At 39.4% G+C, this 72,089-nt stretch overlaps 4 protein-coding genes and 1 pseudogene across 9 annotated transcripts; 1 reads left to right on the top strand and 4 right to left on the bottom strand.

The window, feature by feature from the left end:
• Nucleotides 1-4,450: 4,450 nt before the first annotated feature.
• LOC149383166 (elongation factor 1-gamma 2-like) lies at nucleotides 4,451-7,473 on the bottom strand. 6 transcript variants are annotated; one of them, XM_089629677.1, is made up of 7 exons: nucleotides 7,026-7,473; nucleotides 6,262-6,923; nucleotides 6,132-6,164; nucleotides 5,447-5,596; nucleotides 5,293-5,357; nucleotides 5,089-5,147; nucleotides 4,451-5,012 (listed from the first exon to the last, which is right to left on the bottom strand). In XM_089629677.1, exons 3-6 carry the CDS (start codon nucleotides 6,138-6,140, stop codon nucleotides 5,129-5,131), a joined length of 243 nt encoding a protein of 80 aa, XP_089485803.1. In that variant the 5' UTR covers nucleotides 6,141-6,164; nucleotides 6,262-6,923; nucleotides 7,026-7,473; the 3' UTR covers nucleotides 4,451-5,012; nucleotides 5,089-5,128. The 6 variants fall into 6 exon arrangements, 5 of the variants coding, with proteins under 5 accessions (XP_089485803.1, XP_089485800.1, XP_089485801.1 ...); XR_016301931.1 differs by having other exon boundaries at nucleotides 4,451-5,147; nucleotides 5,447-6,043; XM_089629674.1 differs by having other exon boundaries at nucleotides 4,451-5,147.
• Nucleotides 7,474-22,203: 14,730 nt separating this feature from the next.
• Nucleotides 22,204-27,392, bottom strand: LOC149383165 (uncharacterized; annotated as a pseudogene).
• Nucleotides 27,393-32,838: 5,446 nt separating this feature from the next.
• LOC149383164 (uncharacterized) lies at nucleotides 32,839-36,583 on the bottom strand. Its single transcript, XM_089627697.1, has 3 exons — nucleotides 36,284-36,583; nucleotides 35,971-36,165; nucleotides 32,839-32,958 (listed from the first exon to the last, which is right to left on the bottom strand). Exons 1-3 carry the CDS (start codon nucleotides 36,581-36,583, stop codon nucleotides 32,839-32,841), a joined length of 615 nt encoding a protein of 204 aa, XP_089483823.1.
• An 11,801-nt stretch (nucleotides 36,584-48,384) lies between these two features.
• On the top strand, nucleotides 48,385-50,531 carry LOC149383163 (ARM repeat superfamily protein). Its single transcript, XM_089629428.1, has one exon. It carries the CDS (start codon nucleotides 48,524-48,526, stop codon nucleotides 50,192-50,194), a length of 1,671 nt encoding a protein of 556 aa, XP_089485554.1. The 5' UTR covers nucleotides 48,385-48,523; the 3' UTR covers nucleotides 50,195-50,531.
• Nucleotides 50,532-58,830: 8,299 nt separating this feature from the next.
• On the bottom strand, nucleotides 58,831-59,949 carry LOC149383162 (CASP-like protein 1F1). Its single transcript, XM_089629430.1, has 3 exons — nucleotides 59,664-59,949; nucleotides 59,471-59,594; nucleotides 58,831-59,233 (listed from the first exon to the last, which is right to left on the bottom strand). The coding sequence occupies exons 1-3, from the start codon at nucleotides 59,867-59,869 to the stop codon at nucleotides 59,012-59,014; spliced, it is 552 nt and encodes a 183-aa protein (XP_089485556.1). The 5' UTR covers nucleotides 59,870-59,949; the 3' UTR covers nucleotides 58,831-59,011.
• Nucleotides 59,950-72,089: the final 12,140 nt, after the last annotated feature.

Raw genomic sequence — 72,089 nt, 5'->3', positions numbered from 1 at the left:
AGAGATAAGGACTAGTTAATCTAACAGTAAATACGATTTACTAATTATTTCCGTGAACAATCGAGTACTAACAATCCGACAGTAAATCATATTAACCATTGAGTAAATCATTCGTTTCTATAGTAAATATGACTAGTTAATCTAACAGTAAATACGATTTATTAATTATTTCCGTGAACAATCGATGACTAAAAATCCGACAGTAAATCATATTAACCATTGAGTAAATCATTCATTTCTATGGTAAATATAACAGTAAATCCGATTTACTGTTATATCGCTCTTCTCTTTACATCGCTCTTCTCTTTCATTTTCACATCAGAGATGAAGGCTAGTTAATCTAGCAGTAAATACGATTTACTAATTATTTTCGTGAACAATCGAGGACAGTAAATCCGACAGTAAATCATATTAATCATGAAGTAAATAATTCGTTTCTATGGTAAATATAACAGTAAATCCGATTTATACATATTTGTTAGAAAATTTCAAGACAAACACTTTCAACAAAATTTGCTAGCACATTTTTTAGTTAATCTAACATAAAAATATCAGAGATGAGGACTAGTTAATCTAACAGTAAATACGATTTACTAATTATTTATGTGTGAACGGGGACAATAAATCCTAATTACAATGCTAAAAAAAGAATTAACAAGTGAGAGAAACAAACAGAAAATAGGAAATAGGTCTCTTTTTATAATATGATATATCCAACAGTAATCTATCCATCTTCGCAAGTGGCAGATGGAAGTAAGCCCACGCACCATCTACGATAATCGTAAGGCAGCGGAGGCTTCCGGAAGCCGAGAGGCGCGCCGTGGTCCGATCTCTCGTCGTCCGACAAGAGCTCCGCCGCTGAGCCGTGGCATCGGGTAGCGGCTAGGAGCCCGGAATGCCTGCCCCGCCAGCTGGGCGTACATCGCGCGAGACATCTTGACGGAGACAAGCACGAGCTCGTCCCCGTAAAACCTCTCCACCTTCGCAGCGGACTTCATGGAATCGACGTCACGGTCCTAGAAACCCTCCACGGCGAAGGAGATCAGGCACGGCTCGAGTCGGATCTGCGCCGAGGGACCGAGCCTCGTCTTCCATCCCTGGCGGCGTCGGAGATGTCGCGCGCACTGGTGGGAGTCGAAGCTTTGGCGAGCGTTGGGGCTAGTTAGCGTGAGCTGGAATCGGACGGATCTGTTGCATCGACCGTCCTCTTCGCCTGAGAAGGCCGGCTCGCCAGCGATGCCCATGGTCCAGAACCCATTGGCCTTGGATCTCCAGCAGCGCAAGCTTGAGTCATTCCTTCCTCATCCCCGGGCGTCGTCTCTGTCGCGAGAGCTTTCCCTGCCGACGTCCATGGCGTACCTACCGGGAACGAAGCTGCGCCGGAGGAAAATGGGGTGACGGGTTTTGAATTTGACAGAGGTTTTGAGGGAAGCATTTTTTCTTCAGGGAAATTATGTGAGAGAGTGGTGAAATTGGGAAAGGGTATTTTAGGGACTCTAATTGGCTATATCCCCGATAAATTAATAGTTTGGCTATTATTTTAAAATCCCCATAGAGAACGGCGAATTGTTAACAAATCTCTAATAATGGATGGTTTCTTTTGGCGGATGATGTGGCACATAGACATTGTTTGGGTAGAAAGGATTTTAGTCTGACAAGTGGGAGACCGTGGGGCGCAGCTCGTTATTTCTTTCGCTATGCTTCAGCTTTTTCCTTTTTTTTGTTTTTTTTTTAAATTATCATTCTCGCAATCTCGCTTAACAAAACGCACTCTCAAAAAGGCAGAGCAATAGTTGGTAGTCAATTTTACGAGACGATTAAAAAAAAAACATCAGTATTATTCAATGTATCTTGTGAAAATCTTTTCAATTTTACAAGACTTAAATTGAATCACTGGACAAAGAAAAATAAAAAAAAAAACAAACGGCCACTCGCTAGATAAAATATAAGAAAGTGTAGTTAAGGCCTAGGGCCCGTCATATTAGAGTGTGCTCTCATTGTGGAAGCACGGGCGCCGCCATGTTGGCCGGTAGCACCTACTGATTCTTACTTCCACCGCAGCAGAGAATGGTCTTCAGAGCCCGAGCCCGGCGTTGCGCACCGCCTTTAAGGCGCATTTTGTTGGTGCACGGGAGGAGGAGAGCGATGAGAACCATGAGAATGGTCTTGAAGGCGACGAACGCCGACAGGACAAGATGCACCGTGTTGACAGCGGTCTTTTCCTTCTCGGACGCCGTCGCGTTCAGAGAGAGGAAGTGGAATGTCTATCTGGCGTCGACGGTGAACTGGGCTGAGAAATAGGTGGCGTTAGGTAAGAAGTCGACAGAGCTGTTGACAACCTTAGAGACGTGCTTGATGAACGACTGTGGAGGGATCGCCGTCGAGTTGCTTTCGTAGGCCGAGAGATTCATTCCTAATGGCGGAGGCGAGAACACAATCACAAGGAGGGTGAAGAGCACACACGACTGGACCACCTTCAAAACAAACTCCATTTTTCCCTTCTCCGCGAATTTGCACGTTTGAAACAGTTGGCCTTATACAGGTTTGCTTGAAATTACGTGCGAAACGACTTTGCTGCAGATCGCCCTTCGATTCCTTTTGAATCGGGCGGTTCCCATTGCGTAGAAGGTCTCGATCCCTGCCATTGAATCTTATTGGCTCGACTCGTCTCGATCCGTGTCGACCATCGATAAATGAAGCTCGAACCGTTTGATCTGTGCTTTCTGCTCACTCGCAACGAGTAGATCCAACGGTCGATTAGGTGCCTTCCGCAATCCGCGTCGAAGCCTTTGGTGCGTTCTGATTGGCTGGATGTCGTTCCGCGTTGAAGCCTTTGGTGCATTCTGATTGGATGGATGTGCGTTCTGAAAGCCTTTGGTGATTTATCGATTCGAGCCAAAGAAATCAAGTAAATATGTTTCGATTTTCTTTCCATTCGCTCCAATCTTCGATACTAAAATAAATTATTAATGAGTGCATTTAATGGTTTAATGTGTCTCAAATAGTAGTAGAACTATTTTCGGTTGTATGTTTCGAATTCTCATTCACTCCAATTATGTCTATATATACTTGTGTAATTTCTAGTTTTTTAGCTCCCTTGTCTATGTGGGATTTTTTTATGATGTAAACTCAATTATGTAGGCTGCCTCTTTAGCCTTTCATTTTCAAAAGAGATTTGTAATTGACTAAGCTTGATCAAACTTAAAAAAAAATTTATTTTGTCATACGTTTTTTTTTCTAGCCATTCTGCTTACGTGGCGCATGATTTATACTATTTTTACTCTTATTAATTAGTTAATTATAAATTATTTTCGAAATTACAAAACTCAATTTATTATTCAAATCTCAGTTCTCTCTCTCTATCATAACATTTTTTAGCCATGGACAAAAGTCAAAAAGATGAAAGCGCAGTTAATAGTCGTTAATAACTATTAATAGATTTTTGCTTTAATTAATAGCGGTAATAACTATTAATAGGTTTATGGTTTAAGATTTCAGAAACCTATTAACAATTTATCGATTATTAATTGCGATGATGTTATATTTTACTTCCGTCATGCCTAAAAATGTAACGAGAGAGAGAGAGAGAGAGAGAGAGAGAGAGAGAGAGAGAGAGAGAGAGAGAGAGAGAGAATTAAGATATTGATAAATTATTTTCATTTAATTTATTTTTGGTAAGGAATGAGGGAAAAAAAATAAGGAGCTAATTACTAAATATTACTTAAATATTGACTATTTTACAATTCTATGTTTTAAAAAGACTAGTAAGTCAGAGCGCACTTTTAAAAAAAAAACCCTTAATCTTTAGTATCAACATTTTTATTTACTATATTATTATTATTATTATTATTATTATTATTATTATTATTATTATTATTATTATTATTATAAACAACAACGTTTATCATGTATGTGTGCGTGTGCATTATATTTGCTTATGTATAGATGTCTTTGATGAACTAACTAACATATATAAGCCTACACCATATTGTTTGATCTTATGTGGCATGGTTTAGTTTGAAAAAATAATTGTAATAAGGTTACTCGAGTGAAGCAGAAAGAAGATGTTAAAGACTCGAGTTACTTGTTTTACATGTCCTCTTGCGCGAACAGAATCATTAGTACAAAAAATAGCATTGAGTGCGATTTTTTTCGCACCTAAAAGTCAAAAGTCGCACCCAATGACACCTTTAGGTGCGATTTTTTCCGCACCCAAAAGTCCGCACCTAAAGGTCTTTGGGTGCGAAAAGTCGCACCCAAAAGTCATGACTTTCGGGTGCGACACTTAGGTGCGACTTTTCGCACCTAAAGTCGCACCCAAAAGTCACCAAGAAATGATGCTTTAGACGTCACTCTATTATAAAGTGACTTTAAATCTTTGAAAAACGTAATTATCAATGCTTTAGTTGTCACCTGATTTAAAGTGACTTCGATTCTTAATTTATTTATAAAAATAAAAAGAAATTAAATACATGCACACAAACACCAACCGAGCCACAAAACACTCCAGAATCATCAAACTAATCTAAAAAATTAAAAGCCCCAAATCATAATTCCTCAACCCTAATTTTTTTCCAATTTTCGGCCAAAAATTCAAACACACGCTTAAAATTCCCAGCTTTAAAACCCTGTTTTCAAAAATTCATAACTCACTCAAATCTCAACGGATTTACACGTTCTTGGTCATTTTAGAAAGCCCATAACGTCTACTTTCCAGGAAAAATATCAACAAATCCAAATTAAATAGGTATCGAACTGCCCACGTCAATTTACAGAGGCTGTTCAAAACTAACAATTCTCAGATTATTGGTTTTATATTCACAGCCAAACAATTCACACGGCCAAGAATTCACACGGACAAGCTCAATATTCAAAACCCAGATTCAATGAAAAGTAAACAACCTCGGCATGCTCGCGGCGACGCTCACTCAACCTCGGCGTGCTCGAAGTGCAGAGATTGTAGCTTCCTCAGAGGTCGAATAATAAGGCGAAAAGCTCAATCATGAAGAAACCTATTAACTTTTAAAAGTGTAAGGAAAAAAAAACCGGAGGAAGGTAAACAGAGAACCCGATTCCAGATAGAACCACCTCGCAAAATTGGCATCAATTTCCAGCGAGGCAAAGTCAATCAACTGCTCCACATGGCCCTGCAAAACCACAACATAGAGCTTAACTTAAATGAGAACCTTAAATAATAAAAAACGAAAGAGTGCTAACTGCATCAAGTAATTACAAGCTTGTAAGGATACACATTTAAAGAGGTAACGAAATTAGTACATTATACAATCTTACCTCATCATAGAGTGCAATGGCGTTACTCTCAAGATAGGACGGTTAGGTGTTTCCAATACGGGAACCTAGACAATGAACAAAAAGAGATCTCAGACAAGCTTGGAATTTACACACAACAAGGAAATGGATAACAGAAAGAAAGAGAAGATCCCACCTTTCCGATAGGATTCATCTTAAGAAATTCAGGAGTTTTATTTGAAACCCCCATCTCAAAGTCCTGGACCAACTTGACTTCAACGCCATTGTATTCCGCAGCGATAAGTGTCTTGAACCCATTTTTGTTCGTACTCCAGGCATGCAAAGTCTCAAAAGAGGCAACGCATATTAAAGTGTTAGAATTTGATTGACATAAAGCAGCTATAAAAGATTGGGTTTCCAGCAACAGTAAAAAAACTCAAATCTTTTTATGAGTGGGAAATACTCGAATATAATAAATGGAATACAAAGAAAATTTCGGGACTTCTCGAGATGCCCGCTCTCTCCCAAAAAGAGCATTTCTTCCTCTCCCTGCAAATCTAATACAATGAACGCACTTTTCTTCTACCATAATCTTCCTGTGTAAAAACCAATACAACTTTGAACTATTTTAGATATTCAACACTTATTTATCCACTAATTATTACAGATCTCTAATCTTTATATCCTTAAGTCATGAATTCAGGATTCTACACTAGTAACAAACAACACAGCTTAAAAGTATCATACCATTTCTGGAGCATATTCCCAAATCAGATGTACGAAAGGTATACCACTATATTCATATATGTAGCAAAACAAAAAGTGATGAGATTCCTTGAGCATAATCTCATTTGAAACTCCACCGTAATGGTATTACTTACCAAAGCCATGGTTACAGCGCAGCAAAAGCCTATCTGTCAAAGAAACAGAGCGATGGAATCGCAAGTCGATGCAGAACCGAAATTCGCAGAGGAAAAGCAAATAAGCTTGGTTTTGAAGAAGAATGAGTACCTGAATGTAGTTTCTTTGTTCTAGCGTTTCCTGTGGTGGACCGTGATACGTGGTTGGATCTACGACTATGATAACATAAATAAGAAGTCACTAAAACAAGAAAAACAACATCTTTAATTTTACTGAAAGAATGCGAGTTCTTTTCACTTCTTCCAACCAACCCTGAAATTCAAATGATTACTCGGAGAAACAACTTCCTTAAATTGTAGAACAACATAACAAGTTTTTCGTCAATTTGAAGGGCGGAATTTAGGAAGCCAGAACAGTACTCAAGCATGTAACAAGTAAATTAAAGTAAAAATGATATATAGCGAATACAAAATTTAAAACTCATCTTCTTTTACTCGTCATCTTCTTTACACTTCTTCTTTCAATTGGTTTAAAGAAAACACTTTGATAACTATGGATACAAATCCAGTTAGTGCTCTCTTTGGAGCAACCATATATCCCTAAGCACAAAAAAAAAAAAGAAAAAAAAAAAGAACAAATATCCATTTTCTCCTTGAAGAAAAAACAAGATCAGATTGCCACAAGCAACACATTCTATAAAACATGAGAGAAAAACAACATAAATAGAGGAATGTTGGTTAAACTCGGAGCTGCAATATCGTGCACAGACGACGACTCCGCTCTTCTTCGGAGAAACACTCTCTCTGATCTGTCTGGAAAAAAAAAAACACATAACCTAAATTCCAATACCCTTTTGCATAAAAACTTGAAACTTAAAAATTGGTACATAGAAGATGAGATTATTTTTTCCCCACCTCTGAATACCTTTCCTCTCAAGTGGTGATCAAAATGGATAACCCGAACTGGTCGATCCTGGAGCTGGCATCGGCTTTTGAATGGGGAAGAAGATGGATAACCCCAAATTCCTAAAACGAACCCTAGAATCCGAATTAAGAAGTGGGGAAGAAGATTTTCTTTACCTTGCTTCCCGAAATCCAGTCTCCTCGGCGCCGTCTCCCTCTTTTCCCGGCGTCCTCGACGTAATCGCGGCGGCACTCGCTCCTTCTCGGCCGCGCGCGCGAGGTGATGCTCGGTCTCGGTGGCTGCTTTCGGCCGCGCGTCCTCTCCCTCGGTGGCTCTCCTTCTCAGTCTCGCTTTCTCGCTCCCCCTCAATCTCTCTTTCTCTCTCTCGGCCGCTCAGCCTCTTCTTCTTCTTTTCTTTTCTCTTCTTCTTCTAATGAGATAGAATTTGGCAGAGTGAGTAAAAACAGGGAACGAAATTTTAGAAGTAAAATAAGAGGGAACAAAATCCCGCTAAATTTTCCAAATGTTTTGGACTTTTGGGTGCGACAAATTGGACTTTTGGGTGCGAATTTGTCGCACCCAAAGGTATGATAAGCTTTTGGGTGCGACTTTTCGCACCCAAATTTAAAAAAAAATCAGCGAAATTTTTTTGTTACTTCAGTGACATTTGGGTGCGAAAAATCGCACCCGAAAGTAATTTTTGGTGCGACTTTTAGGTGCGAAAAGTCGCACCCAAAAGTCATTCGCACCGAAAAACTGTATTTGTAGTAGTGAATAGGAAATATCATGTTTCCTATTCAGATCTTTAAGTTGAGATATTCTCATAAATTTTGTTTATGAGAATAATATATTAGAGAGAGATTTTGTGTAACCTAATAAAGCTCCTTGTGGGTCGAATTAGGTTATTCACTATACGATGTTAGGTCAATTCACACCGCCTTAAACTTTGACCCAGTCTCTCTACTCTGGAGATCTTCATTGACAACTTGTTCTTGGTGCTTGCAACTGCTGTTTCTTTATTTGATTAGATTTTGTAAGTGCATGTGTTTGCATTGACGTGCTTGATTATCTTCGGGAGAAGATTGGGTGAAACATAGCGAGAGAGTCTCTAATCTTAGGGGAGCTCGGATTTACATCCATTGGAAAAGTCAAAGACGAAGGTGTTTGTGAATGAGTCATCATATTCAATATTCGTATTCATTTGACTGATTGATATAGTGGATCACATTTTGTTTGATTGTTTGTTTGATTATCACTTTAATTGAACAAGTCTAAAACAATAAGTTCTTCCACACACTAGTAATTATCACTTTGATTATCCATTTGTTTCTTATATCTTAATCACGTTATGTAATTTCAAGTAGTATTAGAGCTGGTCACTCGATTCACTGAATGTGATCCGGGTTGATTACTAACATGTGTTTCTTTTGTTAAGATGAACATGAAAGAGGAACACAACATAGGTCGACCTCCATTCTTGGAAGGTACGAACCACGGATATTATAAGGTTAGGATGATAGCTTTTCTGAAGGCGATTGATGAGAAAACTTGGCTGAAAATTGAGAACGGATGGAAGGCTCCTACAGTAACCGACGCAGCGGGAAAAACTACCACTCTTGCTTAAGATAAGTGGTCAGAGGAGCAACACAAAGCTGCCAATGGAAATTCCAAAGCTATGAGTGCCATATTCTCGGCCGTAGATGAGAACATATTCAAGCTAATCTCAAACTGTGAGATTGCTAAAGAAGCTTGGGATATCCTGCTAATAGCTCATAAGGGCACGTAACCGGTCAAAGGTCAATGTCTTTAAATGCTCATTACCAGATTTGAGAATATCCTAATAAAGGAAGAAGAAACAATTTCTGAATATAGTGTTAGAATCTATGATTTATCTAATGAATCTTCTTTTTTTGTGAAAACCTATTGACAATGCTAAGCTTGTGAGCAAGATGCTGAGAACTCTTCTTGAAAGATTCACCATAAAAGTTGCTGCTATAGAAGAAACTCATGATCTGAAGGAGATGAGACTGGATGAGTTGATGGGATCTCTCAAAACCAATGAGATGAGGAGGGTAAGAACAACAATCTACACCGAACTCTCAGAATAGAAGAGAAGAAAATTTTCAAAAGAACAATGATGAAAGCAACAACAATAGAGGAACATATTTTTACAACTATATGTTTGGCCCCCCACTTATAAGAGTCGGACTCCGCTGCTTGTACTGAATTTGCCAATTCTTAGGCAAGTACAAATGTGTGTTATGGACAAACATAGGCTCGGACAATTAGGGGAAATATCGGGTTATGACGTTGTGGAAATTTTTGTGACAAGTTATTGAGGTTTGTTTCGATTGTGAGTTTTTGTTATCGAGGGTCTAGGGTCGTCTTAGGACGGGCTACGTAGAGCCCACAGCGGCGGTTCGGGACGACGAGGACGCGGCCCGAGATATGACGAGCTGCCGCACGAGCGCCGACGACACTACTAGAAATATGACATTTAGCGACGGAAGTATTAGCGACGACTTAATCGTCGCTAATCACCCTTTTAGCGACGACTTTCCCGTCGCTACTTTTTTGGGGCGAAAAAAATTAAAGTTTGGCGGCAAAGATATTTAGCGACGACTTTATCGTCGCTAATTCTTTTTTGTCGTCGCTAAGTTCGCGGGAAACTAATTAGCGACGATAAATTCGTCGCTAATGAGGTCTGAATTCAGTTAGCGACGATATAATCGTCGCTAATAATGTTGAATTAATTTCGAATTTTAAAGAGGGAAAAATCCCTCCCATTAAATTAAAACGAAATGATTTAGCGACGATAATGTCGTCGCTAAAGGTATTTTAATCGTCGCTATACAGTTAGCGACGAACTAATCGTTGCTAATTGTTTTCGAATTTTGACGAATTTTAAAGAGGGAAAAATCCCTCCCATTACATTAAAACGAAAATGATTTAGCGACGATTTTATCGTCGCTACATGTCTGAAATTTACTAATAGCGACGGATTTATCGTCGCTAAATGAAATATCGATTTAAGTTCTTTTAGCGACGAAATGAAATGATTCAGCGACGGAAAAATCGTCGCTAAAGGTCTTTAAATACCAGATCGCGAACCAGCTTCCTCATTTCTCTTTCTTTAACCTAAAACGATTTCTCTCTCTTTTTCTCTCTCCCGCCGTCGCCGTGCCCTCCTCCGCCGTGTGCCGCCGTCGCCGACCTCGTCGTACCCGGTAACTCTCTCTCTCTCTCCTCACTTCTCTCTCTCTCCTCACATCTCTCTCCTTACCGGCCTCTCTCTCTCCCATTGCAGCTCCTCCGCCGCGCTCCGCCGCCGACGCCGTAGCCACTTCCCCGCCGACGCCGTCCTTGGCCGCTTCCTCTTCTCTGGCCGCGCGCTCTCCCGTCGTACGTGATCGGTAAGTTTTTTTTTTTAAAAAACTTTATATATATGGATTAATATATTAATATTTACATAAATGTTTAAATTATGTATAAGTATAATTATTTATATATATATATAAATATAAATTAGGATTAGATATATAAATATTTATATTATGAAATGAAATTTTGTTTGGATTAGTAAATTAGAAATTATTAAATTAAGAAATTTTGTTAGGATTAATTGAAATTAGAAATTTTGTTAGAGTAAATTAGAAATTTTGTTAGGATTTAAAAATTAGAAATTTTGTTAGGATTTAGAAATTAGAAATTTTGTTAGAGTAAATTTTGTTAGAGTAAATTTTGTTTGGATTAGTAAATTAGAAATTATTAAATTAAGAAATTTTGTTAGGATTAATTGAAATTATAAATTTTGTTAGAGTAAATTAGAAATTTTGTTAGGATTTAAAAATTAAAAATTAGAAATTAGAAATTTTGTTAGGATTTAGAAATTAGAAATTTTGATAGAATAAATTATTAATTAGGTGGTTATGGATTTAAAAATGAATAAAAATGTTAAATTAATTAGTTGGTTACGGATTTAAAAATGAATAACAATGTGAATTTAATTAGTTGGTTATTATGGATTATGAATTTTAATAATCGAACCACTGAGGTTGGATTTATTGTTAGTTTTAGGATGTTTCTATGCAGGTTTTAAAGTTAAAGACTTGATGCCGGGTTGTTAAGTTTATAGGGGAGGTTCTGCCGAAATTTCGGTAGGATCGTGAAATTATAAAATAAAATCCGAAAACTACTAAATTTTGAAATGTTCAATCTATAGGTAAAATGAGTTATCCAAATAGGAATTGGATAATCGAGGACCAACGTTTAAGCGTTGAGTTTGCGGCTGGCATGACAGAGTTCATGGCAATGGCCCGACAACACGTAAATGTCGAAGGACGAGTTAAGTGTCCATGCAAGAGGTGTAACAACGTGTTGACGCAAAAAATTCCTGATATAGAGAATCATCTCTTTGTCAGAGGATTTAAGAGGAATTACACGAGGTGGAACTTTCACGGGGAGGAAGAAGATGACGTAATGCAGTATCAGACGGATTACAGAGGAGGAGGGATGTTTGATGCTGTACACGATATCTTAGATCACAACGACGTAGATGGTGACGGTGACAGTATTGACCCGAATGCAGAATACCAGAGTGGACAGTTCGATGACCTTTTAAGCGACCTGAACACAGAATTATGGCCGGGTTGTACGGAGTATTCGTCACTCTCATTTGTTGTCACGTTGATGCATTTGAAAGTGATGAACAAGTGGACGAATAAGTCGTTTGATCAGCTACTGGAAGTACTGAAAAAGTCTCATCCGATCGGCAACACGATTCCAGAGTCACACTATGAAGCAAAGGCGAAATTGCGTCGATTTGGTATGGGTTACGAGTCGATTCACGTCTGCAAACACGATTGCGCATTGTTTTGGAAGGACAACGCCAATCTAGACGAGTGTCCGGTTTGTAATGAGAGCCGATGGCTGAAGAAAGACGGTGGAAAAAAAGTAGCGCATAAAGTGTTGCGCTACTTTCCACTGAAAGATCGACTTAAGCGACTGTACGCGAGTCGACACACGGCTCTAGAGATGCAGTGGCACGAGAATGAACGCATTAAGGAGGATGGTGTACTGCGACATCCTGCAGACGGAGCAACGTGGAAGGAGATCGACCGAAAATATCCCATGTTTGCGGCAGAACCGAGGAACGTCCGGCTTGGACTTGCCGCCGATGGTTTCAACCCATTTGGTGACATGAGTTTATCGTACAGTATGTGGCCGGTAGTCTTGACTGCGTACAATTTACCCCCGTGGTTGTGCATGAAAACATCGTACTTGATGTTAACATTGCTTATACCAGGTCGTAGTGCGCCGGGAAAAGACATGGATGTTTTCTTACGACCGCTGATTGATGAGCTGAAGGAATTGTGGGAAACCGGTGTTGTGTTGAGAGATGGTTCGACCGGTGAGCTATTCAGGTTGTTTTCCGTACTCCTATGGACGGTGAAGCCTATGTTGTAGACGAAGCATTGACATTCTGCTCAAGGTATCTAGAAGGCATTGAGAATCGTTTCAACATGCCCCAACGAACAGACGTCGCGTCTAACTTCGAAGGTGTCGAACGAGAGTTATCGGTGTTTCAGTCATCAAGTTGTCGGCCTTACGGGAAGATGAGCACGATACGCTTAGATGAGAATATACGTTTGCTCGCTGAGTGGTACATTTTACGAAATTGTCCCGAAATTGACGATTTCATGAGGTAAATGAGTGAAATAAATTAACTTGAATTATTTATACGAAGTGATGTATTAAATGAACATGAATTTTATTTCAGTGAACACATAGATCTCATGGAATTAGAAGGTCGGCCAGATGTTGAAGAAGCGCATCGACTTGAGTTCCCAAAATGGTTTTGGGAAAAGGTATTTGACTAATTAACTCAAAAAATATGATTAAACTCGCTTCGACACTAACCGACTCGTTAATTAATGGTTGTATGTAGGTATTTCGCATGAGCCAAGACGTATCTGTATCCCCCGAATTATATGCATTGGCATTGGGACCACATTTCGCACCACAAACGTATCCGTGTTGTGTAGTGAACGGAGTTAAATTTATCTCCCGTCAACGTGATAGCAGAAGAACGACTCAGAATAGCGGGGTATGTGTACCAAGTGAAGGAGGTCACGACTTCTATGGTCAAGTAGAAAACGTCATTGTCTTGACGTATCAGAACAATTGTCGTGTCGTCTTATTTCAATGTCGTTGGTTCGGTGACCAAGATCCGAGGAAAAGGACACGCAACGACAATAACTTGACAAGCGTGTATGTGGCAAAAGAATGGTACAAAGACGAGCCATTTATTTTGGCAACTCAAGCGAAACAAGTTTTCTACTTGGAAGATAACTTCAATGGTCCTGATTGGCGAATCGTCGAAGAGTGTAATCATCGAAATATGTGGGATCTTCCTGATATTGACCTCATTCTTGGTCAATCTTCGTCTTCAGTTCAGTTGTCAGTAGAACCGTCAGATTTAGATTCACTGTCGACGCGTCATCAGTCTGCAATACCAGAGCCCGTGAGCAACGACGCAATGAACTTGTTGGAAAATATTGAAGAAGAAGAGTTTATCGATGACGAAGAAACTGAGGACGAAGAATTGATGGAAGAAGATGATTTGTCAGACGACGATGATTGATAGTATATAAGGTTTTTCATTAATTTACTTACTAAATTAACTGATTTAAATCATTACGAACGAATGCCTAACTAAATAAATTTTTTTTTGAATTTCAGATGGCTGCGGCTACAGGAGTTGGAGGCAGCGGAGGCGGGGAAAACGAGCGGCGGGACGACAAAGCAAACGTCGCGACTAGTGTTTTATTAGATATTTTGTGTATAGTAGATTATTATTTACATATTTCTCGATAACCGAAAACGTACGTAACCGGATTTTAAATTATATTATATTTCTTGATTTGGATAATATAATTTAGTTTTTATTTGATTTTTCATTTTAGAATTTCATAAATAAAAAACCATAAAAAATAAATAATTAACGACGAAAAAAAAAAAATAATAATAATAATTAGCGACGACAAAGTCGTCGCTAAATATTATTTCACAGAAGTATTTAGCGACGACTTTATCGTCGCTACTTCACGCGGGAAATTTTCGCGCGTGAATTAGCGACGACTCTAATTTCCTGTTTCAAAATGGAAAAAAACTTCTCGTCACGACATTTAGGGACGCGATTATCGTCGCTAATATCGTCGGTAAATATTTAGCGACGACAAAATCGTCGCTAAATATATTTAGGCACGCACATTTAGCGACGATTTTTATCGTCGCTAAAATCGTCGCTAAAGAGATTTAGCGACGATTACGGGGTTTTTAGCGACGAAAAAAATCGTCGGTAAATGTCGTATTTGTTGTAGTGCGAGGCGAGGCCGGATAGGACCGAGGGAACGTAAGGTGAATAAAGGCGTTTTGGTTTAGCTCGGAGACTCGCGAAGTATTCGTTTAGGATTAGTGAATTATTTATTTTATTATCTTGTAAATCGCGACGTTTAAGTTATTTTGTATAGATTGGTTCCGAGTTAGTACGTTAAGACATTTTTTTATTTTAAGTCGAGCTTGAATGTAAATCAAAAAGGAAGAAAAAAAAATAATTATAATAAATGAGCTTATTATTTCACGAAGCTCGTTTATGAATTTTTAGAAATTAAATCTCGATTTTTGTTTTGACAGTTAATATCTCGATTACTCGACCGTCGCAATAAGAAGTTTAGTTATTTTCCTTGAAATTCGGAAAGGAGGAAACAATACGTGTTTTACTAAAATTATTTTCAGATTTCATTATGGAAATGAAATTAGACTCGTTCAAGGAATGCGAGTTTTGGATTTTATAGTTAGAAATGTCTTTGGGTTATACGATTATTAAATCGTACGTATGAATTTGAGTATTATGGATTACTCGATCATAGAATTCAGATTCAGGATCGGTTTGATTTACCGTGATAGGACTCAAGGCTGAAAGTCGTTTAGAGGGTTCACGGAGTAAGTGAACGTTCTCGGTTTTAGTGAACATTCAGGTTCACAGGATGAGCGAAAATCTCGTAGACGAGCAACATAGACGCTTAATCTCGAGGTAGGTTATTATAACCCATTCTCTCCTGATTTTATGGTTTGGCCTCAAGTATATATTATTTTCGAAATGAAAATGTTTGTGAACGTGTCACGTAACCTAGAACCGTTTTTAGAAAATGTGGCGGAACTTCAGCTCAGGATATCCGATTATGAAGTTAATAATATTTTTTATAATATATATATATATATATATATATATATATATATATATATATATATCCCGTATGTACGAAAGAAATATTTCGTATATCCTGGATAAGCCGGTTTCACAGACACATGTATACGTGCGGAGAGTGCACCTTGCTCTGATCAGAGGATTGCCACAGGTTAAGTTGGCAGGCGGCTCAGGAGATAGTACACATTTAGATGTATCTAGAGACACAAATTTAAATTTCTGTCATTTACAATTCTGCAATTTACATTTCCGCAAGGTATACTTGTACGTGTATGGTGATTTACACATGACAAGAGTTGTATTATTATAAAGATAAGGTATTATTTTCAAAATTCTTTTTACTCAAACCATTACTATAGCACCTACTGGGCCTCAGGCTCACCCCTATTTCCTCAAATTTTTCTTATAATCAGGAATTGAGAAGAAGGGTTAGGACGACCTCGGAGTTTAACTTCGTCAAGTTTTTATGAAGTTTTAGTTGCGTTATCCAACAAGTCTGTATATAAGCTTTTGCTTATGAAAGTTTGTTTTATTTTACGCATTCTGTTTTGTTTATGTTTGGATCTCTAAAGTGAATGACCGAGTATGCACTGTGGGATGTTTAGTTACTCATTTATTGTTTAATAAAGTATATTTAATATCGCTTATCTTCGCTTAGTTCACGTCTCGGTTTTCGGGGCGTGACATATGGCAACTATAACCTCTCGAGACGATACGACTCACTTGCTTATCTTTATCTTTTCACTTTTAAAATAACATTACATACTGAAATGACATGTACATAAAAACTTTCAAACATATGCTCATACAATACATGACTAAAAAATATAAAACATGTACATTCTCAAATCTACTTTAACTTAACACTGCATATAGTTGACAAAACATAAATCCAACCACTACTATCAATCACACAATCAAATAAAGAAAAACCTACTCCAACATATAAAGCTTTAAACAAACTATAACATGAATTACAAATCATCATATTTAATTTTGAACTAATCTGTGTTGTAGTGAGATTATTCTCACCTGGATATCGAAGGTTACGATCGTAGATCGTCGAAGGAAAAGGACGCTCAAAATGACTCGGAACCTAATTGAGATAAAAAGCTACCGGGGATCAGCTAAGGAAAGGATTCAAGACATATTGTAGGTTATGGAAATTTTCAGAAACGACATTCAACGTGAAATTACGAAAATACCGGGGAAATTTCTCGGGCCGAGGCCCTAATAAGTTTAAAAGATAGAGCGAAGTGTGGTACTTTATAACCCCCACGTCTTCGTATCTAAAGTGTACACTAAAATTGGTACAACTACCTGATGGGAATTTTCTTAACTAAAGAAAAATTCTACACGACGCAAGCGAACGTGTCGTCAAGTAATAGAGTGCAAAAGCACGGATATCGATCCCACAAGGACTCTAGACTATTTCCGAAGCAAACTCACTAGCTTTCTTTTTCGAGTTATGAAAATGAAAAATGGGGGTTTTTGATTGTTTTGAGAACAAGATGAAATGTAAACAAGAGTGAAAACAATATTTAAACACAAGTTAAAAGGAAGGGGCACGATTTTGTTATTTCATCGAGTCGGTCGGTCAAGATACGATTCTAAGCTCGGGTTTAGAGTGGTAAAACTTAGTCTCAATCCCTCCTATAACACTCACTAATCTCTCTCGAGTCTTTAGGAATCTAGTTATGTGTCGAACTTACACCTCTCGGTTTGGGTTCTATTAAAACACAAAACCGCATTTAGCCCGGGATTTCAATCAACTACATCTACCCCCTAGTCTTTCTATAGCTCTAGGAAGGTTAATGATGGGACGGGTAGAGCTCACTCGTTTATTACCTCTCGGTTTCTAAACTCGTCTAAGGTTCACTAATTAGTTAGCTACTCTAATTAGCGTTAACACACAACCCATACCCATAATATTTCACTCTCAACCCAACCATGAAGCACAAAATCTAATCTAAAGGTTTGACCAACCAACTCAATTACTTAACTACATCGCACCCCTAAATCTACTTAGCTACTCATGATTATGAATAAACAAAGCAAAATAGAAATTAACAAAAGAATTAAAGCAATAAAATAAGTAGACATTGAGTGCTAAAATAAACAAACACTTAAACTCTCATTAATATACTACCGCCAACTCCAAAAATCCACTCAACCAAAACAATAAATTCAAAACACAAATATTCAATGTTCAAGAGACTAAAGTAATCACCAAAACTCAATAGAAATAGATTGCAAGCAATAAATGATGTTCAAAGCAATAAATGGAGTAATAAGTTCGATAAACAAGAAATAAGTAAAAAGAGAGAGTTAAGGGTGAACAAATGGAGTTGATGATGATGATGGAGGTTGTCACTCTTCTTCTTCTTCTTCACTCCAAGAAATCTCCTTCAAAACCTAGTTTCTCTCTCTAAAACTCTCTCCAAACTCTCAAGAACAAAATGTAAAAGTGTTATGAATGTCAAAGTTGTTTTCCCTCTCTCAAACAAGTGTATATGAGGGTTGAAGGAGGGTTTTCGGAACAAATATCAGCCCTTGGATCGAATCCAAGGGTCAAAAATAGCTCAAAACGAGCTTTTGAAAAAGCTGAAAAGTGATATGGCGCGGTGCGCCCTTGGATCGAAATCACATAGGCGCGCCGCGCCACATAACAGGCGCGGCGCGCCTCTCGTAAAAATTTGAAGGCGCGGTGCGCCTCTCTCGCGCGTCGTCTCCTTAAGCTCTCGGTATAAATTTTGGCACCAGGGCGCGGCGCGCCATGTTTTAGGCGCGGCGCGCCTCTCGAGAAACGTTGACTCCATTGACCGTCGTTGACTTTTGTTGAATTTTGATGCTTTACTTCAAATGACCATAACTTGCTCGATTTAGCTCCGATTCAGCCCGTTTTCGCACCACCACCTTCTCATACTCTCTCAAACCTGAAAATGCAATAAAAACTACAAAATAATATCAAAAACATTAAGAACAAGCTCCGATTCTTATCTAAGAGTCATAGATAAGTGTGATGAATCTCACTTATCAAACCCCCAAACTTGAACCGTTACTTGTCCTCAAGTAACAAAACAAAAGTATATACAACACAACCACACAAAACTTAAACAAGTCACACAGCTATACCGAAGAATAAAAGAAGTTATGCTACGCTAAACTAAACAAAGTTAGTTTGAAAGTGCTATGGCCTTGGTTTCGCATGAACGTCTCTCCTAGACAAAATCGACTCAAGAGTAAGAACAATCACATGTAAAGCTCAATTAATACAAGTGTTCAACCAATTCTCGTGTGGCTTTACCTAGCTTGAGGCTTCTCGTGTAAAAGTTTTCATCGAGTCCAAGTCAAGTATCTTCGGAGTTCTTTCCACCTTTTCCTAGCATGCAAACTCAAAAAGGATATTCAATGATGAATTAGGAACACCATAAGGCTTTCACCAAACACTCTCCACTCGGTTTAGGAGAGTAAGCGCTAGTCCAAAGGTCTTTCAAGGCTTGTAACGTTAGGCTTGGGTCAAGGGTAGGATATGGAGTTTTTAAGTGACTAAACACGCTACCCTAGCGACTCATACTCACCAAAAGAGCAATATTCACAACTTTCTTTTACATTCCTTTCTTCGTTAACACTAAGCTTCACAAATACCCCCAAACTTAGACTTTTCAAACTCTAGTCTAGATTATGTGCTTGCTTGTCTAACAAGAAATGTTGCACCACGCCAAATACAAACAAAATAAAATAAAATGTAAAAGGATATATGAATATGTACATCTCTTTACTAAGCAAGATTGTGCTTTTTTTGTTTTTCTTTTTTCTTTTCTTTTTTTTTTGTTTTTTTTTTTGTTTTTTTTGTTTTTTTTTTTTTTGCTAACTTGAAGAAATAAAGGAAAATAATAATTACATGGGTCTAATAAAAGCCGGCGCGGCACAAATTTCGACAAGCAAAGAGAGCATACATTCTACAAGATATAACACACATGCTCAAAGAATCACTCAAGAGTCGCTAGATCACGGGGTTCTTTGTGGGAATTTCAATTCATTGGCTAGGCTTCTTTGTGACTATGTATCCAGAGTTGATTTACGTTCGGCTTTATGTGAATAAGGTTCTAAATGGAAGTAGAACGGGTTGGCTTTTGGCTCGATTGGCTATTCCTATGCCTTTTTCATCATAGCGCTTCTCTCCTATTACCATTGAGCCTCGAGGAAGGATCAAACGGTTCTAGTGTTCCGAGATGCATTCTTGCTAAGGTTAGATTTTCAAAACTCCTAAATACTCTCTATGGACTCGAAATGTGCAACGTGAGATGAAGATTCATCGGGTCACTAAAAGCTAAGCAAAGCCACCATAGAGTTTTGGCCAAGCACATGCCTTGTAGCGCAAGAAAGATACATTGCTATTACTCCTAAGTCTCAAGACTCTATGGGTCATCAACATTCATATTCCACAAGCAAAACCAAGGCATTTCACACTTCCAAACACTAAAAAAAAAAAAAAAATTATGAAATTAAGCTACTTAAGATCAAGTCACACAAATTAAGGAAAACCAAAAAAAAGACTAGATTAAACTAAAGAAACACATAACGCAACAAACAACTTAAATTATCCAAAACAAAACATGCTACGAAAATGAAAATAAAGCAATAAAACTTAAATTATCCATGAAAAATGAGAAAAGAGAGAAAATAGAGTACCGACACGCCCCCGCAATTGGTAGAAACACCCCCCCAAACTTGAACTCGACATTGTCCTCGATGGCGCGCATTGGAGGGGGGCGGAGCTAGGCGATCACATGGCGGTGTCGCCATCATTGTCCGGCGGTGGTGGAGGTGCGTCGTAGTAGCTTTGGTATCGGTAACATGGCGGGAACGGGTTGAAGAAACCGTCGGGGAGACTTGACGATGCACCGGATCCACTTGCGTCGGGGTAGCTTGCCGAGGCGCCTCCGGGAGTCCATTGGTTGTAGGCGTTGTAGCCGAACTCCGCCGTGGTCGAGAACCACGAGTGTTGATTCTCGACAAAGGTAGCGAGCGAGTTGTGCGCCGCACCGAGTTGATCTATGCTTCGCTCGAGTTGCCCAAATCGAGTCTCCAATTGCTCCCATCTTTGGTCTTCTACACGGCGTCGTTCCGTCTCCTCGCGCATGAATTGAGAGGCGTACTCCCATCTTTGATCGTCTTGTTGGCGCCGCTCGGCGTCTCGACGCACGAAGTCATCCCACCGTTGGTCCTCGACTCTGTACCGCTCTTGAGAGGCGACACCGAGGTTCCCCATCATAGCAAGCACTCGAGCGTATTGTGGCTCATTGATGTTGGGCTCGGGCATAGGCGCTTCCGGAGCCGCGTGTCGGTAGCGGGTGGGTTCCTCGGGGTCGGGAGCCATGTTGATGAAGCCTCTTCCATTCGCCTCCGCTAGCCCGGCCATTTGAGGAAGACCGTTGATGAAGTTGGAGTTAATCTTCTTCCCTTTCGGCGTCCGCTCTTCGTCGTCATACGTCTTCACATTGGCCTTCTCACACATCTCCGTGATAAGCCCGCCAAAACCGAGACCGCCGGTTGTTGAACACTTTGCCGCATCGAACATCTTTGCTCGAATTATTTTCCCGACGTTGACACTTCGCCCGGTGACGATGCAATACAAGAGCACCGCTTTGGAGATTGGGAGGCCGTGGGTGTGCGTGCTTGGCATGATGTTTGAGCTTACGAAATGAGCCCAAGTCTTTGCGTACTTGCTCATGTGTGTCGTCTTGAGCTCGAGCGGTTCTCCCGCTTGATTGCGCTTCCACAACGCTCCGGGGCCGCACAATGTATCCAAGATATCGTCGAATGGAGGGTTGAGGGCTAATTTGTGGTAGTCGTCATCGGGTATGCTAAGGAGGCCGAGATGCTCGTTGATTGCCCTCGACGTTATGCTCACTAGACTCCCACGAACCGTTACCGAAGGGCTTGTTTCTTCGGTGGCCTCAAGGTTCGCGTAGAATTCGCGAACAAGATCCATGATAGCGCGGGTCTCGATGGTCGCTAATTCCGTCCAACCGCGCTCCTCGATTTGAGCTTTTAGGTTTCCGTTGTCGGGGCTCGGCATGAATTTCCTCTCCGGGATGAAGTTCTTGTCGACAATTTTTGCCCATTTTGCTTCAGCTCCTTCGATGAGCCTCGACAACGGAGTTCCACGGGCTGACGCCGCTCTCGCTCGCTTTGGTGCCATTCCTGAAAATACAACTCGGCACGACATTAGATTCACAACGGACCACGGCGTCCGGGAAAGAGTCACAATATGGAAACATTAAAAATCGACCAAACACCCAAAATTTTCAAACAAAAACTCATGCACGACACCACAAACTTACATGAAGACACTTACTATCACGAACGAGACCTAAACACACAAAACCATCCTAAACACATTATTATACCAATATCCAAGCTCAAAATGCGCAATAAACTCATAAAAATTCGAAATCAAACTAACCTCAAAAGTTGAAATTCGGGTGAAAAAATGCCAAAAAGAGTCGAAATCAACGATGAAATCCAAAGAAAATGCACAAATGATGATGTTGGATGCAAGATTTTGAAGAAATTTTGTGTTTGGAATGAGAAATTTCGAGCAAATGAGTGTAGGGGTCGGAGGGGGAGGGAGAGAGTTTGAGATAATTTGAAAAATGGGTGTTTTGAGCCAATCTCGGGCTATTAACACGAGTAGGCGCGCCGCGTCACTTATCAGGCGCGCCGGCTCTCGGTAAGTTTTTTTAAAGTCCGGGTCTCAAGGGCGCAGCGCGCCCTGTCATGAACAACCTTTTTTTTTAAATAAAAAAAAATTAAAAAAAAATAAAGAAAATAAAGACAACGAAAGAATCGTGGGTTGCCTCCCACAAGCGCTTAATTTAACGTCTAGAGCTCGACGGGGTACCGATTGTTGTTCATTGTTCCGGGGCGAGGAGAGTGACTACCCACTCACTCTCGAATACTCCGTCGTAGTATGGCTTCACTCGTTGTCCATTCACTTTGAAGGTCGATCCATTGGCAGCCTTGAGTTCCACCGAGCCGTATGGGAATACTTGAACGACTTCGAACGGGCCGGACCACCGAGACTTCAATTTCCCGGGAAAAAGTTTCAACCGAGAGTTGAAGAGAAGAACTCTTTGGCCTACTACAAACTCCTTTCGCACGATATGCTTGTCGTGCCATGCTTTAGTCTTTTCTTTGTAGATTTTCGCATTCTCGTACGCGTCGGTCCTTAGCTCGTCAAGCGCGTTGAGATGAAGAAGTCTTTGTTGCCCCGCCGCTTGGTAGTCAAAATTGAGCTTTTTCATTGCCCACAAAGCCTTGTGCTCAAGTTCCACGGGTAAGTGACAAGCTTTCCCGTAAACAAGTCGATACGGGGACATACCTAAGGGCGTCTTGAATGCGGTTCGGTAGGCCCAAAGAGCATCGTGGAGCTTGTTGGACCAATCCTTCAAGGAACTTCCAACCGTCTTTTCGAGAATTTGCTTAATTTCTCGATTCGAAACTTCCGCTTGGCCGTTGGCTTGAGGATGATAAGCCAATGCCTTCCGATGAGTCACGCTATACTTGGCGAGAAGTGCTTCGAATTGACGGTTACAAAAGTGAGATCCACCGTCACTTATAATGGCCCGAGGAGTACCGAAACGAGAGAAAATGTTCTTCTTGAGAAAGTTTAGGACCGCTTTACCGTCACTCATCGGAGTCGCCTTAGCTTCAACCCACTTCGTCACATAATCCACCGCGAGGAGGATATACTTGTTGTTGTAAGACGATGAGAACGGTCCCATGAAATCGATTCCCCATACATCAAACGGTTCGATCTCTTGAACATTTGTCAATGGCATCTCGTTTTGGTTGGAGATGTTTCCCGTCCTTTGACATCGATCGCACGACATGATGAACTCTCGGCAATCCTTGAAGATCGACGGCCAATAAAAACCGCTTTGGAGAATCTTAGCCGCGGTGCATGTCAGGCCGAAGTGCCCTCCACATTCCAACTTGTGGCAATGCCTCATCACCGAGTCCATCTCATCTTCCGGAACACACCGACGAATGATTTGATCCGCACATTGCCGATAGAGAATCGGCTCTTCCCAATAGTACCTTCGAACATCCGAGAGAAACTTCTTCTTTTGGTACGACTTGAGGTCTTCAGGAATCACCTCGCCGACTAAATAGTTGACATAATCGGCATACCATGGTAATGCGGCTCCTTGAACCGCCATGAGTTTCTCATCGGGGAATAAGTCGTCAATGGGCTTGGCACGATCGTGGACGTGCTTAAAGGTCTCGAGACGAGAGATATGGTCGGCTACCAAGTTCTCCGTTCCTTTCTTGTCCTTGATCTCCACATCAAATTCTTGAAGCAAGAGAACCCACCGAATAAGCCGAGGCTTGGCATCTTTCTTCGTCATTAAATAATGTATCGCGGCATGATCGTTGTAGACTACCACCTTGTTTCCGATGACGTACGGCCGGAACTTGTCGAAGGCAAACACCACGGCTAAGAGCTCCTTCTCGGTGGTGGTGTAGTTGAGTTGAGCTTCGTTGAGGGTTCGACTTGCGTAGTAGATGGTGTGGAAGACCTTGTCCTTCCTTTGACCGAGAACCGCTCCGACCGCGAAATCACTCGCGTCACACATCAACTCAAAGGGCAAGTCCCAATCCGGGGCGGTGATGATCTGGGCCGTGCTTAACATCTTCTTTAGAGTGTTGAAAGCTTCTAAACACTCCAAAGTGAAGACAAACTTCGCGTCCTTCTCGAGCAAGCCACAAAGAGGCTTAGTGATCTTTGATGAAGCGCCTATAGAAACCCGCATGGCCGAGAAAGATTCGAACTCCCTTCACCGATATTGGAGGAGGTAACTTAGAAATCGTCTCTATCTTGGCTCGGTCAACCTCCAATCCTTTCGCCGAGATTCGATGACCCAACACAATGCCTTCTTTCACCATAAAGTGACACTTCTCCCAATTTAGCACAAGGTTTGTCTCAACGCACCTCGCAAGCACCATGGACAAATGTTCAAGGCATTGGTCAAAGTCGGAACCAAACACCGAGAAATCCTCCATGTACCTCGATGGTACGCTCCACCATGTCGGAGAAGATAGCCATCATGCACCGTTGAAACGTCGCCGGTGCATTGCATAGTCCAAATGGCATTCTTCGGAAGGCAAACGTGCCATAAGGACACGTGAAAGTGGTCTTCTCTTGATCTTCGGGGTCGATGGCGATTTGATTGTACCCGGAGTAGCCGTCAAGGAAGCAATAGTAGTTGTGGCCGGCGAGGCGGTCGAGCATTTGGTCGATGAAAGGCAACGGGAAGTGGTCCTTCCGGGTCGCATTGTTGAGCTTTCGATAATCCATGCAAATGCGGTGACCGGTCACGGTCCGAGTCGGGATGAGTTCGTTGTTGGAGTTCTTCACCACCGTTATGCCTCCTTTCTTTGGCACACATTGAACCGGACTCACCCAAGGGCTATCGGAGATGGCGTAGATGACTCCGGCGTCAAGCCACTTTAAAATTTCCTTTCTCACCACTTCTTTCATCGCCGGGTTAAGTCGCCGTTGATGCTCGACCGAGGGGCGGTGACCGTCTTCCATGTGGATTCGGTGCGTGCAATAGGATGAACTAATGCCCTTGATGTCGGACAACGTCTATCCTATAGCGGTCTTGTGACTTCGCAACACCTCCAAAAGTTTATTTTCCTCCGTCTTGCTCAAGTGCGCGGAAATGATCACCGGGAGTGTAGACTCGTCTCCTAAGTAGGAGTATCGGAGATGTGATGGTAACTCCTTGAGCTCGAGCTCGGGTGCCTTCTCGATTGACGGAAGGACTCGTGGTGGTCTCTCCCCCAAACTCTCAAAGTACTTCTTCCGGTTAGGCTCAAAGCTATCCATGTACCTTGCCTCATCTAAAGCTTCACATTTCAACAAGTCATTAGAAAAATCCATTGAGTTTAGAAGGCATACCTCTAGTGAATCGGTGGATTGGTGAGCGTAGTCGTTGATGATGGAGTTACACATGTCGATGCGGAACACATCGTCGCTAGCTCGCGGGTACTTCACCGAGTTGAAGACGTTGAAATGAGCTTCTTCGCCATTGACCCGCAACTTCAATTCTCCTTTTTGCACATCGATGAGCGCACCGGTGGTCGCTAAGAATGGTCTCCCCAAAATGATCGGAATGTTTCGATCCTCCTCCATATCGAGCACAACAAAATCCGCCAGGAGGATTAATTTATCCACCTTAACGAGTACGTCCTCGATCACTCCCCGTGGATACTTGATCGACCGGTCCGCCATTTGAAGCGTGATGCGGGTCGGTGCGATCTCTCCGATTCCAAGCTTGACGAAGACCGAGTACGGCATCAAGTTGATGCTAGCTCCCAAGTCACAAAGCGCTCTCCCAAGATTCGAGCCTCCAATATCACAAGGGACGGTGAAACTCCTCGGATCTTTCAACTTCTTGCGTAGCCTCTGTTGGATAATCGCACTACACTCCTCGGTGAGAGCGATATTGTCGCACTCTTCGCTTATCCGTCTCTTGTGGGTAATGATTTCCTTTACGAACTTCGCATACTTTGGTATTTGCTCTATCGCTTCGGCAAATGGTATGTTGATTTCGAGTTTCTTGAAGATATCAAGAAACTTACCAAATTGCTTGTCGAGCTCGTTCTTCTTGAGGCGTTGAGGAAAAGGGACTTGAACGGGAACCTTGGTACTTGGTGGAGCGATCGGAAGCATTGTCGGTGAAGCTTGATCCGTCGGTGATGACTCGTCCACGTGTGCCTTTCCTCTCTTCTTCTCTTGACTCTCGGTCGAGTTGTTGGTCACATTACCGCTTCTCAATGTAATGGCGTTACATTGTGGTCGAGGGTTGACGTCGGTGTTGCTTGGGAGGGAACCTTGCGGTCTCTCGCTCATGGCTTTAGCGAAGTGACCCATTTGAACTTCAAGAGTTCTTATTTGGGCCGAGTTGCTTTTGAGGGCCGTTTCTTGGCGTTCGAGTGCGGCCGTGGTATTCGTCATGAACTTGGTGTTTTCAATTGCCATTTGGGCAACTAATTCTTCAAGATTCGGTCTCTTGTCTTGAGGAGGAGGATTATTCCGGTATTGGGAGCTCCCATGGTGTTGTTGATGGTGTTGTTGAGGCGGTGGGTGTTGATGTTGTTGATGATGCGGTGGAAGGTATGGTTGTTGGTGTTGAGGTGGAGCCGGTTGCATTGCCACTTGGTCTTGAGGATTTATCCATGAGAAGTTTGGATGATTGTTCCTCGCTCCCGTGTAATAATTCCCCGAGTTTTGGTAAGTGGGACGATTGTTGTGGTTTCCCACAAACTTAGACTCCTCTATCTCGCCACATTCGTCCGTCGGGTGAGGACCCGCACACAAACCACACTTGTGGTGAGATGTCCCCACCGCCTTCACCGCTTCTTTACCATGGACGATTTTCGCGAGTTTGGCTACCTCAATTGTCAACGATTTAAGGAGCTCCATCTCCGGAGTTATCGGCTCTCTCGTGGCAATTCTCCTATCGACCGGGCATTGATCGTTCACTTGGGCCATCTTCTCGAGTAGTGCAAACGCGTCGGTGGTGGTGTTGTCGAGAAGTGAGCCTCCCGATGCGGTGTTGACTCGGTCTTGAGTCGAGGCCATAAGCCCGCTATAGAAGATTTGTAGTTGCACCCACTCCGCTATACCGTGGCCCGGACACTTCTGAATCATGTCCTTGAAGCGAGCCCACGCTTCGTAGAGGGATTCTCCGTCAAATTGTCCAAAGTTATGAATTTCGTTTCTCCTCCGGGTCATCTTCTCAAAAGTGAAGAATCGTGAGATGAACTTCGAGCACAAGTCATCCCATGTGGTGATTGAACCCGGAGCAAGAGAGGATAACCACCCATGTGCGCGGTCTCGGATGGAGAACGGGAAAAGTCGGAGACACACGGCTTCCTTGGACAAATGAGGGAGGTTGAACGTGTTGCAAATCCGCAAGAAATTGTTGATGTGGTCTTGCGGATCTTCGGAGGGGGAACCGGCGAATTGATTGTTTTGCACCATGTGAATGATCGAGGTTTTAATCTCGAAATTCGGGTTCCCTTCCATCTCCGGAATTCGTATCGCCGATTGATGCTCGTCAAAAAGTGGACCGATTTTTCGGAATTCCAATCAAAAGCGTTTGTGGCAGAGAAAAAATAAGAAAATCTGGATATGAGGTAATGAATGGACCGATTTTTCGAAAAAAAGATATGTTAATCATTTCGGCGGTCGAACCATCTCCACGAGCTTCGAATGAGAATGAAGAGCTAAAGAGTAAAATTGAAGATCTTCAGAATAAACTTAGGGAGGAAAAGGAACAAAATCAAGAGAAGTTGAACAGACTATAAGAATATCTAGCTACTAAGTTTGATGATTTTGACTCGACCATGGTTTCATCTATGAGCAACGAAGGAGGTGGTGATCAAAGAAATGAGAACTCCAACGGCATACCAGGTCAAGGGTGTTAGTGAATCGCGGATGTCGGATTCAACTTTAATATTTCATTTATCTTAGATTTTTTTGCAGTATAGATTTGGATATATTTGGATTATTGTTTTGACGATTGTGCATGATTTTATATTAAATTTATTTACGAATTTGTAGGTACGAAAGCTATTCTGAGGAAGCTTATTTTAGATTCTTATGTACTCTCAGATTTTTTTAGAGCTAATTTTAGTCTCCAAAGCAACATGACCAGACTAAATAAACAGTCACAGATGCCACTGTATTGGAGACTGAAAATCAATATCGAAAGCTCTACATCAAAGAAAAAATCCATTATCTGAGACTAAAAATCAGTCCGTAAATCAGATTATCCGAGACTAAAATTCCGTTATCCGAGACTAACAATCAGTCACGTTATCCGAGACTAACAATCAGTCACGTTATACGAGACTAACACCCACGTTATTCGGGACTAAAACTCAGTCTTAAACAGGCTTATTAGTGACTAAATACGAGTTCTCGGCCGGCCTTATTAAGGACTGAAAAATCTGGTATCTGAGACAAATTCTTTGTCATGAATATTGCGGCGCATCCGAGACTGACTTTTAGTCCTTGATAGTAGCATCCGCCACTAGGTATCCGAGACTAGCCTAGGAGACTGAAAATCAGTCTCGAATACTCATCCGAGACTATTTGTCAGGTATCGGAGACTAAATAATTAGTCTCTGATACCCTGTTTTCTTGTAGTGAAAAGTGGGTTGACCATAATCGAGTATGGTCCTTCGTTCTTCCACTTGTTCTCCATTTCGACGAGCACGAGGTTGTGCTTCATTGCCTCCTTCCATGGCGGCTCGCCTTGCCTCCGCTCGGTTCCGTCGGCAAGTCCGTTCGATCTCGTGATTGATAGGAATGAGCGGAGGGTTACGTCGTCGCATGCACCTTTAAAACATAAGAGGCACACAATAAGCACAATAATAACAAGCAAACTCAAAAATTAAACTAGATAATTCAATCGAAAATAGAACCGTAGTCCCCGGCAACGGCGCCAAAAACTTGATGGGAATTTTCTTAACTAAAGAAAAATTCTACACGACGCAAGCGAACGTGTCGTCAAGTAATAGAGTGCAAAAGCACGGATATCGATCCCACAAGGACTCTAGACTATTTCCGAAGCAAACTCACTAGCTTTCTTTTTCGAGTTATGAAAATGAAAAATGGGGGTTTTTGATTGTTTTGAGAACAAGATGAAATGTAAACAAGAGTGAAAACAATATTTAAACACAAGTTAAAAGGAAGGGGCACGATTTTGTTATTTCATCGAGTCGGTCGGTCAAGATACGATTCTAAGCTCGGGTTTAGAGTGGTAAAACTTAGTCTCAATCCCTCCTATAACATTCACTAATCTCTCTCGAGTCTTTAGGAATCTAGCTATGTGTCGAACTTACACCTCTCGGTTTGGGTTCTATTAAAACACAAAACCGCATTTAGCCCGGGATTTCAATCAACTACATCTACCCCCTAGTCTTTCTATAGCTCTAGGAAGGTTAATGATGGGACGGGTAGAGCTCACTCGTTTATTACCTCTCGGTTTCTAAACTCGTCTAAGGTTCACTAATTAGTTAGCTACTCTAATTAGCGTTAACACACAACCCATACCCATAATATTTCACTCTCAACCCAACCATGAAGCACAAAATCTAATCTAAAGGTTTGACCAACCAACTCAATTACTTAACTACATCGCACCCCTAAATCTACTTAGCTACTCATGATTATGAATAAACAAAGCAAAATAGAAATTAACAAAAGAATTAAAGCAATAAAATAAGTAGACATTGAGTGCTAAAATAAACAAACACTTAAACTCTCATTAATATACTACCGCCAACTCCAAAAATCCACTCAACCAAAACAATAAATTCAAAACACAAATATTCAATGTTCAAGAGACTAAAGTAATCACCAAAACTCAATAGAAATAGATTGCAAGCAATAAATGATGTTCAAAGCAATAAATGGAGTAATAAGTTCGATAAACAAGAAATAAGTAAAAAGAGAGAGTTAAGGGTGAACAAATGGAGTTGATGATGATGATGGAGGTTGTCACTCTCCTTCTTCTTCTTCACTCCAAGAAATCTCCTTCAAAACCTAGTTTCTCTCTCTAAAACTCTCTCCAAACTCTCAAGAACAAAATGTAAAAGTGTTATGAATGTCAAAGTTGTTTTCCCTCTCTCAAACAAGTGTATATGAGGGTTGAAAGAGGGTTTTCGGAACAAATATCAGCCCTTGGATCGAATCCAAGGGTCAAAAATAGCTCAAAATGAGCTTTTGGAAAAGCTGAAAAGTGATATGGCGCGGTGCGCCCTTGGATCGAAATCACATAGGCGCGCCGCGCCACATAACAGGCGCGGCGCGCCTCTCGTAAAATTTTGAAGGCGCGGTGCACCTCTCTCGCGCGTCGTCTCCTCGAGCTCTCGGTATAAATTTTGGCACCAGGGCGCGGCGCTCCATGTTTTAGGCGCGGCGCGCCTCTCGAGAAACGTTGACTCCATTGACCGTCGTTGACTTTTGTTGACTTTTGATTCTTTACTTCAAATGACCATAACTTGCTCGATTTAGCTCCGATTCAGCCCGTTTTCGCACCACCACCTTCTCATACTCTCTCAAACCTGAAAATGCAATAAAAACTACAAAATAATATCAAAAACATTAAGAACAAGCTCCGATTCTTATCTAAGAGTCATAGATAAGTGTGAATGAATCTCACTTATCACTACCCTAGGGGTACCCCGAACTAAAAGTGATAGAATCAAGAAAAGAAAGATCAAGTCATCAATTAGTTTAAAATACTAATAACCGGTTCATGCATTGCATTACTCTTTTTTGTGAGCTTTATATTATTTTCGATGAGCGTAAGCTCATCTTTTCGAAAAAAATATGCGTTTGTGTTGTAAACAACTTGCAAAGAACTAAGCAGGGCGGACTAGCGTCGTCGATAGCGAGAGGGTTGGGTCATGGATTCCATTCACGAAGTAAATCTTCCGCTACGAGTTATTAAGAAATAAGTCTTCCGCTACGAGTTTTTAAGAAAAAAAATTTAAAGGTTTATATTTTCATTTACGTCGAAGTTTCAAAGAGTTTTATTTTTTGTTTAAGTTTTATATCCTGGATTATGTTTTAATAGTTCGCTACTATTTTTAGTTTAAAATTAGTATTTCATATTTTTCAATTTTAGTTAAATATTTTTCTTATTAATTTGTTTTAAATGCGATCTTAATTTTTCTTAATATTTTGTTTCTTTTTAAGATCTTTAAAATTTTAGTTCGCCTTGATTCGATGTGTTGTAAAAAAAAATTCCACCAAGTTTTCTAAAGAATTTTCTAAAGTTTAAAAAGTAAGATAAGTAAGACGGTCCGAAAAGTCGAGTCGTCGCAGTTGGTATCAGAGCAACGAACCTACGACCCCCTTCGCTATCGATCGTACGGCTTCCCCTACTCAAGTAAGTTAGTACTTTTTTTTGTTTATATCTTAGTCGTAATTTTTTTTTCTTTAGATGGAAAACGTTCAAGCTGCTCGTGGACGAGGTGGAGGAAGGCCACGAGGCCGAGGTTGAGGAAGAGGCAGTGTTGCCGCTGATGTCCCAATGCAAGATGTTCATCATGCCGCTCCGTTACCCGAACAACAGGGAGTAGCAGAGAATCCCAACGGTCCAGCCCCCGGACCTCAGCCAGCGGTCCAACCAGATCTTGCGGTGCTCGTTACTGCATTGTTGCAACGTATCGAAGCTAAAGAAGCAGAGATACAAGAGTTGAGGAACCACATCCCCAAAGTGAATGGAAATGTGGGAGAGGATCAACAAGCACCACCAGAACCTCCTCAAGGCGTACCTAAGATGGGCCAAGTTGTTGTGGCTGATGATCTTTACGAAAGGTTCAGGAGGATGAGAGCTCCAGATTTTGAAGGATCGACAGATCATTTAGTGGCTGATGAGTGGATGTCAGAGATGAAGAAGATCTTCAACTTCATGAATATCTCGGAAATTGAGAAGGTCATATGCGCGTCTTTTGTTCTGAAGAAGGATGCACGATACTGGTGGGAGACAGTAGCAGCTAGAAGAGACACACACGCTATGTCTTGGGACGACTTCATCGAGGAGTTCAACATGCGCGCGATGAACACTCAACAAAAGGAGTTTACAGAGTTAAACCAAGGCACGATGACTGTGACTGAAGCTGTGAGAAAGTTCAACCAGCTGGCAAGACTATGCCCTCACCTGGTTCCAACCGAGTCAGAAAGAGTTCGAAGGATGATGGGAATGTTTCGACCGGAACTGGCTCTAGCTATTGATAGTGGAAGTCATCCACCATCCACTGTTTCAGACTGTCTCGAACGTGCAATGCGTGCTGAATACCATTTGGTTCAAGTGAAGGAGGAGCGAGACCGGTACATCAAGGCACGGAAGGAAGAGAAGACTCAAGGTAGGGGAATATGCAACGATAAGAAGTCCGACGAGCGTCTCTTCAACAACCAAGTCGACAAGGCACACTATCTCGAGAATGAAAATGGGAAGAAGATGAACCATCCTGAAAATAATGGTAATGCAAATTACAAAGTCAAGATGGAAAATAGGTCATTTCTGAAGTGCAACACATGTGGGAGGATACACCCAGGAGAATGTAGGATTGGCAGTGTACTGTGTTACAAGTGTGGTCAGCCAGGACACTTCCTTAAAGATTGTCCGAAGCAGAACTTTGAGCAGAACAATAAGAATGGGCGACTTAACTTCATTCAAGCTGAAATTGAAGGGCCATAGATTTTTCAGGGGCGACTAGAAGCACCACCAACAACTCAGACACCACCGCCGCCTCAAGGTCGCATCTACACCTACACTAATGTCGATAACCTAGCCAGAATCTCGAATGTAGTAGCAGGTCAGATTACTTAGTCCGTTTTGATGCCTTTGTATTGGTTAACTCTGGAGCAACACACATTTTTTTTGGAAAAGTTACGATGTTAGGAAATAGTGTAGAGAAAACTAGACAAGTTTTAAGGACGTGACATTACGATGTTACGTCACATCGCTACTAAGAACTGGAGGTTTCGTCTCTAGGAATTTGATCATGAGGTCGCTATTGTCATTGCGGCATCGGGTTTCCGCGATCATGTGCTTTGTTACTTCATCATCCATCTAATAAGAGAGGTAAGAAAAAAAAAATAAACTAAAGGTACAAAATAAAACAAAACTAACTTAGTTGAGTAGGGGGCAGCCGTGCGATCGATAACGAATGGGGTCGTAGGTTCGTTGCTCTGATACCAACTGTGACGACCCAACTTTTCGGACCGTCTTACTATCTTACTTTTTAAACTTTAGAAAATTCTTTAGAAACTTGGAGAAATTTTTTTTTCTAAAACACATTAAATCAAGGCGAACCAAAATTTTAAAGATCTTAAAAAGAAACAAAAGCATTTAAGAAAATATGTAGACTGCATACTGAGCATTTCATGAGAAGTAGTTAACAAAAATTGAAAATAAGAATTTAAAACTTAACATAGCGGCAAAAAAAGTAAAACATAATTCATATTCTAAGTCTCAACTAAATTAGAAAACTCTTTGAAATTTCATAACTATGAAATAATTGAAAATAAAAATTTTAAAATGTATTTCTTAAAGACTTATAGCGGAAGACTTATTCTGTAAATGAAAATCATAACTCAACCCTCTCGCTATCGATGCCGCATGTCCGCCCTGCTCAGTTCCTTGCAAGTTGTGTACCTACAACACAAACGTATAATTTTTCGAAGAAATGAGCTTATGCTCAGCGAGAATAATATAAATCTCACAAAATAAAAAGAGTAATGCAATGCATGAACCGGTTATTAGTATTTTAAAACTAATTCGTGACTTTTCTTTCTTTTCTTGATTCTATCAACTTTTAGTTCGGGGTGCCCCTAGGGTAGTCGTACCTATTTCAGTGCACACTTTAGAGACGAAGATATAAGGTTGCAAGGTAACACACTTCGCTCTATCTAATAAACTTATTAGGGCCTCAGCCCGAGAAATTTCCCCATTTGGGCCCGTAAGTCGGCTCGAGAAATTCTCCTTAAGACCTTCGTAGCTCGATGCGGTACGACTCCGTTGCTTATCTTTATCTTTTCACTTTTTTTTTCGTTACATGCACGAATGACGTATGACATACAATATACATGATAACATGACTAGAAAAAGAACATGATATAAGTATTCTAATTTATAACATATCATCACATAACATACCATACCATATCATATCATCACATAGCATACCATATCATATCATAAACTCAGCATATCATAACATATCATTCATAATTTATCATATCATACCAAGACAATCAAACTTATAAAGTCACATAACACAACTAAAACAGATCGCATAGTCACTAATTTATTTTCGAACAAATCCGTGTTGTAGTGAGATTATTCTCACCTGGATAACAGAAGTTACAATCGTAGACTGTCGAAGGAATTGGACGCTCTAAAAGGCTTGAAACCTAAACGGGATAAAAGACTACCGGTATCAGCTGAGAAAAGGATTCAAGGCATATTTTTGGTTCTGGAAATTTTCAGAAACAACTTTCAAAGTGAATTTACCAAAATACCCTTGGCTACTAGGGTTTCGGTGAAAAACTAAAACTCTGAGAAAACTTCTGTAAAAATTCTAGTACGTATAAAACATAATTTTGATCACTTTTTGTAAAGGCACAATGGTCAAAATAATGTCTTAACTATTTATTAAAAATAAAAGAAGTGCGAAAATCTAACTTTGAAAGTTTTGCCAAAAAATTGTCTACACACCGTTTTTAAAATAATCAGAAAATATTCTGTATTTCATAAAAATATTTTTTTATTAAAGATTTAGATAGAAGACATTTAAAACTAACTTTTCCAAAAAAGAATCAACGCAAAACCATAAATTTTGAATCCACAGTAAACGTTTAAAGTCTGAAAATCGAAAATAGGTCAGACCAGCGGATCAGGTCTGCGCACCGATTTGAAAATAATCAGAAAATATTCTGTATTAACTAAAAATATTTTCCGATTTCGTATTTAGATAGAAGACATGTAAAACTAGTTTTTTCCAAGAAGAATCGATGAAAAATAATTATTTTGAAACCACGATAAGCATATTAAAATTAGGGGTTGAATACATCCGGATCAAAAACCTTCGTTTACAAAAGTTGTTCAAATAAATGTTAAAGAAAATCATAAATTTTCATATACACTGGAGAGCTACACGAAAAATACCTTGATTAGGGATGAAGAGAAACCCTTATTAAAAGCTTTAAACTCTAAACAAGATGGATCTAATTAGTATTTGGTGATTGGGGTTTTTAGGAAAAGAAGAGAGGGATAGAGAGGAAAGGGGAGAGAAATCGTGAGTGAGAGGGCTGAAGAGATTCTGAAGAAGAAAAAACACAGCGTGCAGAAAAGAAAAACAATTAAAATCGTTTAGTTATATATATAAGGTTTTTGAAACAAACCCTAATTAATCCTACTTTTTGTTAACAAAACACGCGCAAGGAGAGGAAAAAAAAAACAATCTCTGGTGTGATACTTCTAGAAGGAAATCATTCATCCAAAAAAAATTCGTTATTTAATTTTCATATATGATACCAATTACTAAATACGCAATCAAATAAACGTGTGCATATATATATATATATATATATATATATATATCATATTCTTTTAATTTGATTAAAAGGGAAAAGTTATATCAAGTTACGTAACCCAACCAAACACATGTTTGTATATTTATATAATTTAATTACATATATATAAAGCACAGACATTCATATGTATATATATATACTTTATTTATTCCAAAAGCGAAACGACTAAGTATTTATAAATATATTTCATTACTTTTCATATATATACATATATGTATAAATATATATATACAACAATCATCATCAAAACATGGATTTAAAAAAAAATCCGTAGTAAAACTTCATAAGTATTTTGAAATTGTGGGGCTTTACAATCTCCCTTACTTAATTAAAAAAAAAAAGTTGAGAAGAACATAAGAATTCTTACTTGAATATACTAAAATTCTCTAAAAAGATCGGGATATCATTTTCTCATGTCTTCTTCCCATTTCCAAGTTGCTTCTTCTATCTTGTGATTCCGCCATAACACTTTTACTAAAGGAATCACCTTGTTCCTCAAAACTTTCTCTTCGCGATCGAGAATCTGGATAGGTTTTTCTTCATACGTCAAGTCTTCGTGAACTTCGATGAGCTCTTGGATTAAGTCGTGCGTTGGGTCGGGTAGTACTTTTTGAGCATCGAGACGTGGAACACATTGTGCACGGATGCTAACTCGGGGCTCATAGCGAGACGGTAGGCTACCCTTCCAATTCTTTCTGTGATCTCGAACGGACCAATATATCTTGGGCTTAATTTCCCTTCTTGCCGAACCTCATCACGCCCTTGAGAGGTGCTACCTTCAAGAACACAAAATCTCTGACCTGAAATTCCAGTGGTCTCCTTCTTACATCCGCATAGCTCTTCTGACGGCTTTGGGCAGTTCCTATCCCATCTAGTATCTTCTTGATAGCTTCTGTTGTGTCTCGAATAAAATCTGTCTTTTCGAGACTATTTTCTCCAACTTCAAACCAATGAACTGGAGATCGACACTTCCTCCCATAAAGTGCCTCATAGGGAGCAACACCAATTGAGGCTTGGTAGCTGTTGTTGTAGGAGAACTCAATGAGTGGAAGCCTCTTGTTCGAACTCCCACCAAAATCCATGACACAAGCCCTTAGCATTTCCTCTAAGGTCTGTATGGTCCTTTCAGATTGCCCATCCGTCTATGGGTGAAAAGCGGTGCTAAACTTCAGCTGCGAACCCATCGCCTTTTGCACACATCTCCAAAATTTTGAAGTGAAATGACCGTCGCGATCTGAGATGATGGACAAAGGAACACCATGCAGTCTCACTACGTTATTAACGTATAGCTCAGCTAACTTCTCGATGGAGTACGTGACTTTCATCGGGATGAACCTGGCAGACTTGGTCAAACGGTCCACCACTACCCATATAGCATCATATCCTTCAACTTTTTTAGGTAGACCAACCACAAAATCCATTGTGATTTGTTCCCACTTTCACTCGGGAATCTCGATTGGCTGCAACTCTCCGGCTGGACGTTGGTGTTCTGCTTTCACTTTCTGACATGTAAGACATCTACTCACGAAATTCGCAACATCGCCCTTCATGCCATTCCACCAGAAATGTTTTCGTAGGCCTTGATACATCTTGGTGGAGCCTGGATGAACTGAATACGACGTCTCATGTGCTTCAGTCAAAATATTCCTACGCAACTCATCTTCACTTGGTACACAAATTCTTCCGTCGAGATAGAGTACATCGTCCCTTCAAAAGGAAAACTTTGACTCTTGACTTCGCAGCGCGTCGACTTTCAACTTTGACATTTCGGGATCACGCCCTTACGCTTCTTTGATCCTCTCAAACAGACTCGACTGCAACGTCATGCTAGCTAGCCCACCGGTGATGATCTCAATTCTTAAACTGTTGATTTCATCTTGAAGTTTGGGGATAATGACAAAATCATCAATAATCTGGAATCTTCTTTTCTACTCAAAGCGTCAGCAACCACATTTGCCTTGCCAGGATGATAGTGGATTCCGCAATCGTAGTCCTTCACCAGTTCAAGCCATCTTTGTTGCCTCATATTTAACTCATTTTGAGTGAAGATGTATTTCAGGCTTTTGTGATCAGTGAAAATTTCGCACCTAACTCTGTACAAGTAGTGGCGCCAAATCTTTAGAGCGAAAACTACATCAGCTAGCTCTAAATCATGAGTAGGGTAATTCCTCTCGTGATTCTTAAGTTGGCACGACGCGTACACAGCACCCAAACCCGTCTTCGAAGCATCGCTGTAGATGGATAGAGGCTCTCGACTTTCGGAAACTATTAGGATTGGCGCGGTGGTGAGTCTTCTCTTTAACTCGCGAAAACTCTCTTCACATTTATCGGTCCACTCATACTTCTTATCTTTCTTCGTGAGGGCGGTGAGTGGAGCGGCTAATGTAGAAAACCCTTCAACAAATCTTCTATAGTAGCCTGCTAAATCGAGGAATCTCCTTATTTTCATCACGCTTCGAGGGGGTTTCCAATCATTCACATATTCTATCTTGGAAGGATCAACGGAGATCCCATCCTTGAAAACCACATGACCAAGAAAATGCACCTTATCTAGCCAAAATTCACACTTCGAGAACTTGACATATAGCTGATGTTGTCTCAACGTCTGTAGTGCAACTCGCAAGTGCTCTTCGTGATATTCGGCATTCTTAGAGTAAATCAGAATGTCATCAATGAAGACAATTACAAATTTATCCAAGACGTTGCTAAAGATCCTATTCATCATGTCCATGAATGCCGCAGGTGCATTAGTAAGTCCAAACGGCATGACCGTGAACTCGTAATGACCGTAGCAGGTACGGAATGCTGTCTTTGGAATGTCGTCCTCCTTGAACCGCAATTGATGATACCCAGATTGCAAGTCTATCTTCGAAAATAATTTTGCTCCTTTGAGTTGGTCAAACAAGTCATCAATCCTAGGAAGCGGATACTTGTTCTTGACGGTGACCTTGTTAAGCTCTCGGTAGTCGATGCACATGCGAAAGGATCCATCCTTCTTCTTCACGAACAAAACCGGTGCTCCCGATGGTGAATGACTTGCCCGAGTGAATCCCTTATCCAGTAATTCTTGAAGTTGTGATTACAGCTCCTTGAGTTCAGTTGGCGCCATTCGATAGGGTGACTTAGAGATCGGTCCCGTACCAGGTAGTAATTCAATCCCAAAAGAAATATCACGCTCTGGAGCTAGGCCTGGTAAATCCTCGGGGAAAACATCAACAAATTCTCTCACCACTGGCACATCGTTTGGAGTTCCTTTTATTTCCTTAATCTTGTCCACAACTTATGCGAGAAATCCATAACAACCTTTACTTAGCAATCTTCTAGCTTGTAATGCAGACACCATTATCTTCTGCTTCTTGAGCGGTCTTCCCGTGAAAGTGAATCTTCTTCCCAAAGTTGGTTTGAAGGTCACCATATTTCTTCGACAATCAATTACTGCATTATTCTTTTCCAGAAAGTCCATTCCAAAAATGGCATCAAAATATTTCATCTCCAAGACGATATAAAATCGATCTTTAACTCATGACCACTAATTATTATATATCGGTACTCTTTTTACACCATTCCCGTGTGCCAATGATATCTGTCACCTCGCTACTAAAAACTGGAGGTTTCGTCCCTAGGAATTTGATCAGGAGGTTGCTATCGTCATTGCGGCATCGGGTTTCCGCGATCACGGGCTTTGTTACTTCATCATCCATCTAATAAGAGAGGTAAGAAAAAAACTAAACTAAAGGTACAAAAATAAAACAAAACTAACTTACTTGAGTAAGGGGCAGCCGTGCGATCGATAGCGAATGGGGTCGTAGGTTCGTTGCTCTGATACCAACTGTGATGATCCGCCTTTTCGGACCGTCTTACTATCTTACTTTTTAAACATTAGAAAATTCTTTAGAAACTTGGAGAATTTTTTTTTTTTAAAACACATTGAATCAAGGCGAACAAAAATTTTAAAGATCTTAAAAAGAAACAAAAGCATTTAAGAAAATATGAAGACTGCATATCGAGCATTTCATGAGAAGTAGTTAACCAAAATTGAAAATACGAATTTAAAACTAAACATTGCGGCAAAAAAAGTAAAACATAATCCATAGTCTAAGTCTCAACTAAATTAGAAAACTCTTTGAAATTTCATAACTTTGAAATAATTGAAAATAAAAACTTTAAAAATTTATTTCTTAAAGATTTAGGGCGGAAGACTTATTCTGTAAATGAAAACCATAACCCAACCATCTCGCTATCGACGCCGCTAGTCCGCCCTGCTCAGTTCCTTGCAAGTTGTTTACCTACAACACAAACGTATATTTTTTCGAAGAAATCAGCTTATGCTCAGCAAGAATAATATAAAGCTCAGAAATTAAAAAGAGTAATGCAATGCATGAACCGGTTATTAGTATTTTAAAACTAATTCATGACTTGATCTTTCTTTTCTTGATTCTATCAACTTTTAGTTCGGGGTTTCCCTAAGGAAGTCATACCTATTTCAGTGCACACTTTAGATACGAAGATATGGGTTGCAAAGTCCCACACTTCGCTCTATCTAATAAATTTATTAGGGCCTCGGCCCGAGAAATTTAACCATTTGGGCCCGTAAGTCGGCTCGAGAAATTCTCCTTAAGACCTCCGTAGCTCGAGGCGGTACGACTCCCTTGCTTATCTTTATCTTTTCACTTTTTTTTTTTCGTTACATGAACGAATGACGTATGACATACAATATACATGATAACATGACTAGAAAAAGAACATGATATAAGTATTCTAATTTATAACATATCATCACATAACATATCATACCATATCATATCATCACATAGCATACCATACCATATCATATCATAAACTCAGCATATCATAACATATCATTCATAATTTATCATATCATACCAAGACAATCAAACATATAAAGTCACATAACACAACTAAAATACATCGCATAGTCACTAATTTATTTTCGAATAAATCCGTGTTGTAGTGAGATTATTCTCACCTGGATAACGGAAGTTACGATCGTAGACCGTCGAAGGAATTGGACGCTCTAAAAGGCTTGTAACCTAAATGGGATAAAAGACTACCGGGATCAGCTGAGAAAAGGATTCAAGACACTTTTGGTTCTGGAAATTTTCAGAAATAACTTTCAAAGTGAATTTACCAAAATACCCGTGGCTATTAGGGTTTCGGTGAAAAACTAAAACTCTGATAAAACTTCTGTAAAACTTCCAGTACGTATAAAACATAATTTTGATCACTTTTTGTAAAGGCACCACGGTCAATTTTTTTTTAACTATTTATTAAAAATAAAAAATTGCTAAAATCTAACTTTAAAAGTTTTGCCAAAAACTGTCTGCACACCGTTTTTAAAATAAGTAGAAAATATTTTGTATTTCATAAAAATATTTTTCCATTAAAGATTTAGATAGAAGACATTTAAACCTAACTTTTCAAAAAAGAATCAACGCAAAACCATAATTTTTGAATCAACAGTAAACGTTTAAACTCTGAAAAATCGGAAATAGGCCAGACCAGCGGATCAGGTTTGCGCACCGATTTGAAAATAATCAGAAAATATACTGTATTATCTGAAAATATTTTCCGATTACGTATTTAGATAGAAGACATGTAAAACTAGTGTTTCAAAAAAGAGTCGATGAAAAATAATTACTTTTGAAACCACGGTACGTATATTAAAATTAGGGTTTGAATAAATCCGGATAAAAAATCTTCTTTTAAAAAAGTTGTTGTTCAAATAAATGTTAAAGAAAACCATAAATTTTCACGTACACTAGAGAGCTACACGAAAAATACCTTTCTCAGGGATGAAGAGAAACCCTTCTTAAAAGCTTTAAACTCTAAACAAGATGGATCTAATTAGTATTTGGTGCTTAGGGTTTTTAGGAAAAGAAGAGAGGGATAGAGAGAAAGGTGGAGAGAAATCGTGAGTAAGAGAGCTGGAGAGATTCTGAAGAAGATAAAAAAACAGCGTGCATAAGAGAAAAACAATTAAAGTTGTTTAGTTATATATATAAGGTTTTTGAAACAAACCCTAACTAATCCTACTTTTTGTCTACAAAACACGCGCAAGGAGAGGAAAAAAAAAAAGCTCTGGCGTGATACTTCTAGAAGGAAATCATTCATCCAAAAAAAATTCGTTATTTACTTTTCATATATGATACCAATTACTAAATACGCAATCAAATAAACGTGTGCATATATATATATATATATATATATATATATATATATATATATATCATATTCTTTTAATTTGTTTAAAAGGGAAAAGTTATATCAGGTTATACGTAACCCAACCAAACACATGTGTGTATATTTATATAATTTAATTACATATATATATAGCACAGACATTCATATATATATATATATATATATATACTTTATTTATTCTAAAAGTGAAACGACTAAGTATTTATAAATATATTTCATTACTTTTCATATATATACATATATATATATATATATATATATATATATATATATATATATACAACAATCATCATCAAAACTTGGATTTAAAAAAAAAATCCGTAACAAAACTTCATAAATATTTTGAAATTGTGGGGTTTCACACGAAATGATATCGAAAATGATATTTCGAATTTTTGCGTGTTACATCCTAGTGTAATCATAAACTAAAATAAAAACTCTCTTACAAAAGAAACATGATACGAGTCAATGCGTTTTTCTAATTATTTATATGATTACACCCTAATACCAACGAACTCAAATTGTATTTTTCAAATGGTATTATGATATAAAGCATATGTGAGTAAAGTTCTAGTTTGAAAACATAACGTGTAAACTAATCATTTCATGCATGCAATTTTTTATTTTATATAGTAACATGCATGCAATTTACTGATCCTTCGACGAGAAGCTGGCAATTGTGAACACGCGTGTAAATCATTGACTTAGCTTTTTTTTTTTTTTTTTTTTCTCTTTAATACTTGCAAATTATATATATATATATATATATATATATATATATATATATTATATATAAAGTTGAATAGTGGGGATTATATTATATATAAAGTTGAATAGTAGGGTTATATATAATATATTATATTATATATATATATATATATATTACACTGTTCAATGAAAGAAAATAAAATATTGGACCATAAACACAAATAATGTTCATTCGTATTTTTTTTATTAGAAAAATAAAAATGTCTCCAAAAACTTTTAAATATATTTTTTTCAAACCTAAATATTTTTGAACATATCTCTATATATTTCTCCCCTCATACTAAAATATATTAGTTATTTCACAGCAACGTACGGGTTGCTTGTATATATATAAAGAAGAGTTCAGCTCCTAAACTCAGATCATGCTACAGTAAATTTATTATTTTTTATATTAAAAAAATAAGTGATTGAATCTAGACACAAGTATTGTTTATTCGTAGCGAATTTTTTTTAATTAGAAAGATAAAAAAGTCTCTAAAAAAGTTTAAATTTATTTTTTTAAAACCTAGATATTTTTAGATATGTCTCTATATATTACTTCCTCAAGACTAAAATATATTAATTATTCCGCTGTAACGTGCGGGGCATATTACTTGTATATATATATATAAAAGAGAGGAATGGTGTACTGTTCATGTTCAGGTTCATTCAGCTTACTGGTCTGCAGGGGTGAACTAAAATTACAAATTTATCCTTTAAAGTTTAAACATCAATATATTAATATTTATACCATCAAAGACTTGACCCTATACAAAATTGTCTGCTCAACGACATTTTGCAGCCCAATATTTCTGGAAATTTTTTTTATATACTGAAGTTGATGTGCTTTTTGAATTGCACCATCATCAGGTGATAGCCCCACCCTGATCCCTCCAAACTTTTGCTTTGCATTTTCCTTCTCTTCTTCTTCTTTGCTTCGATCATTTAATCTAAAATCAATAACAAATTTCAAATAACAAATAGTCAGAAAAAAGGGGAAAATGATCTGACTAATCACTCTAAAATTTATCAACATCAATCCATTACTTTAAAATTATAGCTCAACTATTAATATATTTAGAAAAATAGCCAATTTGTTATAATAACATTTCAATATTCCAATAATACCATTAAATGTTAATATTATTAACTGTCAGAGTAAATAGTATTAATCGTAACAAGAAAAATAGTAAATATCATTAACGGTAACAAGAACAACAACAAATTTTATTAATAATAACAGAACAACAGTAAATCTTATTAACCGTAACAAGAACAACAGTAAATCTTATTAATCGTAACATGAACAACAGTAAAACGTATGAACCGTAACAACAACAACAACAGTAAATCATATTAACCGTAACAAGAACAATAGTAAATCTTATTAACCCTAAAAAGAATAACAGTAAGTCTTATTAACTGCAACAAGAAAAAAAGTAAATCTTATTAACTGTCATCTCCGCCATCTTCGGTGCCAGAATTCGAGTTTTCATCGGAGTTTCAAATGCGAAATCCCAGCCCTAGCTTCCGATCGCTATCATTAACTGGATCGTCTCCAATGTCGTTAATCAATCAGTAAATACGATTAACACCATAATTCATTCACATTAATAGTTAATCAATCGGTAAATAGAATTAACACCAAAAATTCATTCACATTAATAGTTAATCAATCAATAAATAGGATTAACACAAAAAATTAATTCACATTAAAGTTAATCAATCAATAAATAAGATTAACACCAAAAATCATTATGATTAATAGTTAACCAGACAGTAAATAGAATTAAATTTACATTTTCGTTGTGTCGGAGGCCGGAGACGACTTCTAGGGTTTGATAATTGGATTCTAGGGTTAATCTAACAGAAAATAGGATCAACTTAACATTAACTATTAATCAATCAATTAATCCTAAATTTAGATTAACAGTTCATCAATCAGTAAATATGATTAACACCAAAAAATCATTTAGATTAACAGTTAATCAAGCAGTAAATATGATTAACACCAAAAATTTATTCACATTAATAGTTAATCAATCAGTAAATAGGATTAACACCCAAATTCAAAATGAAATCAAAACGAAAAACGGATCAAAACATATAACAACATAAATCTACCTCTAGCTAATGGTCCGAAAGACAATTTGTTCCAATCGACTTCAATTCAATTAGTTTTTTTTTTACCTGCAATGGAGAGAGAGCCGACAAAAAATCACCAAAATTTGATGTGGAAGACTAAACATTGGCAACAGAGGCAGAATCCTTATGCATCCTCGGAAGAAGCCTCTTGTAGGACTGAATGTAGAAGAAAAGAACCAGATCACACACATATCGGCACTATCGGTTTCTTCTTCCTCGACCTCGACATCTGATTTTGAGTGAAGCACTGAAGTGAGCGTGTCGAGCACGAGCCGTGCGTGGTCGCCGGAGATCTGAAGCGCATGCAAGTAATGCACACTGTAAATTAACTAACAATCAAGTAGTAAATAACATTTTATAGTATTAACCAACAAATTTATGACAACACCGATAGTAAATAAATGAAATTTTGGTAGTAAATAATATTTACGTAGTAGTGAATAATGTTAAATATGGGTGTAAATAAAAAAAATTTAACTTGAAATCTATTATTAATTAGCTATAAGAATTCAATAGACATGAATCATTATCAAGCATGCTCTGGTTTATACAGTACAACTATGTAAGTTGTTTGATAGTAATCAAACTCTGAATATTTCATGGTAAATAATATTTACAGCCAAACCATATGATAGTAAATATTATTTACCGAAAAACAAAATACTTGTCTCTGATTTTCCATACGATTCCATGATATATGTTGTCAAATTGATTCTTCAAAATCGACGATGAATACTCGAAAATAAGTAGAATTGACAAACAAATAACAAAGAAGTGCTATAAATCAATAGAACCTAAATTCGTAACCTACCCAGATAACTTAAAATTTGCATACATTATTCCGAAACCAAACGCAGAGCTTTAAAACCCTAACCTATCCAAACACTTTGATGAACGATCTCAATTTTTTAGTTGAATTAAAACTTATTCCGAGAGATACGAGATTGTCGCGATTCACAACACTCATCAAAAAATCCAACGCTTCAAAGATTGTCACGATTCTGTCAAGTCCGTCGCCCGGAAAAACTCTCGCAGCTCCGCCAACAACAACGAGCTTCTCTGATTCCACTGCGCAGCTCTCTCCTGCTCTCTTGGATCTCGCGGATCTTACTCTCTCTCTGCTTAACCACGTCATGTCACATGTGCTCCACAATCCGCCATGAATTCTCCGCCACCACCGATAGCGTCGGAGAGGTTCTCACCACCGCGAGCTCCGACGCCGGCGATTCCGTATAGTCTTTGGAGATCGGCGATTCAATAGTCGTGTTTTCATAGCTTTTCAGATCGGTAGATGAAATAGGATTTTTAGGATTTGGTTTAGTGCGTGGGTTGTTTTTATCCAGGGGTAGTATTGGAAGTTTGAAATATTATATTGTCAGATTGGCCATTTTCTTAATTATGATGATAGTTTGGCTACTATTTTAATATCCCCTCTATTAAGTGGCTAGATATTAACAAATCTCTATAAAAGAAGAAGATTGGAAGAGCTGAAGAAGAAAAGCGTTGAAAATTTCAAGGCAACTTTTTTTTCTTCTCTGAAACATTTAAGGCATTTTGTTTTATTTCATTACAAGCGATATATCGGACGTTGCAACGAGATTAATTGATCCATTTAAGAGCATTAAATTTAGATTTAAAGTATTAATATATAAAATAATATACAATTTTTTGCTATATAAATTCCACTTAACATGTAGTATGGGAAATTTTTTTATTTAATTACAATAATAACAATATCTTAAAAAAATATTATATTAAAATATATTTAAATTTTGGTGGCATAATTGTAAAATATTAATGTTGAAAGGATTTTAATCATAATTTTTAAAAAATGTAAATGGTAAAGGTTATAATATTTAGTGGTATTTATGTAATTTCAGAAACTTAAGTGATATTTATGTAGTTTCAGAAACTTAAATGGTATTTATGTAATTTTGGAAACTAAATGGGTATTCCCGTCGTACCGTAGCATGTTTGTTGCCTCATGATCTTATATAATTGACTTTCTTACGATCGTTAATAAAAAAAACATATGGTCCATAAGCGGCCAAAATTGACCAAGTAAAGGCTTGATCCGAATTTCGCGTCATTGAATATAAACTAAAGTAAAAGCTTTCTTAAAGAAGAAACATGATAGAAGTCAATGCGTTTTTCTTATTATTTATTTCACACTCAAAATACCAATTTCAAGTCCTAATATTCTTTTATTCGGTTGCTTTCAAATTAGTTCGTCCTAAGTATTAAATTCATCACGTATTTGTTGGTTAAAGGTTCAAGTGATTAGAGCAGTATAAATTATTACTGCATAAGTAACCACATTTAGTGGGTTAGATACCGAAACCATTTAGCCTTACGTTATTTTCACTCAGATTTAAATAACAAATGAATTCCAATTTTGTAAAGCACTGTCATGCAAAACCAAACTTACTACAGTGCTAATTAGCCCATATATTATTATATCCATATTTCTAAATTCCAATATGTACATATTATGAGCATATATATATATAAAGAAGACAAGTCTTCTGATGTATGTCAAAATTATTGCTGGCTCAATTATTGTATTTTATATGCTTTAAAGTTTAAAGCATGATATAAATTTTTTAATGTGTGAGATTTTTTAATAAACAGAAGATCCTGACAAAATTGTAATAGCATATATATTCAAGAAGCATCTCACTACTTACTATCATCTAATCCTTACCTATCAGTGCTTTGTCACCTAGTAATTGATACCATATAATATTGACATCTTGCTAGAATACTATACAATATGTACAATACTAACGATAACTGCTATTTAGCAGCAACATGCAATCTTTTATTTTTGTGAACTAATGTTCATAAAATTTTCTGTTCCACTTTATCGCAATTCACAACTACGCGTAACGAGCACTAATATTTATGGGAACATGGACTAACGACGACCATAAATAGCCAAGTGGTTTATTTTTTATGGAAAAAAAAAATTACGGGATATTTTTCAGATATTTCAGATAATTAAAAGTCTAGGAGCTAGTGGTACCAAATTTCATGAGACTCTGAAAGCCCAATCATTGGCGACCAAGAAAAAACAATGTGTCCTTAAAAAGCTTTAACAGACTGAAACTATCTTTCAGAAATTCAGACCCACGATCTAACGGTCACAGACTAAACTGTGACACTCACCATCATCACCGTCCAGTGACTATAGCAAAATAGCAGAAGAGATTTTTAGAACTTTCTCTGTCCTACCTGTCACATAAGAGAAAAAGGACGTATAATTAGATATAGATGGGTCCCACACTTATTAAATAGTATTATTGAACAAGTACCTAATGTGTGCACACACCTCTGAGTCTGTCTCTCTGTTTCTTCTTCTCGGCTCAATTTCCCAACTTTTTTCACCGCAGTTCGCACATGCCTCGGGATATTCGTGCTTTACACGTGCAAAGATTTTGGTTAAAAAAGAATAGAATAATTATTGTGTTGATGTGGTGGTTGATAAATTGCTTGAGTAATTATTCACCTAATTACTTCAGTAATCTTTGAAATTATAGTTATACAAATTGAGTAATTGTTAAAAATTTACGTAATTGTTAAACTGATTAAACATTCGAGATTTAAGTCAATAATTGTAATGTTAATTGAATATCTATTAGCAGGGAAATTAAGAGGAAGAAACGTAATATGTGAGGTGGAGTAAGCGAGGGAAACACGCTCCGGTGCTTCGCGCGTGATTCGATGCCACGTCGTCGTATCAGTCTCTCTCTCTCTGTGACAACATTTTCATTTTCTCATTATTTCTTTCTTCAATACGTTAAAACACTCTCAAAGTCTCTGCTTTCTCCTTTATCTCTCTCTTTCTCCTTTTCGCTCCTTTGCGATTGGACTTCCTGTTAAGAGAAAGGGAAAGAAAAGAGGAAAGAATTAAGGAATCAAAAGCCATGAAAGTTTCTGAGGAAGATCCGATCGGAGTTTCGAATGGGCTCTTGGCGTCGCTGTACTCGGAGATCGCTTCGGTTCAGACCTTCAAAGCGAAGTGGAGTCTGGTCAAGTCGAAGCTCGACGAAATACGATCTCAGCTCGCCGAGTTCTCCGAGTCCCCGAGCTCCGAGGTACTTCTAAACCCTATCTCCTCCGACCTAGTCTCTGCCCTAGGGAACGTGCTCAGAGACGCCGTCGCGCTCGCCGGAAAGTGCCAGAGCTCGAGCTTCGCCGACGGGAAGCTCAGGACGCAGAGCGAGATCGATTCCGTCATCGCGAGGCTCGACCGCGCGGCGAGGGACGGCGAGATTCTGATCCGGAGCGGGATTCTCAGCGACGCCGCGGTTTCTTCGTCGGCGTCGCGGCGAGAGGCGGCGAGGTCCGAATCGAGAAGTTTGGTGACTCGGCTTCAGATCGGAGCTCCGGAGGCGAAGAGCTCCGCCATGGACGCTCTGCTTCGAGTCCTCGGCGAGGACGACAAGAACGTCGTGATCGCCGTCGCTCAGGGAGTGGTTCCGGCGGTGGTCCGGACCCTAGACTCGCCGGGATCGTCGCCGGAGATGAAGGAGAAGGCCGTGGCGGCGATCGCTAGGGTTTCAATCGTCGAGAGCGGAAAGCAAGTCCTTATCGCAGAAGGCTTGTCTTTACTAAATCACCTACTAAGGGTTTTGGACTCCGGAAGCGGATTCAGCAAAGAAAAATCTTGTATCGCCCTCCAAGCCCTAACATTTTCCCGCGAGAACGCCAGAGCGATTGGATCCAGAGGTGGAATTTTGTCTCTGCTCGAGATTTGCCGTTCTGGGACTCCCGGCTCTCAGGCCTCAGCCGCCGGAGTCCTCCGAAACCTCGCTGCATTTCCAGAGATCAAAGAAAACTTCGTCGAAGAAAATGGCATTGTAGTCCTCGTAGCCCTAGCGAGCTCAGGGACCGCCATGGCACAGGAGAATTCAATTGCTTGTCTCTGCAACCTAATCTCCGACGACGAAAGCCTCAAGCTCTCGCTAGTCAGAGAAAACGGAATCGAATGCCTGAAGAACTTCTGGGACTCGTCACCATCGCCGAACAGCCTCGAAGTCGCCGTCGAGCTTCTCCGTAACCTGGCGACAATCTCTCCGGTGGCCGACGAGCTCATCTCCTACGGATTCATCCCGAGAACCGCGGCGGCTCTAACGAGCAATGTAATGGGAGCGAGAATCTCCGCTGCCAAAGCCGTGTATGAGCTCGGAGCGATTGGAGGCTCGAGGGCCAGGAAGGAGATCGGAGAGAGCGGCTGCGTCGGAGCTCTGATAAAGATGCTTGACGGAAAAGCCGCGGAGGAGAAGGAGGCCGCCGCAAAGGCTCTGTCGGCGCTGATGCAGTTCGCCGGAAACAGGAAGGTTCTCCGGCGAGACGAGAAGGGGATAGTGAGCCTGGTTCAGCTTCTCGACCCGTCGAGCTCCTCCTCCGACAAGAAGTACGCAGTGGCGGTTTTGGCGGCGGTTTCTCAGTCGAAGAAGTGCCGGAGAGAGATGGTGGCCGCCGGAGCCGGGGCGTATTTGCAGAGACTCGTCGAGACGAACGTCGAGGGCTCGAAGAAGCTCTTGGACTGCCTTGAGCGCGGCAAATTATGGGGAGTTTTCGGAAGAGCTTGATTGATTTGATCAGACGAAATAAACAAAGGGTATAGAAAGAAACACACTAGAGATGAATTTGGTGATTCTGTTTGTATAATGCTTGGGTTTTTTTTTTTTTTTTTTTTTTTTTAAGATTTTTTGTTCATATAATTGCTTTGATATTTGTTGTTGTGGTAGAGAAAATTGATGTTAGAAGTTTGGTTCTGTGCAGAGAGACGAGTTTTTTTAGGTTTTGGTCACCTAACTGTTTTAATGAATCCTGTTGCTAACTAGCATTTTATTTTTTCTTGTTCTTGTATGGACTCATCTCCATAAACTACTGAATAGAAGCACACACTTGTTTTTGTTGTTTGATATTTCTTTTTCCTTTTTGCAAGATTTTGGATTCTTTTGTTCTTGCAGTAGAGAAATTGATATTAGCAGCACAGAGAATTGTATTGACTTGTATCAGAAACTACTATTAGATACACCTTAGAGATGTGAACTCTAATTATCTTTGTATTCAGTCCAATTCAAGATAAAGAAAAGGCCTTCAAAACATTTCTGAATGCATGTATGCCTGGCTGATCAAGTGGGAATAGTGTCTCGATTTACTCAATAATGGCTTGAAGCTTTTGAGCCATTGATTTATTAAGAGTAAATACAGTACAATCCCTAATTAATTTGGTTGTTGTAACTTGAAAATGCACCCAACAATGCACATATCTTTAGGCAGTTATGGACCCAAAACCACGTGCACATACACCGTCTATTAACTCTTAAACTCTAATACACACCCATATTTTATCCTCAATTAGCACTTTTTTTTTATTTTTGCTTTTCCTACTTGATGTTGATGGAATTTCAATGATTTGCCATATTATTGTATCGACAGCAATGTGACGGCTACATGCATATATATATTATGAAGAGTGAGATATGGAGTTTAACATATTATTTTTAAAAATATCGAGTTTGTACCATCTGTTTAATTAAAATAATAAAAAAAATTAGGAAAATAGCCAATTGAAACGTTTAATATTGTTAAATAGCTAACGTTTAGTAAATCTTAGATAAATAATTATAAATAATGACGTATCCTAACATGAGGTGACTATTTATCTAAGATTTACGTTTATAAATACATGAAAATGATTATTTAGCAATGTCAAACGCTAAAGTTAATTATTTTCCTGATGGATCTTTAAAGTAACAAGATTATACCTTAAAATTAAGGTTTAAAATCTCGGGGGAACCGGTCGGTTCCCTTCCGAGAATCGGAAAAGGGAGGGGTTCCAGTATAGTTCCTTACCAAATCAGAGTTTTTACGGAGAATCGGGGTAAACCTAACGGGAAGCGAACTGCTTTCCGAACACGGCCAAATCTTGCGAGTTTTGAATACTTCCGAACTTCGCCACATTCATTTTTTTTTGTTACCGCCGAAATATGTAAATAAACTTCCAATAAAAATTGGAGAGCTTCAATGGTGATTTTAAAAGTAGTTTTGAGGAAGAAGATGAAGTGATAAGAGGAGAGAGTAAATTTGGGCCCACTTAATTTTTTTTTTAATTTTAAAAGCTGAATTGTGTACTTTACTTTTGAGTTTTGAGTATGTGTATATATATATATATATATATAAAGGTTTTTCCATTTGTTCTCTTTTATTTATTCCTTATTCTTGTATTTTTTATTCATTAATTTTTTTTTATTTTTCTTAACTTGGCTAAGTATAATTCACATTGACAAATTTGATTATTATAAAGAATTAAAGACATTTTTGGCCCCTCGTCTTCGACCTCTTTAACAACTTGGTCTCTGATTAAAAAAACTTACAATCTTGGTCCATTATGATCAGCCAATTTTCATATTTGGTACTTCTGTTAATTTTTCTGTCAAAATTGACAGAAACTCATCACGTGCAAGTCACGTGTGCGAATTGTGAAGGGTAATTATGTCTCACCAATATTTCATTTCATTTAATTTAATTTAAGAATTTCAGAGTAAATAAAGGAACAAACATGGATGCTTACCTGTGTGGCTCCGCCGTTTCCCTTCCGCCGACCGTCGAAGCTCCAGAACGACAGCTCCACCGCGAGGCTCGCCAGCACGTACACCCTCCCCGCCGCGGAGCACGCCGCCACCACGCACCCGCCGTCGGGAACGCACCGGCTCCGGAGCCACGCGCCGGCCTCCACGTCGAACAGGTCCATCGACCCAGCGTACACGGCGAAGATGGTGGGTCCGACGGCGCAGATCCGGGCATGCAGCGGGGCGGCGGCGAGGAAGGCGAGAGGTTCCATGGGGATATTATATATCTACCCATTGTACTGGTTACATAGGACTCTTCTTGCCGTCTTTGGCTGTAGCATCGGAGCCCCAAGAACGCGATCCCGCGCTCGGAACGGCATGCTCAGCCAATTTGCTTCCCCCGATATCGATCTGCTTGGGTACCGAGGAGGTTCCAATGAAGCTCTCGTCTAGGCTCTGATGGTGCGGAATGGTGGGCCTTATTGCAGGGCCTGGCTGGTGAAAGAGCTGGTTGGTGTTTCGTTGCATTGACACCGCACAATCGGGAGCCCCGTTGACCGAGGGAACACCTGCAGCCGCAAGATTCGACACCGCCAAAAGCAATGGGTTGATTCCCGTTACTCTCTTCACCGTCTCTTCCGCCATTTTCACCTACAAAATATTTTTTTTTTAAATATATATCACCAAGTCTCTATGCTATGTTTGAAAACCGAAAATCTTAATCTATTGTGTTTGGAAGTCAGTTTTTCTTTTTCTTTTTTAGGCAAATCGAGTAAAAAACCGAAATATCCACATGTGTGAATTTGCTTTGATTTTCATTTTATACACATTTTTCCAGAGGAGATGAAATATCAATTTTAGCTCAAATTTTCTCCCAGTGTTTCTTTCCCCCGCTTTTCCAGATTTTTAAGGTTTCATACACATACCATTGAGACATTTTGTTTTGAAATTGGATAGACATTGTTTCCCTTAAGAGATTTCTTCTCTGAACCGTCTGGATAACGACATTTGAAGAACCATTTGTAACTGGCTAATATATATAAATCACAAGACATTTCGCTGTCTCTCTGGTGGTTGCGTCACTGGTAAAATCCGTAAATAAAGTGTACAAGTAATCAACACCAGGATCAGGTATTTTAAAACCATCGGTATAGATTGTGCATTTGTACATCCACATACATGGTTGTTTTCCCTTTCGGAGAGTGCCTCCGCCCCGCTGCATGCCCGGATCTGCGCCGTCGGACCCACCATCTTCGCCGTGTACGCTGGGTCGATGGACCTGTTCGACGTGGAGGCCGGCGCGTGGCTCCAGAGCCGGTGCATTCCCGACGGCGGGTGCGTGGTGGTGGCGTGCTCCGCGGCGGGGAGGGTGTACGTGCTGGCGAGCCACGCGGTGGAGCTGTCGTTCTGGAGCTTCAATGGTCGGCGGAGCCACACAGGTAAGCATCCATGTTTGTTCCTTTATTTACTCTGAAATTCTTAAATTAAATTAAATGAAATGAAATATTGGTGAGACATAATTACCCTTCACAATTCGCACACGTGACTTGCACGTGATGAGTTTCTGCCAATTTTGACAGAAAAATTAACAGAAGTACCAAATATGAAAATTGGCTGATCATAATGGGCCAAGATTGTAAGTTTTTTTAATCAGGGACCAAATTGTTAAAGAGGTCAAAGACGAGGGGCCAAAAATGTCTTTAATTCTATTATAAACTCTTAACTTTTTTTTTATCTAATTATTTAACAATATAATAATTAATTATCAAATATAAAATAAAAATTATATCATGTGTGATCATTTAACTTTAGAAGATTGATAAAAATATTTAAATATAACCGATTCGATATTAATAATATTTAATATACCTTATATTATTATTATTCTTATATATGGCTTGTGTTATAATGTAATGAAGATATCGTATATTATTTCATTTCTATCTTATGTTATGTATGATTTTTTATAAATATTTGTTCACTAGATATCGTCTCGGTAAGTCCGGTATTTGTCGGTAAACCACGTCGATAACAGTAAGTTAATCAATACGGTTTATCCTTACTCTCACTGGATACCTCGATAAACCAAGGGTATCTCCCGGTAACCCAGTAAAATCTGTGTCCAGGGGTACAGTATCGGTAACGGTATTCGAATCCTTGCTTAAAATAGATAACAGTGCAATAAAAATATTTTCTTTTGTTGACTTTTCATTAATGTTGACTCTGATATTTATATGTAAACCTCATTTTACCCTTATTCATTCGCGCCCTATATGTAATTTATTTAAAAATGAAAAAAAAACAAACAACAATCTCTGAATTTAGAACGCAGACACATAAAAGAGATAAAAATCGACAGTCGATAGTCATCAAAATCACTGATTCGAGCGTGAAATCCAAGACATAAATGGCTATTTTTTATTTCAAAATTCGGAATTTAAGAGTTAGAGTACTAGTTTGGGGTTTGGTTCGGTTTATTATATTAGAGTCAATATCAATGCAAAGTCAATAAAAATGTAGATTTGTTGCGCTGTTATCTATTTTAGGGTATAATTTCGTCATTTTAAGTAAACAGAAGATATAAATTTGACATTTTTGAAAATTAAATAATAAACTCGACATTTTACTCAAATACAACGCATATATGTGTTATTTTTCTAAATAATTAAAAAAAAATGATGTCCATCGGAGTGCATATGACACTAATATAGATTAACACTCTCTATGACATCAGTGCTCAAATTTAAGGTAAACTGAAAAAAATACTCAATTTTTTCGTAGAAAACTATTTTATCTTTTAAAGTGTGCAAATTAGTATTTTGAACAAAATTAAACTACCTTCCTTTTTTTAACTCTGCCAATTTATACCCTCACGTTTCATATATATATATATATATATATATATATTAAAGTATTCCCAGTTCCATAATTTTATTACATGATATAATACCTTTTTGAGGGAAATAAAGTTTAAAGTCAAGTAATTATAAATTTAAATTAAAAACAATGTTATTTTCTAGAGAGTAAAATTATAGTGTAGTATAAATTTGCAGAAACTTGAGTAGCGCGAGTATAAATTCCTTTTCCTACCATTAAAAGTGAGGTATAATTTATCAAAACTAGAAAAAGTGACTCCATATGCTAGCTAAGTTTGTTGGTTTCATTTAACTTCTTATCTGTGATCATATAAGATAGAGAGAAAAGAAAGAATTGGATAAAACCATGTGGGTTTGTTGCTGAGCATGTGCTTTTGTTCCTTAGCCTTTCCCCAAATTTGCACTGCTCTCTCTTGGCTTGGCTTCTACCGACACACACAGAAAAGGGCCTACTTGTTTTGCCCTTCTAAATTCACATTTTATTTTAATATATATATATATATATATATATATATATATGAATACGTGTGTGTATTGTATGACAGTGAAGTGTGTAAAAATATAAGTCTCTGTCTTTCCTTTGGCCTTAGCCAAAGTTGGACTTTCTTAGAAGGTTAGACTAACTACCTTTGTGAATTGGAAGAACTTTGTGGTTTTATTTTTTGTTTTTAGTTTAGTTTATGTACATTGTCAATTTTGTTGGTGTAAAAGTCCAAATGACAGCTCCGAGAGCTTTTAAGGATTTGGTAGTCTTTTTTTTTTTTGTTTTGTTTCTTTCTTTATCATTCTTTATTCTTCTGTAGAATCTGATATTTTTAATGGGATTGTTCTTTGGCAGAGAGGCATAAGAGTTCACGAAAGCGTGTTATGAATAATTTCGTCAATGATAATACGGTATTATTAATACCCCACTGCCACGGGGTCATAATAAACCGTTGGGGGATTCTTTTTGGTTTGATATGATTTGGAATATGAAAACAAAGAAACTTCACAAAATTTCTTTACAGCAAATGCAAGGAAAAATGAGGCAACTGTGTGTCGCGATATCCTCTTAATATTGAATAACAATCCTTCTAGTTTTAAAATACACCTAAAAGTAATTAGATAGTGTTGTCGGTCATTTTCGAAAATATTAAATGTTTAGTGACATGTAAGAGATTATATGTCAAAGCCCAAATGAAGCCCACAAAAAAGCCCGATTCAAATTCACGAATGTAAAAAAATCCATCCAAAACGGGCCCACAAAGAAAGACAAAAAAAATTATGAAAATGACAAAAATGTCCCTGGCACGTCGCGCCCTCACATTGCGCACCGTGCCAACGAGAAAACAGGTGAACTTGTGCGCGGCCTTTGCCAATCTGACTTTGAAGGCTTTTTTTCAGCCATCCAATCACTATAAATAGACTCCTCTCCCAGAGAGGAAAAATGTACACAATTCTTTCTAAACACAATCACTCGATTCCAGAATCGTGAAATGCTGCCAAGAACTCTCCGCACTTGCTTTCACTCTGATCGAGTTCGATTCTCTCAAATATTATAAAAAAATAACGGTATCCATACCTCACGCATAGTAATCAGACTAATGTTGAGCGTCGGAGCGCGCGTGCTTTTGCGCTCCTCTAAGTTTATTTTCTTCTTATTTTTAGATTTCCGCAACGAACGAAGAGCATTCTTGAGTTAGAATAGCGACACTCGAGACTTTCGACTTTCGCATACGCGGCTCGGGCCCTGACAAGAGTGTGAATCACAACATGATCAGAACAACAACATGATCGGTAAAAAAAAAAAAAAAAATAGACAAGAGTGTGAATCACGGTGCAATGACACATAAAGGCCAAATGACAGCTATGTATATTCTACAACATAATATTTGCATACAATTTATGGAGGGAACCAAGGATGTTTGGCAAAGGAAAAACAAATTAAATAATACAATACTAGATGAAGAAGGAGTTACCTTCCATAGCTTCTTCTTTTCGAACTAAAATTAAAAAAAAAAAACTAAAATGTTTTTTATTTTACTTATTTTTATTTTTTATTTTTTGCAGTTTAATTAAAGTTGTTGTTGTTGTGTGTTTTTTTTTTTTTTTTTTTTTTTTTTTACATGTTTACGGTTTCAATTATAATAAGAGCAAAATCGTCTAAGAACTTAAGAAAAAAAAAGGAAAAAGAAAAAGAGAGAGATATTTATGAAGGATTTGAAAATATGAGATATTCTTAGAATTACCATCTTCAACGAGGTATTTGTTTAACTCTCCTAAAATTTAATAAGACGACGATGAAGGTCGAATGAGGATAGGGTGCAATGTTGGGTAAGCCATCAGTTTTTTTTTATTTTTTATTCTTTTATTTAAATTTTAGTTTCCGGTTGTATTATGGTTTGAATTTTATTTTGTTTGTGTTGCTTTTGTCAGATTTTAGATGGACTACCCAGCATTCAATATCTTCACAAAGTAGTACTAATACCTCAATAAAAGAGTAATCTTAGAGTTCTTTCAATACAGATTAAAGAATGGTCCTTTGCTTGGTCGATGGGCTCCGATTAAATGAATTTATCCAGAAATCTCCATAGGTAATTTTTTATGGCCTGATAAGAACTTGACTGTTAGTGTCTTGTCTTTTTTCCTTGTTCGGGAAGTCTACACACCATTGAGAACAGTTCTAACTAGTGCTAAATTAATTTGAATTAATTAAAAATCTGATTGCTCAAACGATACTACAGTTCTGATTTTTTTACGGTTCAATTGATTTCTCATAGAAAGAAAAGTGTGCTGTTTCAAGAAAGGAAACAAATAGAGCATGTAAAAATGACAGCACAATAACAACGAACGACAGCAAAATTAATAAATTTGCACAAGGAAAAATGACATTAGTTGTTTAACTCAATGCTCATATTTACGTACACTAAAAAGAGGTATTGGTTTAGCAACAAATATAAAATGAGGCATAAAAATCTATTGCTAAAATAATAAGGCAACCACGTCCAAATCTCAAATCTATTTGCATAAAACTACGGAAAAAAAAAATGACACCCAAAAGTTCAGAAAGTTGCATAAGACCATCTCCAATGCAAGCAATGAAAGTTGCTTTGTTGTTTATGTGTAGTAATGATTATGATATTATAGTCACTTTTGACACTTGAGTGAGACCCAACTGAATTATAAAATATTATTTTTTAATACATGTAAAACAACTTTAGTTGCTTGTATTGGAAATGTTCTATAATGCATAAGTCACATTAATGCCATAAAAATCCTCTCTTACATTTTTTTTTCTCATCTTCCTTTTGTCTTCTTGATAACGTGAAGTAAACTGTGAATCTAAAACTTGCAAATAAATAAATGTTATAAATAATTCCCCCCTTCAAATTAAGGAGAATAAAGAAAGAAAAGACATATAATGTAATGATATCTCGGCATTTTCCATTAAAATTTTCAAAGTGAATTAAAAGAATTGTTGTCATTTTTGGTTGGGCGTTTTTATTTCAAAGAAAGTCAAGATCAATGGTTCTAATTTCCAACTCATCAGCACAAATATATATATAGTGGCCTCTCGTCATAAAATTTGTTTCTGGCAACATCTTTATTCATTAATTCTCTTACGTCTCTTCCCATATCAAACTAGTTTTTGGCTAATTCAACACATCACACTCACATCCTATTCATCTTTTTATTTTTCATTTTATTTTATTATATATAAATATATTTTCGAAAATTCACCAACCATGTTAAACCATAACGAAATTAGATTATATTATACAAAAAGTGCCCATATAATATTACACAACAAAAGCATATTCAAACCCCGAACATAAAAAAGTAAGGACTCGCTATCTTGCAACATTACACCCTCCTCAAATTTTTTTTTTTTTTTTCTTTGCCCATATATTACACATGAAAATGAAAACTAGCAAACAAAAACTAATTATAGACTTGTTTTTTCCTTCTTTTTCTAAACTTGAATTTGCCTGGCCTTGTTTGCCGAAATTATGGTGAGGACAAGATATATGATGACGGCGAGGTAAGAAAAGGTGACCGAAGTCGCGTTCTTCTTGCAATAGTAGTGAAAGTGGTCACAAATCGCCATCCAACCCGAGTGGCTATTCCCGTATTGCCCAACGTACCCTATCGCCGTTGCAGCCGTACATCCCGACAATACCATCAATAGTGCAAACTGCAAAAAATAAAATGAAATATTATCATTATTATCATATTTATATCTTTAACGTTGTATGGTTAATTTGATTACATCATCTTCAATTTTTTTTTAATTTTTTTTAATTTTAGATAATAAAAAAGGGTACTATTATATGAATAAAAAACTATATGACTTATTTGGTTTTTAGTTGAATTATTTATTCACTTTTGCATGGTCGGAGAAAAATAAAAGAAATAAAAATGAAAACGTTACCAAATCATGGAGGAACATGATGAAGAAGTTGGCGGGGTTGAAGAAGTAGCCACGGAAAAAGAAGAGGATGAATGTAGTTAAGATCGAGAAGGCACAAACAACCGCGTTTGCGAAAGCAAAATACCTATACCAAAATTAAAACTTTAAAGTTTATTTCTATAAATATTTTGTTGTTATATTAAATGATGTTTACTTGAAGGCCGGGGAATAGCTGTATCGAGCATCAAAAGTTATGCCAACAATCTCTATGGACTGCTTGGCTGTGATGACGATCCACGTCGCAGCCAATGTGGCCACAATGGCCATAATTCTGAGGCAAATTTGGGCCACGAAGAGAAGATCGTGTGTTTTTGGTTTTGGGGGCGGGTTTTGGTGGAACTTGGCCTCAGGATTCGACATCGTAATAAGATCTTTGGGAGAGAAAATGAAAATGGAAAGGAAATAATGAGAGAAGAAGAGAAAGAAAAGGTTTGAGAAGAGTAGAGAGTATGTGAGGATGTAAAGTTGTGAATGTCATTTATAGAGGAAGAAAATGAAAGAGTGAGAGAGTACTCTTTTGTTGAGCGTGATTACACTACTAAAAACATGTTTTGGCGAAAAAGATATACCTACTTTAGTGAATCTTGGATGTATCGGTTTCTTTACATCTTTATAAATTAATAAATAAATAAATAACAATTCTTGTACGAGTTTCGCTCTAGATAAGTGTGAGCCAGTGAATGAGTTTGACTAATTGAGATGTATATTGAAAATTTTGGCTTTTGTTTTCAGGTATTATATGTGATTTATATCACCCATTATTTTTTTTTAAAACCCGGATGGCCTTTTAATAAATTAAAGGGACTTAGCCATTGTGCATCGCTCAAAGTATTAGTGAAATTATAATCCAAGCATTTATTGAACTCTGATTTTGTCATTTAGTGAAGTACTCTATATTAGTATGAACATTGGATTTTGATTCATTGAAGTGTCAAATACCCTATATTATTATTAGTTTGCAACGTTATTATTTGGCACTAGTCGCGCAAAACCTGCTTGAATTACACGTATAGGTTATGCCATATTTATTATGATAAGATTGGTAACGGATTTTATTAATTCATCGAGTCATTTAGTAGTCGTAATAATAATAAGAAAAAAAAGTGTTGTTACTAGTGATTCCAAGTGTAAACTTATATGCATGGAACCATTTTAATAATTTATTTATTTACTTTCCTGTGAAGAATATAAAAATAATTAATTAAATAATCAAGGTTTTAAAGACAATACCCCATACTCACTTTGCTTTTATTCAAAACAGCCGAAGCTTGATATGGATAGCCAAACCATGATAATAACTTTTTCACTACGTGGGTCAATCCATGAAATTAATTATATCCCAACAACTATCTTTTGGGTTGAGCTTGGTAGATTAAAGAAAAAGCAAAGTTTTAGTTTCAATTCAAAGCCATGCCAAGGGAAGAAGATAGGTTGACACGACCAGTACGACAAGCTTCACATTAAAAACTGTTTTCGTCACTTTTGGAAAGTTAGAAACGTGTGGTTAGTTCTCTTGGTTTTATTGATACCAACCTAAAATAAAGAACTAAATATTTGTTACGGGATAAATTGGTCAGACTCCGACCTGGCTAGTCGGACTACCGAGCAGAAATACGAATCCAGCACCGGGCTCAGGTTAAGTAAACCCAAGGGTCATCCATTGAAAAGGAACGAACCGTTCATAAGTTAAGAACGAAACCCACCGATCAGAACTTCGAAGAGAAGAGAAGAACGTGGGTCAAAGACTAGTCAAAACTAATAGAAAACATGTTTCAAGCTATAAAACGCACACCTCGACGGTTCAGGAACCGCACGAGGAGCGTTAACCACCCACCTCCGAAAGAGGCGAAAGGCGGTTACCCATAACCGTCCAGAACGTGGGATTGATCACCCCACGTTCCTCAAAATAACCGTCAAAGACACGACCAGATGAGTATAAATAGAGGCAGCAACACAGAACGAGGGACGGACTTTTTTACGCACTTTCTTTCACTTAAAATCTCTAGAAAACATCGCTCTCTTGTATTAGATTCGTCTGTATAAAGAGAAAGTCTTGCCTAAATCACCTCTGTACTCGGAGGCCTTGTACTCGGAGTCAGTATATTTTCGTGAGATATTGTTGTACTAATTTTACAGGTCAACAGTTGGCGCTAGAAGGAGGGGGACAAGCTGAAGAATATGGCTAGTTCGTCCGCACCCGTGAACGCTGTCTCTAACCAGGAGACGGAGATAGAGCACCATAACCGCACCCTGCCTCTCACCTCGGAAGAAATAGCTGAACACCTTCCGGAGCCCAGCCTCGAAGAACAATTCAGACAGATGCAAGAGCGTCTCTCGGTCTTAGAGGCAAATAACAGGGACTTGAAGAGAAGGTTACAGGCAAAGAGGGTCACACTGCGAAGCGCGATAGTGATCCCAGATGAAGAACCCTCACACCGATCAGGGAAGGAACCCATCGGGCAAGATCCGCAGGTTAAGAAACCGCGGAAACATGCCAGAGATCGGTATGAGAGGATGGAAGATGTTTCTGAGTCCGATCAGGAGCAGTACAGTCAGGAAAAGATTCCTGATCGGTACCAGCCCGGCATGGACAAAGGACATTCAAGCACTTTCAGGCACAGCTTAGAAAGCTCGGAGACCGAAGACAGTGCAAGCACCAACAAAACAAACCTTAGAAGGTTGGAACGTCGGATTGAAGAGGTAGCTCTAGGTCAGAAGGAGTCTGTTCCGAAGGTTGGAGAAGCTATCTCCCCGTTCACGGCCCGCGTGTTAGAACACCCGTTGCCTGATCGGTTTAGAATGCCAAGCATCCCAGTATACGACGGAAAGACCGACCCGGGAGACCATATAGACACCTTTTCCTCTTGGATGCTGCTGCAAGGAGCCGGACCAGAAGTTATGTGCAGAGCCTTCTCTATCACTTTGACTGGCTCAACCAAAAGATGGTACAGAAAGCTAAAGCCAAACTCCATAGGATCCTGGAAACAGCTGTCCAGAAAATTCATGGAACAGTTTGTCGGTTCCAGTTCAGGGAAAACTCCCAAAGAAAGACTGCTGGCGGTAAGACAAGCCCATGACGAGTCTCTAAAAGATTTTATCAATCGATACTCGGAACAAGCACTTCAGGTTGATGATCTGAACGAAGACTTTAAGCTCTTCGGGATCTCTTCCGGCGTCCGAACAGAATCAGAATTCTGGTGGTCTCTTCAGAAGACTAGTCCAAAGGACTACAACGATTTCTTGAAGAGAGCTCAGAAATATATCAACGCGGAGGAAGCAAGGCTGGCGGCAAGAAAAGCAAAGCCGCCGAAGAGCTACCGAGAAGAGCATAGGGAACGACATTCTGAGGACCACCGCCCACCAAAGAAGAGCCGATCAGGAGCAGGACCTCTGAAACCCTTTTCCAGTAAGTTCGATAAATATCATAAGCTCAATGCCCCGATAGAGGAGATATTCAGTCTTACACAGGACAAGGAAGATTTCCCTAAGCCTAAGCCGATCAAGAAAGATATCTCGAAGAGAGATAAAACAAAATATTGCGCTTTCCATGCGGACATCGGTCACCGTACTGCCGACTGTTTCAACCTCAAAGAGGCCATAGAAGCTCTAATCCGAAGAGGAGCATTGAAGAAATTCAAGGCCGAGCAAGGGGAGCAAGAGGAGCAGAGAGGTGAGGCATATGCCGAAATCTCACTCATAGTCGGAGGACCACATGTGGGAGGAACTTCAAGGAGCGCTCAAAAAAGCTATGTAAGGGAAGCCTACGCAGGACCCCGGCAGATCTTGTTTACAGCCGAGCAGAGGCCTAGCAAGATAGCCAAATCTAGCTCGGAGCTTATTACCTTTACAGCAGAAGATGCTCGGTGGGTGATGTATCCTCACAACGATCCATTGGTCATTTCGGCCTTAATCGGCAACAGGAACGTACACCGGATTTTGGTGGACACTGGAAGCGTTGTTGATGTACTCTATGAAGACACATTCAACAAGATGGGTCTTAAGCAAGACACGTTGGCTCCTTCCCCTGAGAATCTCTATGGCTTCACGGGAGACTCAATCCAGCCCAAGGGATTAGTCTCACTCCCAATAACTGTGGGAGAAAACCCGAGGAGTAAAACCATCAACACAACATGGATAGTGGTCCCCGGAAAATCTTCATTCAATGCGATCATTGGCAGGCCCACCTTGCAGTCCCTCGGGGCCGTTGCGTCAGTGGAGTATTTGAAGATGAAGTTCCCTACCGAGCACGGGATAGGTGAAGTAGTCGGAACTCAGGCTATCGCAAGAAGCTGCTATGCGAATTATCTCAAAGAGAGTCAAGACAAAGATGTTCACAAGGTTATGATGATCGATCCAGACTTTGACCCACGCCTCCCGAGCCGAGAAGAAATTGGCCCAGGAGACGAAGTCGAGGAAGTCGCCCCAGATCCAGAGCAACCTGAAAAGAAGCTCAAGATTGGAAAGTATCTTGAATCAGGTACCAAAAGTAACTTAATTACTCTCCTATCTAATAGTTTAGATATATTTGCTTGGTCGCAGTCCGACATGACAGGGATAGATCCTCAAATAGCGTGTCATAGGTTAAATATAGATCCTAAAGAAAAACCTATCAGACAGAAAAGAAGAGCTTTAAACTCCGAAAGGTATACTGCTCTGAAGGAAGAAGTAAACAAACTGATTTCTAACGGATCAATAAAAGAAACTAAATATCCTAAGTGGGTAGCCAACCCCGTCTTGGTCAAGAAACCCAACGGGAAATGGAGAACTTGTGTGGATTTTACAGATCTGAACAAGGCTTGCCCAAAGGATAGTTTTCCTATGCCGAGAATTGATCAGTTAGTAGACGCCACGGCAGGTCATGAAATCCTAAGTTTTATGGATGCTTACTCTGGCTACAATCAAATCCCTATGTACGGTCCCGACCAGGACCACACAGCATTCATAACTGATCGGGGGCTATACTGTTACACGGTAATGCCTTTCGGGTTAAAAAATGCTGGAGCAACATATCAAAGATTAGTAAATCGAATGTTCGCCGAATTACTCGGGATCACAATGGAAGCATACATTGATGACTTGTTAGTTAAGAGCCGAAAAATAGTTGAACATACTAATGATCTTAGAAGATCATTCGAACTATTAAGGCAATATCGCATGAAATTAAATCCTCTAAAATGTACATTTGGTGTGTCCGCAGGAAAATTCTTGGGTTTCATCGTTCATGAACGAGGCATTGAAGTGAATCCAGAGAAGATCACAGCCCTATGGAACATGAGACCACCACGAAACATCAAAGAGGTGCAAAAATTGACGGGATGCATAGCTGCACTAAGTCGCTTTATCTCTCGGTCTACCGACCGAAGTATTCATTTCTTCAATATACTCAGAGGCTCCAAGGAATTTGAATGGACCAAGCAGTGCGACGAGAGCTTCGAATCTCTAAAGGAACACTTGGCATGGCCTCCGACTTTGAGAAAAGTACAGGAGGGAGAGCCCCTGGAGATCTACCTAGCCGTCTCGGAACATGCAGTAAGCTCAGCACTAATCAAGAATGAGGGGAAACACCAAGTCCCGGTCTATTATACTTCGCGGCGTCTTAACGAGGCAGAAGGAAGATACCCGGAACTCGAAAAGCTAGCTTTCGCCCTCATCACTGCTTCTCGGAAGCTAAAACACTACTTCCTTGCACATCCGATTACGGTCCTCACCAATTTCCCACTGCGCCAGGTGCTGCAAAAGCCTGACGTATCCGGAAGGCTAATGAAATGGTCAATTGAGTTGACACAATATGATATACACTTCAGCCCCCGACCAGCAATTAAAGGACAAGCAGTCGCCGACTTCATTGCAGAGTTCACATACAGGCCAGTCGAATTCCCGATTTGGGACATGTATGTAGACGGAGCAGTCAACGAAAAGGGGTCCGGGGTCGGAATTGCGCTATCCAGTCCAGAAGGAGACAAGGTAAAATTCGCTTTAAAATTCAATTTTAATACTTCAAACAATGAAGCTGAGTACGAAGCTATGATACATGGGCTGCAAATAGCAAAAGATTTAGAAATCAAAAAGCTCAAAGTATATTCGGATTCTCAGTTAATTGTTAATCAAATGAAATGTGAATTTCAGGCAAAAGGCGAAAAGATGTCGCTATATGCCGAGAAGGCTAAAAACTTAGCAAACGAATTCGAGCTTTGCGAGATCACCCAAGTCCCAAGAGCCATGAACGTAGAGGCCGACGCATTAGCAAAGCACGCCACTCAAGGATCAGACTCAGAGTCAATCCCAGTGATCAAAATTGGGCAGCCCAGCATCGAGCAGGTCACCCACGTGCTTCATATCGAGCAACGAAAGTCTTGGCAAACTCCAATCAGGAAATACTTGCAGCAGGGAACCCTACCCAACGACAAGAACGAGGCTAGAAGTTTGAAGTTCAGAGCCGCCCGATATTTCCTCGAAGGTCAGAATCTCTACAAAAGGGGATTTTCCCAAGCTCTACTCAAGTGCCTAGATGAAGACGAGGCCGAGTACGCTCTCAAAGAAATCCATGAAGGGATATGCGGAAGTCACATCGGATGCGAAGCATTGGCGCAAAAGATCATCCGACAAGGACTCTACTGGCCGACATTAAAGACCGATGCACGGCACATGACGCAAAGATGCGTCAAGTGTCAGAAGTTCTCAAACATCCCGAGGCTTCCACCTAATCCGCTCATCACCCTCTCATGCCCGATCCCATTCGCAGAATGGGGAATAGACCTAATCGGAGCTTTGCCAACAGGCCGAGGAGGATGCAGGTATGCGATCGTAGCCATCGACTATTTTTCAAAATGGGTTGAAGCCGAACCCTTAAATAAAATAACAGCCCATGCAATTGAGAAATTCGTATGGAAAAATATCATTACTCGTTTTGGAATACCAGTCAAAATTGTATCCGACCACGGAACCCAATTCGACTGCGATTCTTTCAAAAGCTTTTGTGAAAAATATGGCATTAACAAAGTTTTTTCTACACCAGTCAGACCACAATCCAATGGATTGGTGGAGGCCGTCAACAAAACAATCAAACACGGCCTGAAAACAAAGTTAGACGAGCAAAAATCAGAATGGGTGGATATGCTTCAAGAAGTCCTCTGGTCATACAGAACCACCGAGCACTCCGCAACTGGCGAAACACCTTTCTCCCTCGCATACGGTTCCGACGCGGCCATACCAACCGATGTCTTAATACCAACAATGAGAAGAGAAAATTACTCAACAAAGGTAAACAACGACATGCTTGAAATTAGTCTAGACCTGTTAGAAGAAAAAAGAGAAAACGCCAGATTAAGAAATCTAGCTAACCAGCAAAAGGTTTCTCGGTATTTCAACAGGAGAGTCCGACCAAGGTCATTCAAAGTCGGCGACAAAGTCCTCAGAAGAGTTTTTCTCCACACCAAAATCCACCAGGAAGGAGCCTTCAACGCAAACTGGGAGGGACCCTACATCATCCGAGAAGACTTCGGAAACGGGGCCTACCGACTACAACAGTTGAGCGGCGATATGGAGAAAAACCCCTGGAACGCTGAGCACCTTCGCCAATTTTACGTTTGACTTGTTTATTTGTTGATCTTTAAAAAAGCGGCTTGGTCGCATGAACTATGTTTACTTGTTAAAATTTCGAAAAGATGCTTGGTCGCACGTACTTATGATTTCAAGTAATTTTCTATCTTTCAATTTTCTACTCGGAGTTTCGAGTAATCGCGTGCTTATAATTTCAAGTATTTGTTCATTTTTTCTTCCCTCTGCTCGTAATTACTTACGTATCGCATTATGTATTACTTATCATAAATTTAGTTTCAAAAATTTCGACAAAGTAAACTGGGCGGCTAGATAACTAACAAACAGTTTTTAGAAAATATACCTAGTAATAGTAATACTTTACTCTACCAAAAAATTTGGAACTAAATTTACACAAAATATAGATCCGACCAAGGATCATTTGTTCAAATCCCGAAAGGGAAAAACGAAAATTACATAATAAAGATCCGACCTCGGATCAATTGTTCAAAACCCAAGCGGGTTAGCAGAAATAAAATAATAATAATAAAACTACAGATTCTACTCCTGGTCGCCTTCTTCGCTAGCCCTTGACTCCGAGTCGAGATCGAGATCCGTCGCATCCAGATTAGGATTCTTCGGACCAAGAAGCCGAACAGCCTCGGTCATCCCAGCGGTATAGAGATCATCGCGCATATCACGATAATCGTCGGAAGCTTTGTACTCTTCCACCGCAGCTAGACGAGCAGCCTCGAGGTCTTCTCGGAACTTTCGGGTCAACTCAGACCTAACCTTGACCGTCTCCTCCCTGGCAACATCTCTCTCCTTGAGAAATCGATCATTCCTTTGTCTCAAGGAAGTGAGCTCGGAGCCTAGCAGTCCGACTAGCCCGGTCATACTGACAAAATTCTGCAGCGATCAAACAATCAGCCACAATGAGTTATCAAAAGGGAAGAGGTACCGACTAGATGAGTCAAAACTTACCGAAATCGCCAAGTCAGTGGCCTGGTTAAGCCTCTCCAAAGGCTCGAGCCTGAGAACCTCCTGAGCCTTCTCGGCAGGGAAACGCTCGCGGAAGAAAGAAACGACCGGAGCCAAAGGATCGGAGGCAGAGGAAGGCTCGGCCAGACCCTTAACGGGAGAAGAGCTCAGAGGCTCCGAGACCTTCGAAATCGACGAGGACGCCCGCTTGCCGGCCGTCGAAGCCTTAGAAGCCTTGACGCGTTTCGGATTGGGAGGGATCAACTCGGGAGCGGATTTCTTTTTTGCCATCTGGGCGATCTCTGTTAAGAAACAAAAGTGAAAATGAGAAAAGAGCATATGTAAGCTGAGAAAGGACAGGTAAAATACTTACTTGAGTAAGGGTAATAATAATATTGGTCGAGCAGGTCCGGGTCCGATAACAAAAACGTCGACCGATCAGCCTCTGAAAGATCAAAAATTTCCGAGTGAAGTGGTCGCTCCTCCTCGGAATATTGCGGAAGGGGACCTGAAACCAAACATAAAACATATAAAAACCCAGAATAAAAACCCGGCTCGGATTATCAAGCAAGAATTCGGGACCAAAATCACACCCAATTCCGAGAACGGAGCCCTTATGGGGCACCTTTCATAAGAAGCATTCCCTTCGACCCAAAAGAAATGATCTTTCCAATTTTTCTGGCTGGTCGGCAGGCGAGTAACCACCTTAGAATGATCGTCATGAGCCCGAGCATAATAGTAACCGTGCTGCCCTGGGGCCGACTTAAACGAGTAATATTGTGAGAAGTCTTGCAAAGTGACGGGGCGGTCATAAATTTTCGCCCACAGCACGGCCATCCCGACGAAAATTTTATACACATTGGGAACGAGCTGGGTAGGAGAACAACCCAGGTCGGAAACGAACTGGGAAATGAGAGGATGCATTGGCAACCCTCCGATCACGTTCAAAATAGCCCTATTGAACGCAATCTTTCCAACAGGAGGCTGATCGGCTCTCTCGTCTTCCAAAGGTGCCGAGAGGATAATTCCATCAGCTATCTCAAATTCCTCCCTCAACCCTTGTAGATATTTCTCGGTAACCCGAGAAGTCCAAACCTTGGCCGAAAACTGGCCCTCTTTCCGTTCAAAGACCAGGGCCTCTTCCTCTTCCTCTGGAAGATCAACCCCAAAGGTCCTCCCACTTGGACCCGGGATGCCTTGAGAACAGCCCTCTCCTCGGTCTTGCGAAAGAGAAAGGCTTGTCGTATCACGAGACTCCGACCCGCTCTCCGTCGAGGAATCGGACGAGGACGATATCTCCACGACCATAGTGTCCCTACACGACAGGGAAGACGAGTCAAAAACCTTTTTCTCGTTATCAACCCCCTCGGACTCAGGATTGGGAGGCACGCATGATTCATCGTATGCCATTACAGGACGGTCCCATCCGATCTCTGGGACATGGTACCACACGGGACTTCTGAGGAAAGGAAACTTGGACCCATCCAACAAGGTAACACTATCGGGATCAGGTTCCGATCGCCGAACGACGCGAGGATCGAAGCTTAGATCAGGACGCGCAAGTCCACCCATAGCCCTAATGAAGTTGAGAAACTAAGATTCCTAAAGTCCGAAGGGTCCGAATACAATAAATAAAGAAGATATCGATTGCCGAACAACGATCTCAAAACAAAAGAAAGGTATCAAAACAAAAAAAAAAAAACAAACAGACCTTACCCGCGAGATTGAAGATCGGAAGATCCGAGCAAAAGCGAAAAAGCCAAGAAAACAATCGGAATAAGCAGGTCAAGCCGAGAACGCTCTGAGACCAGAATTTAGAAGAAAAAGCGAAATGAATCCAAAAGTTGAGGAAAGGCCTTATATAAAGACTTCATGAACGGTGAAGATTAAGCTTGTCAAGGAAGCCAAACACATCTGACCGTCGAAGCAAAAGACGCTACGGTTCAGAAAGGCCTGATGACAAACGACGTCGTCTTGTAAAAAGAAAGAATGAAAAATTCTACTCGGATCATCTCGAGACGAGTAAGCAAAGATGAACACGGTCACGAAGCAAACCGAAATAGTTCCTTACCATTTTTGCTAAAGAAAAAAACTAAGAAACTGGAGGGCAGCTGTTACGGGATAAATTGGTCAGACTCCGACCTGGCTAGTCGGACTACCGAGCAGAAATACGAATCCAGCACCGGGCTCAGGTTAAGTAAACCCAAGGGTCATCCATTGAAAAGGAACGAACCGTTCATAAGTTAAGAACGAAACCCACCGATCAGAACTTCGAAGAGAAGAGAAGAACGTGGGTCAAAGACTAGTCAAAACTAATAGAAAACATGTTTCAAGCTATAAAACGCACACCTCGACGGTTCAGGAACCGCACGAGGAGCGTTAACCACCCACCTCCGAAAGAGGCGAAAGGCGGTTACCCATAACCGTCCAGAACGTGGGATTGATCACCCCACGTTCCTCAAAATAACCGTCAAAGACACGACCAGATGAGTATAAATAGAGGCAGCAGCACAGAACGAGGGACGGACTTTTTTACGCACTTTCTTTCACTTAAAATCTCTAGAAAACATCGCTCTCTTGTATTAGATTCGTCTGTATAAAGAGAAAGTCTTGCCTAAATCACCTCTGTACTCGGAGGCCTTGTACTCGGAGTCAGTATATTTTCGTGAGATATTGTTGTACTAATTTTACAGGTCAACAATATTAATGCGCGGTCTTATTTGCCTGATATTTTCCTTATTTTATACTATATAACATTAATTATGAGGAGACCATAGACATTATACATCCACGCATTGTTAATATACAAAAATTTCTTATGCTAATTGTTTATGAAAAATTTTATGAGCAGATCGAACAGAATAACACTACCCGGTGAACTTAACTTTACTAAACTAGATAAATTTAACCTAGAGAAAATCTAATTAGAGACTTACCAATTGAGTGTGTGAATTCTAGCATCAAACTTTTGAATAAAAAAACCTACGGAGCCGAGCAAAATAGCACGGCTTGGACAATTCTAGATTGACTTTTTTTTTTTTTTTTTTGATAAAACGTGGACGGTACAACGAGAGAAATATATTAAAACCCTGAATTAAATGACAGAAGAATACTGTGGTTACAAGGAGTTCGCACCTACTTTTTTTTATTTTTTTTTTATATCAAAAGTAATCTCATTCAAAGCACATGGCGAGACAACCCCCGTCCACACAACATCCTTCCTAACTCTAAGAGAGTGCCGAGCGAATTTATGGGCAGCTTCATTACAAGAGAGGAGAAGAAACATAACCCGAAAAGAAGCAAAGTTAGTTGACATCACCTTGATATCCCTCAAGATCGTCCCGAGCTCCATCGACGGGATAGTGACTCCCTTGAAACATATTGAAAGCATTAACCACCTCTAAACAGATCGATTGAAGGAGGACCCAATCCCACCCAAGTTGGCATGCCCACGTCGCTCCACAGAGGATAGCCGAAGCTTCCGCAATGGGAGGAGAGAAGCCTTGAGGGAGAAAGGAGATACTAGAAGCCACAACCATACTTTAGTGGTCTCTAAGGACGCAACTCGTACCATAGTGCTTTCCTCCAAGCTCGATAGCCGCATATACCATGATCGGTCCACCCTCGACACTCCACTGCAAGGACAGAAGCCGGCATTTTTGCCCGGGCAGCCCTATACTTGTCAAGAAAGCCTCTGGTCCACTTCACCAAGTTCTATGGCGTCCATCTATCGCTCCCCATGGAGACGTTGTTCCTGTGATTCCAAATTTCCCATACCAGAATAGCAAAAAAATCAAGATCCCATACCTCAAAGTCCTTAGCTTTCAGAAAAAGCCCAATGGCATCTTCCCCTTAGAGCTTCTTAACCACCTTCCCGAAACCAGCCAGCTTCCACATTTTACGAACCCACCGACATCTCCAAATCACATGCATAATATTTTTCGAGCCTCCTGAGAAAAGGGGACATCGGTTATCTTTGACAAAGTTGCGTCTCTCAAGTAAGGTCATCGCCAGAATCCAGCCTCTACACACACACCAGACAGATAAACGCACCCACTACTAC

This window comes from Urtica dioica, chromosome 10 (genome assembly GCF_054948205.1).
Source record: "Urtica dioica subsp. dioica isolate 48M chromosome 10, U.dioica_male_clone48M_v1_H2, whole genome shotgun sequence".
Classification (NCBI taxonomy): Eukaryota; Viridiplantae; Streptophyta; class Magnoliopsida; order Rosales; family Urticaceae; genus Urtica; species Urtica dioica.
Note: the sequence above shows the minus strand (reverse complement) of the source record. Positions and strands in the feature narration are given on the sequence as shown.

What these genes read in the sequence shown, in the direction of transcription:
- LOC149383166 (XM_089629674.1), bottom strand. An exon ending in AGATGAATCCTATCGGAAAG is followed by an intron (nt 5,358 to 5,446) that starts GTGGGATCTTCT and finishes TTCATTGTCTAG; the next exon opens with GTTCCCGTATTGGAAACACC.
- LOC149383164 (XM_089627697.1), bottom strand. Translation starts at nt 36,583, where the DNA reads ATGCTAAGGGCTTGTGTCATGGATTTTGGTGGGAGTTCGAACAAGAGG. An exon ending in GGAGACCACTGGAATTTCAG is followed by an intron (nt 36,166 to 36,283) that starts GTCAGAGATTTT and finishes AAGAATTGGAAG; the next exon opens with GGTAGCCTACCGTCTCGCTA. An exon ending in AGAAAGTTTTGAGGAACAAG is followed by an intron (nt 32,959 to 35,970) that starts GTGATTCCTTTA and finishes CTCTCTTATTAG; the next exon opens with ATGGATGATGAAGTAACAAA.
- LOC149383163 (XM_089629428.1), top strand. Translation starts at nt 48,524, where the DNA reads ATGAAAGTTTCTGAGGAAGATCCGATCGGAGTTTCGAATGGGCTCTTG.
- LOC149383162 (XM_089629430.1), bottom strand. Translation starts at nt 59,869, where the DNA reads ATGTCGAATCCTGAGGCCAAGTTCCACCAAAACCCGCCCCCAAAACCA. An exon ending in AGCTATTCCCCGGCCTTCAA is followed by an intron (nt 59,595 to 59,663) that starts GTAAACATCATT and finishes ATTTTGGTATAG; the next exon opens with GTATTTTGCTTTCGCAAACG. An exon ending in TCATGTTCCTCCATGATTTG is followed by an intron (nt 59,234 to 59,470) that starts GTAACGTTTTCA and finishes TATTTTTTGCAG; the next exon opens with TTTGCACTATTGATGGTATT.